The following is a 69,422-nucleotide window of genomic DNA, read 5'->3' as shown; positions in this document are numbered from 1 at the left end:
GGGATGAAACTGAAGGGCCCCTTCCCGCCGGGGTGGGCAAGAAAGAGGTTAACAGCAGGAGTTTCTAGCGGCAGATGTGGGGCGGGAAAGAGGGGAGGTCCATCTGGAGTTGGTCGGGTCCCGCCCTGCCCCGGGGAGGCCTGAGTCACCGCACAGCCCCGGGCTCCCCGGGCTCGGGACTCTCGCCCTCCCTCCCCGATCCAGGCCAGGGCCCCGCGCTGGCTGGAGTTCAGCCCGGCTCCTCCGCTCTTCCCGGCCCCGCCCGGCTCGCCGAGGCGGCCCCGTGAGCGCCTGCGCGCCAGGGGGGACGTCTCTGCCGGGCCCTCTTCCTGACACGCGGGGCAGGCCCGCGCCACCCGCGCACCACCTAGAACTGGCATCCCGGCGCCCACCGTGTGGCGCCTGCCGGCGGGGGCCGAGGTCCCGGGCAGGAAAGGGAAGGGGGTGTTGCGAGTGGGTCGGGGCTGAGAACAGGGCGTGTTCCTGGAGAACTAGGGTAAGGTGGACCGAGGAAGCTGTTTTATCCACCTACTGGGCAAAACCTTAGAGCATCCCTAAAGGGAGGTGGAGAAACTAGAGAGGGGTCGTCGGGGCTCAAGGGTGCAGTTGACCGCAGACGAAATCTTTTCTTTCACTTGAATTCCAGTATCGTTGACATACAGTGTCCCATTCGTTTCAGGTGCACAGTGTAGTGATTCACCACTTCCATACATCATCGCGGGGTGCTCATCAGACGAGGGCGCTCCTTAGTCCCCAAACCCCGTGTCAACCCAACCCCCACCCTCCACTCCTCTGGTGACCATCCGTTGGTTCTCTGTAGCGAAGTCTGTTTCTTGGTTTATCGCTCTCTCTTTTCTGTTTGCTCGTTTGTTTTGTTTCTTAAAGGCCACATAGGAGTGAAATCGTATGCTATGTGTCTGTCTCCGACTGGCTTATTTCGCTCAGCATGATATTCTCTAGCTCTATCCCCGCCCTTGCTGCAGATGAAATCTTGCCGAAGCCCCGAGTGTGAATGGGAACGCCTGTATGTAAACTGGTAAATACTGGTCATAAGCAGCTATTTATTTTAGCTTTGTTGGCGCTTCTGCTTAAGTCACTTATTAAAAAGTCGAAAGCCTTTAAAGTTCTTCCAAGAAAGACCTAGATTGTCTTCTTTTTTTTCATGTCCTGTTTGAGCTGGAGCTGGACAGCTGCTCGGCACACTGGGTCAGGCCCATCCCACCAGCTGCCCACATGCCCCAATGTGCCACTTCCCCTTTTGAAAGGTGGGGGAAGGGTCTAGAATGTTGAAGGGAGAGGAATAAAGTGTTTCGGAGGCTCCACCCAGTCATTTCTGAAATTAATACTGTGGTTTTCATGGCAACCAGCACTCTTTGTCCCCAGAACCCAGAACTTTCCCTCCACACAATCAAATGGGTTTTCCTGGGTGACTCTGGCTTCCCTGCCTCTCCCCACCAAGCTGTACCTACAGTGCAGGGTAACTTCCCCAGCTTAGCCTGGTCCTCCGTATGTTTGAGCGCAATTCTGGGGTCCTCACCCTCTCCTCTCTGCCTCCCCTAATGCCGGGGAGCTGAAATATAGGCACTCCTGAAAGGTTAGAGAAACTGCCACCTGCTCCTGTCTGTTTGCTCTAATCAGGCTGGCATGGCTCCCGGAGGAGGCTGTTGTTTTACTCCAGTGGAATGACTGGGGTGTCCCAGTGCTTCAGCACCCAAGGGATGGGTGGAATGGTGGTTATGGTGGCTGCCGGACCCTAGCACTGAACGTCTCATAAGAGAGAGAACGCCATGGGCAGGTGGGACCTGCTGAAATGGCCAAAGTGCCCTTGGTGACCCTGGATCTCTAGATGTTCCTTGGCTCTTTTCATTCTTGTGGCCCCCTCCCCTTTGGGAACCTCCCCCTGCCCCCTGTTTTCCTGATATCCTCAGGATTACAAAGAAAGCCTACTGACCTTACCTTGTTTACACAATGGGCTGGCCATGTGCAGAACAGGGGCTGGATGGTCAGGGTTTGGGGCTATTTCTGATCGGATCTCCCATGGAATGTGCTTCCCTCTACTTCCAGCTGCCCCCTCCCCTCCGCAGCAGGAACAGCTGTCATGTGAGGGCCTCTCCCGCTGGCTCAGCCCTTTTGCAATCATCTGGCTGGCTCCACTGGGATGGGGGTGGATAGTGAGGATGGGCAGAGCCAAAGGGTAAATGAGGGGACCTGGCAGGGCCCGGAGGGCTATGGGGTTGAAGGCCGAGGGAAGAGGGGTTGCCAAGGCCAGGTAGGAGGGGTAGAGTAGGCCAGGGAGGCAGTATGATGAGCTTAGGGCGCCCATCAAAGGCAGTGGGACCTGCAGTGCAACCGGAAACTTTCTAGGTGTAAGGGAGATGAGTTGGTTATAGCGGGACCCTGAGCAGTCATTCTTCAGGGAGCTCTGCATTTCCCCTGAGTCACAGGGAAGCCACGGGGTGCTTTCCTGCCAGTCCGCCTCTATGTGGGGCCTGAATCACCCAGTCACCTAGGGTGTTGGCTGCCCTATGGTGGTGGTGCCTGTGCCTCATGCCACCCACTCCAGTTAGGACGGGGGTTAGCAAACATACCCCTTTCTCCCAGCCTCCTCAATGCTTACACTCTATCTCTTTGACTCAGACGTCCAGAATGTACCTTATTCGGGATTGGGATTGCCGGGGAGACCACATCAAGTCATCCCTTTATTTCACCCAGGAGGAAATGAGCCCAGAGAGGGAAGTGACTTATCAAGGGGGCATGCTAGCCTTTCCACAGTTCTCGAAGCCACTCACTGAGTCACTTTTGCTCTTAAGAGCAGGAGGGCGCTTCCCCCCAAAGCTGCAGGGAGAGAAGGATGCACTCTCGGTTTGGGAGGCAGAGAGAAGGTGGTATCCGAAGCCACCAGCAGCCCTGGCTGAGCGAGAAGCACAGAAGTGGAGCAAGTCCCAGGGCAGGTCAACCCCGGTGCTCCAAGTCCTGGGGCGGGCAGAGGGCACAGGGTGTAGCAGAGGCGGGACTTCGAGTGACAGGAACCTCAACTATGTGGTGACTCAGGCTCTGGGCAGCCTAGGCCTTTCCTTCACGGCTCAGCCTGATCTCCTTCAACTGGACTTGGGAAGTGTAAGTAGAAGAGGGAGGGAAACCCAGGCTGGTCTCTTCCCCCGGCCCCCCCCCACAACCCCCCAAACTGGGGGAAAGGCAGAGGAAGTTGGAAGTTGGAAAGGGTGGCGGAAAGGCAGATTCCAAAAAAGGGGAGAGGAGCCTGGTGTTCCCCTCCCTCCCCGCTCCCCGCTCCCCGCTCCCTGCTGGGGAGGGGAGCTGGCTGGGGCGTCGGCTGCTCATTCCAGCTCCCTCCCTGGGCTCCTGTTTACTTACAGTCAGACTGCCGGGTCCCCAGCTCAGTTCTGAGCTCCCCTTTCCTCCCCCCTCCAACCTCCCTCCTTTGCAGCCTATGCAATCATGCTTTGCCACTGTTTTCGTTAATCTCGGCTCCACATTTCCTATATCTTCTTGCTCTCCCCGCATCTGCACACCCACACCTCCCCCGGCCTCTAGGCTGTCTCTGACTGTGCTTGGAATCAGGCAGTGACAGGTATGTCCACCTGTCCCACTCGCCCTGCTCACTTCGTCCCCTTTCTCTTGCCTGGACGGCCTTTCTGTGCCTTCTTTCCTCCCAGAGTCTGCACTCAGAGCCCTGCCTGTCGTCTCTTCTTCTCTAATCAGCTTTAACTTGGGTTCTGCTTTGGCCTGAAGATTTCAATTAGGACCGAGTGTAATGGGCGGGTTTCCGGTATCCCGGCTGTCTGATCTGAGTGATTCAGGAACTCCTTATTTGAAGTCCGGGGTTTAAATACAGGCTGGGATTTGAACGGAGCCGGGATACTCGACTTCAGATTTTGAGTGCGGGTGAGGAGTTTGGGGTTTGATGATTGCTGAGCACCTAATGTGTGGATCCCAGAATCACCCACTAGGTCTGCTGTTCTCTGGGGAAGACAGATTGGGAAGCAGTGAAAAGGGAACAGGGAAGGGCCTGATGTTTGGCAGAGATGCTAAGCTCCGGGTGTGTGTGTATGGGGTGGAGGTGGGGTCTGGGAGATCCCAGATGGCTCAAAGGAGGGGTAACAGTCATTTCTCTGCTTCTAAGGCTGACACGCCAGAGGGCCCTCATGGGAGGGGCAGGGAGTCTGCTTTCAAAGAGACTGCAAACAGATTGCACACTTCACTTCCTTTCTGGGATCACAGTTTAAAAGCCATGATTACTTTTTGAGCAGTCGGCGTCTTGTCTTCCCTGTAATACACTGATTTTAGAGAAGGGGACTGTGGTGAGGAGGGAGGGGAAGGGGAATCCCCTGGCCAGGGGCCTGCCCACAGAGCTCCCTTTGTGGTTGCTATGGAAATGGGCATAATAGGAACAAAACAGAGGCACGTCGCCTGGCAACCTAGGAGCCCAAGGTTCATCACACACACTGTGTGTACACACCAGGGAACCCCCTGCGGGGAGGGAGCAAAACTTCTGGGGAAGCTGGGGTATCCCAGTGATGACGAGTCCTAGAACTCACCTAGCTCTGCCAGTGAATCTGCAGGACTGTGGTGTGGGATGCCGCTGAAAGATAATGGGAGTGCCAGCGGGAGGGCTCAAGTCCTCCCTGATCCCTGGGTAGCCCTTAATTTGACAGACGAATCTGAAGCCTCCCCGAAGATACAGGTTTTCTTTTCTTTTCTTTTCTTTTTTTTTTTTTTTTTGAGACAGAGAGAGACAGAGCATGAACGGGGGAGGGGCAGAGAGAGAGGGAGACACAGAATTGGAAGCAGGCTCCAGGCTCCGAGCCATCAGCCCAGAGCCCGACGCGGGTCTCAAACTCACGGACTGCGAGATCGTGACCTGAGTCGAAGTCGGACGCTTAACCGACTGAGCCCCCCAGGCGCCCCAAGATACAGGTTTTCTTTGCAAAGTTGACACCGCAGGAATCCTTATCACTAAAGAAATAGTGTGTGTATCTGTGTGCGGGTGGGGGGGTGAGGTATCCGTGTAAAAGACCTGGCCGAAAAGATCATGTCCGATTTTCCCAAAGCATAGGACCTGCAGGGGACTCAGAATACAGTTCCTTCAGGACAGGGCACCTTGAGGGCAGGGATTGCATCCTGTCAAGTTCTCCATTCCCTGCACCGCTCCCCCCCCCCCCCCCGTGGGCCCCTGGCCTTGTGTTGGAAGCACAATAACTGTTTGTGTAGCTTTGTGTAGCTGCACGTGAGGTCTGTAAGTGGAGTGACTGCTCCCTGGAGGTTGACCTTGAAGGGAAGTGTGGGGTTCAGGATGCTGTTGTGAAAAGAACAAGGGCTGTGGGGCCAGTTGTACCTGTAGTTGGTTCATTCATTCATTCCTTCATTCACTCATTCATTCCACACAGTGTTCTTCATTGATTGTTACATGCCAGCCTCGGCTCTAGGCGCAGGACAGACAGCAAAGAACAAAAAATTCCCTGCCCTCATGGAGCTTAGATGCCAGTGGGAGTTTTGACCCCTGCTTCTGAGGGTTTTGTGCCTTTAGGTAAATCACTAACCCTCTCAGACCATTCCTCCCAGAGCATGTGAGGATTAAATGAGCTAACACATGATAGTGCCTGCTGTGGCATTAGACACAATCACCATTAGAGTAGCTTTGGGGGGGCGGGGGGGAGAGCCACAGCCGTAGGCAGAAGGAGAAGGGTTGGCAGAAATTTCCAAAAGAGTGTGTGTGTCTCCAATCACATCACTGAAAATTGTTGAATATGTTTCCCTTCCCCTGCGCTGTGGAAGCTGGCCTAGGAAATCCCAGCTCCAGCAGGCACGATCGTGGCTTTGTACCGGGCAAGGGTCTGGGTTACCCCATTCTCTACACTCCTGCTTGGAGTGGGGCAACAGCCAGTCCCCAGGACCATCCCCCACCAGGGATCTTGACACTCTTACCTCTGAATGAAGTACCTGGACAGTAACCCCTGCTCTATAGCTGCTCCAAACCCAGCCCCTCCTGCCTTCTTCTCTGTTGACCAAGAGGGTGGCCAGAACAAACAATGCAGCAGATAAGTTGGCCTGGAGCCCAGGACACTAGCCTCTGCTCTTTCACTCCTGGGGGGCTGACGGAGGAGCCCAAGCTGCAGTGAGGGCACAACACCTGCACCCTTCCCCCACTGTTCCTTTCCTGCTCCAGCCCCTCCCTCCAAACTCCCAGAGCCCTTCTGCAGATCCCCTGTGTCTTTGTGGCAAATCATCCGAGCTATCCTTCTGAAAACCTAGGTAAATCCACTCCCATTTAAATATGTCCTGGGAAGGGGCGCTTGGATGGCTCAGTCGGTTGGCCGGTTGGGCGTCCGACTTCGACTCGGTCATGATCTCACCGTCTGTGAGGTTGAGCCCAGCGATGGGCTCTGTGCTGACAGCTCAGAGCCTGGGGCCTGTTTCTGATTCTGTGTCTCCCTCTCTCTCTGCCCCTCCCCCACTCACGCTCTGTCTCTCTCTCTCAAAAATAAACATTAACATTTTTAAAAAAAAATATGTCCTGGGAAAACTTGCACTTTCAAGGAACCAGATGATTCATTTCATAAAGTTAGATATCCTTTGGTACACTGTTAGCAGTGGTTACTTTTGGGGAGAGGGCCTGAGGAGGGGAGGAAGGAGATGTTTACTTTTTATTGTCCTACCTTTCTGTATTGTTTACATTCTTCACCAGATGGAGGCATTGATTTTATTTAAAAAATGTCAACAAGGATTGTCTGACTTGGAGCGTTACGGGCCACTTTATCTGTATTCTTGGTCCATTTTTTAAAAGCCGAGTAGATGTTTCTGAAAATGAAATATGAATTAAAAGCCATTGGTAAGGGAAATATATAGCTCTTGGTTTTTGTGTTTTAAAAGCATCCCAAAGTTGAAGTTTGTATACATATATACATATGTATGTGTGTGTGTGTGTGTGTGTGTGTGTGTATATATATAAACTTAAAAAAAATTTTTTTTAATGTTTTATTTTTTAAGACACAGAGCATGAATAGGGATGGGGCAGAGAGAGAGGGAGACACAGAATCCAAAGCAGGCTCCAGGCTCTGAGCTGTCAGCACAGAGCCCGATGCAGGATTCGGGGCTCAAACTCACAAATCGTGACATCATGATCTGAACTGAAGTCCGATGCTTACCCACTGAGCCACCCAGGCACCGGTTTTTTAATAAGGCAGGTTGGGGGGGCAGTCGGTTGAGCCTCGGTCCCTGGTCTTTGGCTCAGGTCATGATCTCAGGGTTTGTGAGTTCGACAGCCCCATTCATAGGGCTCGAGGCTGTCAGCGCAGAGCCGGATTCTGATCCTCTGCCCCCTCTCTCTGCCCTTCCCCCGCTCACACTCTCTCAAGAATAAACAAACATTTAAATAAGGCAGGTTCTAGGGAAGGTGTACAGAACAAAATGGAGAGGGTGCTTCTTTAGAAATCCTGGGTCTATGGCTGTGTTTGTTATGTGTGTGGTGGGACTGCCTCTGCCATGGGTTTGAGTCCGTATCTACGTGTGTGTATGTGTGTGTGTGTGTGTGTGTGTGTGTGTGTGAGAGAGAGAGAGAGAGAGAGAACGTTCTTGCACACACGAGCAAGTTAGAGACAGTAGACATAGAGACAGAGACATAGAGAGAATGCTAGTGCCCCAGTCTCTGCTTTGTCTGTCTGTCTTTGCATGTCGATGCCTGTCTGAATGTCTACACATGTGTCTCCACCTTTCCGTGTCCATTGTATGAGTCTGCACAGCTATGGCTCCTTTGCTATGTCTTCCCTCCCCCACGGCCTGTACCCTGTGCTGGTAACTGGACCTGGGACACAGCCCCCAGGGCTGGCAGCAGAGTTGGCTGCTGGGTATTTTTAGCCTGTAAACATGTTTGCCATTTCAGAGGACAGGACCGCAGGTCTCAGCCCTAGCCCACTCATGATCTTGCAGCGAGGAGGGAGCTCCTGCCTGGAGCCAGGTCTTCTCCTGGACCCCCCAGCCTGGGGTCTCCCTTCCTCAGCATTCGGGAAGGAAGGAAAGCTTCCTCGATGCGGGTAGTGGGTGGCCGCCTAGGAGGAAGGATAAGAGGAGTCGTCGGGGGAGAAGAGAATGGGAGGTGGAAGGGGACTGCGTAGCGCCAGAAGGCCCCCCTGCACCCCATCATTAAGCGGTTAATAAAATCTCATGGAGTTAGAAGTGGCTGTGGGAAATCGCAGTAAATCTGGAAACAGCGTCCTTCCAAGTGGGGAGGTGGGGGAGGGACTCGGATAAGAAATGGTAGGTAGAAAGGCGGGCGCTCCGGCCTGCAAGGAGTCTGCAGAAGGGGGGGGGGTGGGGAGGCTGCCGGCCTGACTCCCATGTCGCTGCAGCGGCCGGAGCAGCACCGTGGTGCGTGGGGCCCTGGTGACTCCACGTGGGCACCCTAACTCCAGGGGTGGGGCCAGCGTCTTCAGACCGGCTTTGTGGGGGGAGGGGCTGGGGGCCCTCCGAAAGGGGCGAGGCGAGAAATGGGCGCGGCTGCCTGGAGCTCAGGAGGAGACAGGGGCCTGGAATTTGAAGTGTAGGTTCCTGGGTTGAGAGAAAACTCAAAAGGTTCGCGCCAGGCTGGAGGTCGCGGCCGAATCACCCAAGCCCCCCAGCCGCTCCCGCAAAATGAGCTGATTCGCGGTTCTAGCTGGGAGGATGAGCCTTGGGGAGCTTCGAGGAGTTTCTGGCCGCGGAGACCACACACTGCATACGTTGGGGGTAGATCCAGGCACGCGCCAGGGACGGGGGCACTAGATGGGGGCAGGGTAAGGCAGCCCCTCGGACGTGCGGCGCCCCCACGTCCCTGCGACCCCCAGTGGCCCCCCCCCACCCCCACGCCGGCAGTCCGCTCCCGGGTCCTTGTAGGGTCGGCCCCCGCTCGCCAGTCCCAGCCCCAGTCCGGCCCCGCCCGGCCCCGCCCTCTCCCCACTGCTCGGGGCAGACCCGCCCGCCGGAGCCGGAGTTACAAGAGCCGCCTCCGCGCGCGGGGGCCCGGCCACTCGGAGCAGCTCCGCCGCGGGGACTGCACCGCCCGCCCTGCCGGACCCGCCCCGACCGGGGCTCGCCGCCTGCAGCAGCCGCAGCACCGCGACCTGGGGCCCCGCGCGGGCTATGGCTGTGCCCTGGGGCTGAGCGCGCAGGTAGGGGCACGGGGCGCACCGCGGCGCCGCGGGAACAGGACTCCGCGAACGCGCGAGGGGAGGTGGGTTGCAGGGTTTGGGCCGCGCTCTTGGGCCAGGCGCGCTGCGAGGATTCAAACGGCGTGGAGCAAGCTAGGCAGCCCCGGGTCGCGCGGGCAGGCGACGCGTCGCGTCGCGCCGCGCCCTGGGAGCCGAACTCTGCCTCCGGAGGTGGGGCGCAAGTTGGGCAAAGTTGGAAAATCGCTCCGAAGCGCGCTTTGCTCCAGTCCTTATTTCTCTCGAGGGCTGATTGTTAGTTCTACTGCCCGGCAGGGAGCCCTATTCCTGGTCCGGGGGCCCCTGTCCCATCCCCTCCTTCTCTTTGGGGCGGTGGCTCAGCGCACTGCTGTAGCTCCTATTCCGTGTTTACTGGAGAAGTTTCCGAGGTCGCCGCCGCGGCCCCTTGGCCCCTCCCGGAGCCCCCGCGCTCCCGCGCCCCCTCCGCTGTCCCTCCCCGCTCCCCACACCTCCGCCTCTAACTTCGCGTCCGGAGTCCTCCCGGCCCCACCCAGTTCTGTACCACCGGCCTCTCCCTTTCTCAGCCCCCCTCCAGCTGCCCCGCCCTAGTCTGGCCGCTCCGCGTTCCCGGCTCCAGAAGACTCCCTGCTTCCTCCGGGGCGGCGCTGCCTGGACGTTTGCAGCGCGCCCCCCGGCGGGAAGGGTGGGAGTGGGGGTGGGGGGCGTAATTAGGGAGATTCCAGCACTGGGGTGGGCGGGGAGGGGGGGGCGGTGTGGCGGCCCGGCCCTCGGGACCGCCCCTTCCCCTTCGGGGGCGGTGCGCTCTCCCCCACCCCACTCCCAAACTCGTCGGGGCGGGATGGCCCCCGCCCCAGCGCCTGGCTCGGCGCCAGCAGCCTGAGGAATGTGGTGGTTGGAGCCGCTGACTAATTCAAACCAGAACTCGGGGAGGAGTGGTGAGGGGCAAAGGGGAGGAGGGGAAGGGGCTGTGTGTGGGAGATGGGGGCAGGAGCGGGGCCCCGCGTAGGAGGAGGGCTTCGCTGCGCTCTCTGGACCCTCCATTCCAGCGGTGCGCTCTTGGAGAGAGGGTTGGGGGACGAGGTCCTGCCACGGAGTTGGAAAGGCTTGAGTGCTTAGGGTGTGTTCGGAGAGCGGTGTTATGTAAGGCTTTCCCATGCAGGGAGAGGGTGTGCAGTGTGTGAGGGCCTGGCCCTCCCCTGGCTGGGCTGGGCGCCCCCTGCAGTGCCAGGGCCGGGGATGTGGGGGCGCAGCCCTGGGCGGAGCTGGCCGCGAGGGACACGTGGGGTCGGAGCAGGCCTGGCTGTGCCCCCCTTGCGTGGGAGGGGAGCCGAGTGGGCAGAGGGGGCAACTCAGGGCTCTAGTTGGGCGCCTGCACCCACAACGTGGCCACGGAGAATTGTGTGCGTGGTGTGTGTGCTCTCGCCTTTCACTGGGTGTGGCTGCAGAGGGGTGGTGGTGAGGTGCCCCGAGGGAGTTTGCGCGGTGGCCGCTGAGAGCCCTGCTCTGTGTAGTGGATTTGTGGAAAGGCAGGGTGGGATCATCCCATGGCAGTGGGGTCCTTAGAGAATGACCTGGCGTTTAGGAGGAAGAAGGACTACGATATTTACCTCTGTGTCCCCAGCACAGCGCTGGGCTCCCAATAATTGGTTTTGAAACCGTTCCTTCTTTAGAATCCAGCCTCCGATGACAGGGTTCACCTGCCCTTCCTTGCACTGCCCCGCACTGGTAGGGGCTGGGTTGATGTTGTGAGGCATAGTGACAGTGTGGGGCTGTAGTGACAGGTGAAGGCGCGGGAGTGGGGGGGCGGGAAAGAGGAAGAGATTGAAGATGCCTTGGAAGGCATTTTCAGGCCTCCACACCTATGCTGCCTCAAAACTGGGGGAGCAGGGTCCGCTTTCATTTTCCTCTCTTCCGCTGCCCCCCAGGAGGGAAATCCCTGGAGCTGGGTGTGGCCCTCACTTCCTTTCCGAAGCTGAATGGGGAAGCTTCCTTCTACTTGGCCCAAAGGGATTGATGGGTTGGGCCAGCCGTTGGTAGGCAGAGTGTGCAGAGTGAGTGTGCAGAGTGGGGAGCAGAAGGGCACCCCAGGCTTAGGGGGCACCTCCTCGCTCTGAGCTGTGAGCTGTGGTTGGAAGGAGGTGGGGGTGGGGCGGGGTAGGAGAGGACTTGGGATCTTGAAAACTGGGCTAGCAGAGGACACAGGGTCTGCAGGGTTCGAAATGGGGATCAGGGGGTGTTTTAAGCTCCTCTGTAAAGTCTTGTCCTTAGGAGATTATATGCAGAGACACTGGTCATTGAACAAGGACACATAGGGAGCCACGTAAGTCGTGCGGGGCTTAGTGCTGCTGACATGGAGGCCCTTAGCAATGGCTCAGGGTCTTGGTCTGGGCAGTTCCTTGAAGAGCTAACCCCACAGAGCTGAGGACTCGTACCAGCCGGACTTGGTTCAGGGTCCTGAGGCTACAGGTCCAGGGCCCAGGGTGGGACAAGAGAGAGTAAACCATGGGAGACTCGTGGAGACGGGAGGGGGTGGGGGAAGGCCAGCAGCAGACAAGGGCAGGGAATGGTATGGGGGTCTCCGGGATCACCTGAACAGGAGGCCCTCCTGGGTGGAGGTGCCCAGGCATTGCCAGGCTGGATTCCTTGGCTCAGCTCGGAATTGGCTGGCAGGCCCTGGTGGAGCATGCTGCCCAGATCCTGAGCAGCTGGTTTGAGAGGTTGGGGCAAAGCTGTGGGGGCGGAGGGGTGTGTGGGGCTCTGGGGTGTGGTCACTAACCTTCCTCAGAACTTGGGAACCGCCTGGGGACAGACAGAGGCATACCAGGAGAGCTAATCCTACTCTTCATGGGAACCCTCCCACTGCTGACTCTCCCTGCGCCCCCGCCCCCGCGCCCCCAGGTTTCTCTCCCTGGAGGTGGTAAGCCTGTGCATGCCCTGTGCACGTGAGGAGAGGAAGGCAGGCGGCTGCTGGGGAGGGTTTAGAATGTGCTGGTTTCAGTCGGGTGGGGGCCAATGTCTAGGGCCTTTTGCTGTTTCTTTGTCCCCCATGGGCTTCATCCAGGCCCCCTGGGGAGCTGGCATGTCCCTGGTCTCTGCCCATCCCTGCTGGGCTCCCAGGCCTTCCGGAGCAAGGTCGCTTTCTTCCATGCCTGGCGTGGGGGCTGTGTGGATGGGCCACAGTGGGGCTTAGCAGGAATGAGTATGCACACAGGAGTTTTGAGAGAGCCCCTCTTCCTCACCCTGGCCTCACTTCCCGCCCGTGAGACTGCTGGGCTGTTGTAGCTGGAGGTCTTGCGTCCCAAGCATGGAGGTTTCACTGTGGCCTTGAGTCCCGGTGACCACTAATGTCATAGTGGGGAGGTGTGTGTTATTACCTGTGAGCAGATGGCCCTCTGGCTATGCATGGTGGCCTGTGGGACTTTTTGCTTGCCTGTGGGACTTTTAGGGCAGGGGACAGCAGTGGGACTCTGCCCGGGTAGTGGAGGTTTCATAGGGGCTGGAGGGGCTGCAGATAAGCGCTGGAGTCAGTTTCTCCATCCTGGACAGGTTCTGGGCCCTGGAGTTTGCATCCAGAGGCCCTCGGGAGAGTGAGGATAGCTCTGGGAGTAAGGCTGAGTGATGCCGGACGAGGCACTGCACATGGCTGGTCAGGGAGGGGCATCCTGCCCTGTCCCTGGGGGCCAGAGCGGAGGTTCTAGGGGAAGGGGAAGTGCCTGGAGCTGATCCCGGCTTCGTGTCCTGGCTGGGATGGGGGGCGGCTCTTTGGCTGCAGAGCCAACCGCCCGGCCTGGCCCTGCGCCCCTGCACTAGCGTGGCCTGACCGCTGGGCGGAGAGCTCGCCTGTGGTCGGGGAGTTTCTGCGCCCTCCCGGCTGTAACCTTCCCCCAGGGGGAGACGGACTGTTCTTCACCACCCCTGCCCCGTGGAGGGTGCCACCCTTGGAGTTGGTGTCTTCGTCCCAGCGGTCCTGGGTAAAGGCTCTCTCTTTCCTGGCTGTGTGGCCAGGTGCGGGCACTTGGGCTGGATAATGTGCTCCTGGCCCCAAGCCCGTCACAAGGAGAAGGAGAGTCCCTCTGGGTCAGGGGAGGAAGAGGGAATCTCCCTCCCCGCTGAAAGTGAGAACTTGGAGCTCGCTGGGGAGTTGGGGGGTGGGTGGGAGGAAGCAGCGCGCCGATGGCCGATGGCCGGGGGAGAAGTGGAGAAAGGTGTCATGGGGGAAGGCAGTGGGCAGCTGGCTGGTGGGGTAGGAGTGGGGATGCCCTGGACGTGGAGGTGCAGAAAACTCCCCATGGTGGTGAGGGGCTGACAGGGAGGAGAGGGCTCGAGTGATGAGGTTGGAGGAACTTCCTCCTTGGTGGGAGTCGTGGGCTGGGCTAGTGGCCCAGAGAGCAAGGGAGCAAGGAGATGGGCAGGGGCACACACGTAGAGGGAGACAGACTCCCGGGCACCAGGGTAACAGGTGTAGGTGCCCTCCATGATGGGCAGGGCCTGGGGCTTCCCAGACCAGGTGTCTGCGGGGAGAGGGTGAAGGCAGGGGTTGTGGCCCCGCTCAGGGCTGCGAAGGGTGGAGAACAGGGCTGATGAGCGTCTGTGTGCACACGCGCTGTGTGCGTGCCCTCGTTTTTCTCGGAATGTCTCTCCATACGTGGCAACTGCATACACGGAGGCTCATTTGGAGGCTTGGGCCCTGGAAGAGATGCCACCCCTGTTTGTCCTTGTGCCTCTGGGATGAGGGTCTGCCTGTTGTGTCTGTTCCCAGTGAGTGGAAATATTTGCCTTGCCTTACTGGTGCCTTTCTCTAGAGTGGGTCTTAGGCTGCCCAAGCCCCAGAGGGGACGATTCTCTTGGCCTTCGCTTGCTGGGGCCCGGGAGAGTCTACAGGTGGGCTGGATCTGTGTAGCTCAGGATTGCTGACTTGTAGGGACATGGCCTCAACGAGCCCCGGAACCAAAAGGCCCCTCAGATCCTGGGCTGTAGGATGCCTGGGTCTCTGCCCATCTGGGTTTGCTGTCCCCAAGCTGTTGGCCAGGAGGTGGCCGGTGTGTGGGCAAAGGAGGCTGGTGGCCTCTTGCCCTTCCTCCTATGCTTCTGGCCCTTGAAAGCCACCTGAAAGGTGTCACTGCTCTCTGGGCGAATCTCCCGCTGCTCCCTGGGTCTTTGGGTCCCCTCCAGTAATCTCAGTCCTTCCCTCTCTTGGGGGTAATGCCCCTCGCACCTCATATCCCTCTAGATGTGCATAGAGGCCTCTCCATCTTTCTGCGGGCGTCTCTCTGGCCCTCCTCCTCCAGCCCAGGCCTCTGTTTTCTGTGTATCTCTGTCGTGCATCTTTCTCTGTGGTTTCTCATCCTGTGTGTGTATTTTTTTGTGCCCTCCATCCCTCCGCCTCGCTAAAGACCGTTTGCTTTGGAGTCACAGAGTTCTAGAAACCCAGGCTTGCATCTCAACTCTAGCTTATCCTTGGGGCAGTCTTCTTACTTCTGGGGACCTGTTGCTGCGTCTCTAAAACCAGGACAATTAATTATTAATCACACAGGGCCGTGACTGGGATCGAATGAGACCCCAGGTGTGGAACCACAGCACGGAACCTGGCACACCCCAGGAGCTCTGCAGAATTCTCTTTCCCCTGCTCTGTTGGGGGTTTTCGCTCTACGCGGAGCTTTTTCTTCCTCTTGGCTGCTTAGTGTTTAGGAGCATAGATCGCCCCCCCCCCGGGTGTGTCTCTTTTTTCGTCTCATATCCTACCCCCTCATCCTATTTTCAGTGTTTGGGACTTTCCCTCTGGTAGAGGTCTCTACCTTGGGTGTGAGTCATTTCGTTCTGTTCTTCGTAGCTTGGGGAATGGCTCTCCCTGCCTTGTGTGTATGGTGCATCTGATCGCTAATGCGCATGCCGCTGGGCTGGCCTGAAGGTCCACTGCTCTTGGCGTCCTCCCCACAGTGAGTGGGAGCGCCACCGCCGGTGTCCATCTTTTGGGGGACAGATACTCAAACTTGTGCTCCTTCCAGTGTGCATCTTGTCTTCAGGTTTGGTGCACGGAGGCATCGGGGCCCATGGACCTATCTTGTGGAGTGTGTGTCTTATGGTTCCTGTCATCTTGACATTGACGCCGGTGGCAAGGCTGTTTTTGGCTGTAGCAGCAATTAGGCTGGACTCCCCCCCACCCCCCATCCCCCACGGCTGACTTCGTGCTGGCTCTTGGGAGGAAGAGGCTCTGTTCCCTAAGGGCAGTGGGGGAAGGACGCTCCTCTGGATGTCACCCCTGCAGAGACCCTCTGCCCTGGGCATGGAGTCCGCTACTTGGATCCACCAGGGTCTTGTCCCCAATCCACAGAGGTGCTGCACATCCTCCTTGCAGTTTTGAATCGACAGGACAGCCTCGTTCTTCTCTCGCTGCTTCTGGCCCGCGTCATGGTGTGTGTGTCCCTGCAGCCTTAGATATATGATCTCTCAGCCTTACAGATGGAGCAGACTTATCTCTCTCTGACTTCCAAGCAGTCCACTGCCTTAGCGGGTCTCCACTCCAGTCCCTCCCATCACGAAGGATACTGTAAGCCAGTGTCAGGTGGGCCTCGGGGTAGGGAGCTGGCAGATGGGGGGTCCTGGGGCCCCAACACTCTCCCGTTCTCACTTCTCTGGACCTCGCCTTCCCCATCTGTAAATACCAGACGGTGCTGTCCCACAGGACTTCCGGCGGTGCCGGAAGTGTTCCACATCTGCCCTGTCTAACGTGGTGACCCTTGTGTGGTTGTTGAGCTCTTGAAACGTGACTATTGCAAGCAATGAGCTAAATTTTTAATTTAGTTTAATTATTTTATTTTATTAAAATATTTTTATGTTACTTTTAAAATTTACATCCAAATTAATTAGCATATGGTGTTAAAATACGTTTTTAATGTTAATTTATTTTGAGAGAGAGAGGGACAGAGCATGAGCAGGGGAGGGACAGAGAGAGAGGGAGACATAGAATCTGAAAGCAGGCTCCAGGCTCCGAGCTGTCAGCACAGAGCCCAATGCGGGGCTCGAACCCACAAACCTCGGGATCATGACCCGAGCCGAAGTCTCACTCTTAACCGACGGAGCCACCCCGGCACCCAAATTAATTTTTTCAACGTTTATTTTTTTATTTTTGAGGGAGAGAGAGAGGGAAAGAGAGTGTGGGGGAGGAGCAGAGAGAGAGAGAGAGAGAGAGAATCCCAAGCTGTGAGCACAGAATCTGATGCAGGGCTCGATCTCACAAACTGTGAGAGTTGGACACTTAACTGACTGGGCCACCCAGGCGCCCCTTAATTTAAATTAATTTAAATATAATTTAAATTAAGACAGCTACCCTGTTGACAGCATGGCTTTCAGATGTCTTCCAGCTCCAAAGACTTAGGAATCTCTGCTGAATGTGCAGAATTTCCCAAAGTTCCAAAGACCCTCCTTTGGGTAACCGCAGGGCAGGGCCCTCAGCGCCCCAGGGGAAGCCTGGCGTTGCCTGACTTGTGTGGGAAAAGAAGGGACCATCTATCTGGGCTTGGTACAAGCTCCAGGGGTGTGGGAGAGACTGGGAGCAGGGACTCAAATGTAAAAAACAGACCCTTGCTTGGGGCGCCTGGGTGGCGCAGTCGGTTAAGTGTCCGGCTTCAGCCAGGTCACGATCTCGCGGTCCGTGAGTTCGAGCCCCGCGTCGGGCTCTGGGCTGATGGCTCGGAGCCTGTTTCTGATTCTGTGTCTCCCTCTCTCTCTGCCCCTCCCCCGTTCATGCTCTGTCTCTCTCTGTCCCAAAAATAAATAAACGTTGGAAAAAAAAAATAAAAAAAAAAAACAAAACAAAAAAAACAAAAACAGACCCTTGCCACCGTGGTCTCGAATCCCACACTAGCATCCCTATGTTCAGCCACCTGAATGGGCCAGGGCAGGTGGGAGGGGAGGGTGCTGGTCCTGGCTGTGCCAGAAGGAGAGCCCTGAGCCTGGATGGTCAGTGGGTGCCCTGCCAGGGCCAGCCTACAGCCCTGGGTCCAAGCGGCTCCTGTTCTCACGGGCTGTGGAGGCTTCACCTTCGAGATGGCTCTCTCCCCTCATTAGCCGCCAGGCCTGAGGTGCATTAGCCGGTCCCTCCTGAGCCTCTGAGCTGTGCTTCTGGGGACACCTGGCCTGTCTCCACTGGAGCCCCGGCCCCTCTGTCACCCAGGGGTCTGGCCAACGAAGCACTTTGTCTATCTGGTTTTAGGCGTGACCCTTTGCATGTCTGGAGCTGTTGCGGCCCCAGTGACTCACTGGGGAAGGAGGGAGGGTGGGGCTGAGCTGTGGGCGAGGGTGAGCTGGCTCGTGTTCCCCCCCTTCGCTGGCTGCTGGCTCAGGACCAGGATGCTGGGCAGAGAAAAGGGGCCCTGCTCGAGGAGGAAGAACGGGGTGCTAAGGTGGTTGGTGGCTTCAGAGGTCGGAGAAGCCCTCAGGCTGGAAGCCTTTTCCATCCCTGCCCTGCCTAGCTCCCTGTCTGCAGGGCTGGCTTCCTGGGGCTGGCCGCTGGGCGAAGGCACCTTTAAGTTGCAGCTTCGCTGTTCCGCGTGACTTCCTGTGGTGGCTCCTCTGTTTGGCATTTCTGCTCCTCCGGAGGGATGGTGATTCCCCAGCTCACACCTGTGCCCACAGGCCACTCACTGTCAGTGGCTCTGCTCGCCTCCTAGGCGGCACCCGTGTCATAAATACTGCCTGTATGAGTTCAGGGGGTGGAGGACTGGGGTCTCTGTGGCTGTCTACCCCCCCCCCCCCCGCCGTGCTGTGATCTGCCTGACACCACAACTGCTAAGTGCCCAGGAGTTTCCAAGAGACACAATCCCGTCCTCAGAGGCAAACTCTAACACTTTCAAGAAAGCTGGTAAAGGGGTGCCTGGGTGGCTCAGTCGGCCGGGCATCCGACTTCGGCTCAGGTCATGATCTCACGGTTCGTGAGTTTGAGCCCCGCGTCGGGCTCTGTGCTGACAGCTCGGAGCCTGGAGCCTGCTTCAGATTCTGTCTCTTCCTCTCTCTCTGCCCCTTCCCCACTCACACTCTGTCTCTGTCTCTGTCTCTCTCAAAAAGAAATATTAAAAAAAAAAGCTGGCAAATCATAGGTTCGCTTTGCCCCTTTCTTTCCTTTTATATTTCATCCCCCAATCCCCGAGAAGGCTCTTAAACCTTCTGGAACATTCTGAGGCTAAATGGGTCACACCCAGAGCACCTTGCCTCATAATTTATATCCGGGACAGGAACTGAGTCTTTTAAATCTCCCCATCTGGCACACGGAGCGCATTCAGTGAACGTGGCGAGGAGCTGCGAGGGAAGTTAGGTAACGATCTAATGCGGTGTGGAGCGCGGGGCTCTGCTGTCCGTCCCTTGCTGGTCTTCTCTGCCGTGTCTGGTACAGTGTTTGCACTTACAAGACGCTATCAGTATGCGTGTATTTATCGACTGGTTGACTAATTCCTGAATGTAAACAGCTTCAGGGTGGGGCTTTGGGTGAGGCTCTGAGTGGTTTTTAGCATCCCCAACTTGGTTTCACAGACCATGCTTCGGGGTGACGCTGCCACCACCATTCTGTGCGGGTGGCTTGTGGGCCATGGCTGTATCCAGAGGCCCGCCTCGTGTCTTCCCAGGGCACCTCTGCAGCTGACAGCTCATCCTGTGGCCAGAGGGCATCTTTGCTCCTGAGTGCCCGCACCTGTGGGGCCCTGGCTCAGGGCCCGGTGTGGGCAACCAGATGAGCCCTGACTCACCGTGTCCCCGAGGTGGCTTAGCTGTATTCAGGCCTCTCGGGCGTGGGCTGGCTCCAGGGGGGTTGGAGCTTCTTTTTTCTCAGCTGCTGTGCCTGGAACTCCCAGCTGGTGAGGGTTCCCCTGGTCCTAAGGACTGGGTTAGACCGGGTGAGCCAGTGTCACTGTCACAGGGGAAGGAGGGCACCACTGTTCCTGTTTTCAGGGCCGCCACTGGCCCCCAATGCTGGAGGCCCCGAGAAGGTGTGACCGCTGCAGACCCGATGCGGTGTAGGGGAGAGAGTTGCGGACTCAGAGCCCAAGCAGAGTGGTGCTCTCGCTGTGGACTCCGGGCACACTGCCCTCCCCTCTCCCCCCCGCAATCTCAGTCTCTCCATCTATAAAATGGGGACGGTAACATTTCCCTCCTGGAGCTGTTCTAAAGAACCCACCGAGGACGGTGTGTATCGTGGAGCTCGTGTGCACCAGAACTTTTCACACACGCGCTCTCTCTCCTCCAGCCCTCCGGGAGATCCTATATCGTCTCCATTTTCACAGATGAGGAAATGGATGTTCAGGGAAGTTGAGTGACTTGGCCAGGGTCACACACACAGCTGGGAAAGATGCAGAGCCAGGGTTAATAGCTAAGTCTGGCCTCCCCTAATCCCCCTCTCTGTGATCCCAGGCTGGAGAGTCACATAGGAATGGAATGATGACGGTGGGGAAGGTTGAGGTTTTGGTCTGGCCCAGAGAGCAGAACACTCCGCCATCTCTTACGGTCGGGGTGCCGAGCAAGCCAGTTGTTGAGGGCGAGTGTCCTTGTCCGCTTTTCCCTAGGCCCTGTGACCGAGATTCCCGACGACGAGAGACTGAGAAGACAGGAAGGAGGGGCGGGCTCCTGGCAAGGCATCCGCTCCTGAACTGAGTCCTGCAAAAGGTCCGCGGGAGGGAGGGTGTGATGGAGGGGATGGGCAGGGGAGGGGAGGGACCCTGTGTGGCATGGGAGGCAGGGTCCTGGGTGGAAGGGATGAGGGGCTGGTTATCTCCGAAGTCGGTTGCCACCAGTGTGCACTTTCCGTATCCTCTGCGGTGCCTTGGGAACATTCCACAGTGGACACGGGCCCCTCGGAGACGCTGCTTCACTCCCTGGGAGCTCACAGCACCAGAGATCTTTGGCTTTCTCATCTCCTCATACCCCCTGAGCCCCCACTTGTCCTGAGCCCCATTTCCTTACCTCACCCCAGATGGAGAAGGAGGAGGAGACGACCCGGGAGCTGTTGCTGCCCAACTGGCAGGGCAGCGGCTCCCATGGGCTGACCATTGCCCAGAGGGACGACGGCGTCTTTGTGCAGGAGGTGATGCAGAACTCCCCTGCGGCCCGCACTGGGGTGGTCAAGGAGGGTGAGTCACCTCAGGGTGCGGGCTGGGTGCTGGAGTGGGGTGGAGGACGGTGGCAGACGGAAGGGCACAGTCCCAGTGGCATCAGGATGGTCGGTACCCGAGCCTTGCCCTCCTCTGCCCCCACTGGGGCAGGCGGTGATGTAGGGTGGTGGAGACGTAGTCCCTAGTCCTCACTCCACTGCTCACGAGCTCTCTCACTTTGGACAAATTAGTTGGCCTCCCTAAGCCTCAGTTTCTTCATCTGTGCAACGTGTATTATGGTGGTCGGACATGCGTTAAGTCAGTTCGAAGGCCCAGTGCGTGGTGGTTGAGTGCTGTTTCCCTGAGACCCTGGGTGGGGGTCTCACCAGCTTCTCGCTCCTCCCTGCTCAGGGGACCAGATTGTGGGTGCCACCATCTACTTTGACAACCTGCAATCAGGCGAGGTGACCCAGCTGCTGAACACCATGGGGCACCACACCGTGGGCCTGAAGCTTCACCGCAAGGGCGACCGCTCCCCTGAGCCTGGCCAGACCTGGACCCACGAAGTCTTCAGCTCCCGAAGCTCCGAGGTGGTTCTGGTGAGTGCCTCGGCGGCTTTTCTGCGCCCCGAGTTCCCCCTGGCCATGCCGACCTGCTGGCCACTTCCTGAGCCTTGTGCCTGCCTGCCGGACCTCTCTTGTGGTTACTTTCCCTACTTTCTCTCTTGTGCGTTCTCTGATGAGCCAGTCTGTGTGTTCCTGTTTGTGTCTGGTGTGCGGCTGATGTTGCCCTGAAGGTCTTCCGTCAGACTCTTCAGAGCCCCACAGCGTGGGAACCCACTCACGCTGTCTGGTCCTAGATGCCAGGAGGAAGGTCAGCTGTTTTGTAAGAATCTTCGAAATAGCCTCACAGGTGCCTCACAGGCAGCAGTTTTCAACTTCCAGAGGCCTGGACTCGTCTGTGAGTCAGAAGCTGGGTGGCAAAGTGCCTGAGGGACGTTTCTTTGCTCCTTCTGCAGGCTTCTTTATTTAACACATAATGGGTCCTCAAAGTGACCGTGTTAACCCCAGCGCACTGAGTCTCAACAAATGCTTTCTTGAGAGGTCCCTGAGAGAACTCCCCCTGCCCGATGAAGTAAGCCAGTGAGTCGAGAGGATTAAGTAAGCCAGTGAGTCGAGAGTCGGGAGGCTAAAGGGTGAAGTCCACACAGGGATGGTCACCCAGGAGGCATCCCTGGGACTTGACACCCATCTGAATCTAGAATGGATTGTAAATATTTCATCCACACAGCGCAGCCGTCTACCCGGCTCCTCTCCCCATGGCTTTTGCTTCCCAGAGTTTCCCCAAATAATTTGTTTTCCTCCTGTGAGGTGGCCGTCAGCCCCTTTCTTCAGCCCCCTTTGCTCTGCCCCAGGAGGCTCCGTGGGTCTCCGTTCTGGTCCCAGCTTCTTTGGGAAACAGGCAGCCATGTTGTCGGCTGGGCTGTGGCCGGGCGTCTGTGACTCGGGCAGACCCTGCTTCAACCTCTGCCGGGCGTGTCTTTCTGCAGAGCGGGGATGATGAGGAGTACCAGCGCATCTACACCACGAAGATCAAGCCTCGGCTGAAGTCGGAGGATGGCGTAGAAGGGGATCCTGGGGAGACCCAGAGCCGCACCATCACAGTGACTAGAAGGGTCACGGCCTACACTGTTGATGTGACAGGCCGTGAAGGTGCCAAGGACATCGACATCAGCAGCCCTGAGTTCAAGATCAAGATTCCACGGCATGAACTGACTGAAATCTCCACTGTGGATGTGGACACCCACCCTGGCAAGACAGTGATCAGACTGCCCTCGGGCTCGGGGGCAGTGTCTCCGACCACAGGCTCTGTCGTGGACATCCGAGCGGGGTCCGTTTCCGCTTCGGTACCAGAGCTCCAAGGTGCTGGCCACTCGAAGCTCCAGGTCACCATGCCTGGGATAAAGGTGGGAAGCCCAGGCGTCAGCGTCAGTGTGAAGGGCTTGGACTTGGGTGGCAAAGGAGGGGCCCAAGTTCCAGGAGTGGACATTTCGTCTTCTCTTGGGGGTGGGGCAGTAGAGGTGCAGGACCCATCTCTTGAGAGTGGCAGTAATGGGAAAATTAAAATTCCCACTATGAAAGTGCCAAAATTTGGTGTCCCAGCGGGGCCTGAGGGCCAGGTGCCAGTGGCAGGGTTGAGTGTTTCTGCACCTGAATTCTCTGTGGGGCACAAGGGAGGCAAGCCAGGCCTGACCATTGGTGGGAACATCCAGACCCCTCAGCTAGAAGTCAGTGCTCCTTCTGCCAGTATTGAGGGGCTTGAGGGGAAGCTGAAAGGCCCCCAAATCACTGGGCCATCACTTGAGACTGGTCTAGGCCTGAAAGGTGCCAAGTCACAGGGGAGCATCGGGGTGGATGTCTCTGCGCCCAAGATTGAGGGCACCATCACTGGCTCCAATGTGGAAGTTCAAGACCCTGACGTTGATATTCACGGGCCTGGGGGCAAACTGAATATGCCCAAGATGAAAGTTCCCAAATTCTCTGTATTAGGTTCTAAGGGAGAGGGAACTGGCATTGATGTGACAGGTGCAGTGACTCTTCCTGGGGTCTCTGGGAACATCAGTCTGCCTGAAGTTGCTGCCGGGGGGCTGGAAGGGAAGGTGAAGGGTACGAAAGCCAAGACTCCTGAAATGATTATTCAAAAACCTAAAATCTCCATGCAGGATGTGGATCTGAGCCTTGGGTCTCCTAAACTGAAAGGAGATATTAAGGTTTCTGCACCTGGGGTGCACGGTGATGTTAAAGGCCCTCAAGTGGCAGTGAAAGGCGCCAAAGTGGACATAGAGACACCTAGCCTTGAGGGGACTTTGACAGGACCCAAGCTTAGTAGTCCTTCTGGGAAAACAGGCATCTATGGGATCTCTATGGCAGATGTAGACTTAAATGTGACTGCCCCTAAAGTGAAAGGGGGTGTGGATGTTGTACTCCCAAAAGTAGAAGGTAAAGTCAAAGTCCCTCAAGTTGACATCAAAGGACCCAAAGTGGACGTCAGGGCCCCAGATGTGGAAGTGCATGGCCCAGAATGGAACCTGAAAGTGCCCAAGTTCAACGCTCCAGGAGTTGGAGGGGAAGGCCCAGATGTAGATGTGAAACTACCCAAAGGAGATGTCAGTATTTCAGGGCCCAAGGTCAACGTGGAGGCCCCAAATGTCAACGTAGGGGGCCTGGGAGGCAAACTTAAAGGCCCTGATATTAAGCTGCCTGAAGTCAGTGTCAAGACACCAAAGATCTCCATGCCTGATGTAGACTTACATGTTAAAGGCCCAAAGGTAAAAGGAGAATATGATGTAACATCCCCCAAACTTGAAGGAGAACTGAAAGGCCCCAAAATGGACATTGATGCCCCGGATGTGGATGTTCATGGCCCAGACTGGCATCTGAAGATGCCCAAGATGAAAATGCCCAAATTCAGTGTTCCAGGGCTCAAAGCGGAGGGCCCAGAAGTGGATGTGAATCTTCCCAAGGCTGATGTGGACATTTCTGGGCACAAGGTAGATGTTAGTGGTCCAGATGTGAGCATTGAGGGACCAGACGGGAAATTGAAGGGACCTAAGTTTAAGATGCCTGAGATGAATATCAAAGCCCCGAAGATCTCCATGCCAGATGTGGACTTACATCTGAAAGGCCCTAAGGTAAAAGGAGAATACGATGTCACAGTGCCAAAAGTTGAAGGTGAGATTAAAGTTCCTGATGTTGAACTTAAAAGTGCCAAAGTGGATATTGATGCTCCAGATGTTGATGCTCACGGCCCAGATTGGCACCTGAAGATGCCCAAAATGAAAATGCCCAAGTTCAGCATGCCTGGCTTCAAAGCAGAGGGCCCAGAAGTGGATGTGAACCTGCCCAAGACAGACGACATCTCAGGACCCACAGCGGACATTGAAGTTCCAGATGTGAATATTGAAGGACCCGAAGGAAAGCTGAAGGGTCCCAAGTTTAAGATGCCTGAAATGAATATTAAGGCCCCAAAGATATCTATGCCTGATGTAGATTTGCATATGAAAGGTCCCAGGGTAAAAGGAGAATATGATGTTACAGTGCCAAAGCTGGAAGGGGAACTCAAAGGGCCAAAAGTAGACGTCAGTGCCCCCGATGTTGACGTTCATAGTCCTGAATGGAACCTAAAGATGCCCAAGATGAAAATGCCCAAATTTACCATGCCCAGCCTCAAAGGGGAGGGCCCAGAAGTGGATGTGAACCTGCCAAAGGCTGATGTGGACATTTCGGCACCCAAGATAGATATTAGTGCTCCAGACTTGAGCCTTGAAGGACCAGAAGGAAAGTTGAAAGGTCCAAAGTTTAAGATGCCTGAGATGCACTTCAAAGCCCCTAAGATGACTCTGCCAGATGTTGACTTGGATCTTAAAGGACCCAAAATGAAAGGAAATCTAGATATGTCTGCACCAAAAATAGAAGGTGAAATGAAAGTTCCAGATGTGGACATCAAAGGACCTAAGGTAGACATTAAAGCACCAGATGTGGAAGTCCAAGGTGCAGACTGGAGCTTGAAAATGCCCAAGATGAAAATGCCCAAGTTCAGCATGCCCAGCCTCAAAGGGGAGGGCCCAGAAGTGGATGTGAACCTGCCCAAGGCTGACATTGTCATCTCTGGACCCAAGGTGGACATTGAAGCCCCGGACGTGAGCCTTGAAGGTCCAGAAGGGAAGCTGAAAGGCCCTAAGTTTAAGATGCCCGAGATGCACTTCAAGGCTCCCAAGCTCTCCATGCCTGATGTGGACTTACACTTGAAAGGTCCCAAAGTGAAAGGGGATGTGGATGTATCTGTGCCCAAGATAGAAGGTGAAATGAAAGTGCCAGATGTGGACATCAAAGGCCCCAAAGTGGACATTGATGTCCCAGATGTGGATGTTCATGGCCCAGACTGGAACTTGAAAATGCCCAAGATGAAAATGCCCAAATTTAGCGTGCCTGGCTTCAAAGGCGAGGGCCCAGAAGTGGATGTGAACCTGCCCAAGGCTGACATTGACGTATCTGGCCCCAAGGTGGACATTGAAGCCCCAGATGTGAGCCTTGAGGGCCCAGAAGGGAAACTGAAGGGCCCCAAGTTTAAGATGCCTGAGATGCACTTCAAGGCTCCCAAGGTGTCCATGCCTGATGTGAACTTGAATCTTAAGGGGCCAAAACTGAAGGGAGATGTGGACGTGTCTGTGCCTGATGTAGAAGGTGAAATAAAAGTGCCAGATGTTGACATTAAAGGGCCCAAAGTTGACATCAGTGCTCCAGATGTGGATGTTCATGGGCCAGACTGGCACCTGAAGATGCCCAAGATAAAAATGCCCAAGATCAGCATGCCAGGTTTCAAAGGAGAGGGCCCAGAAGTGGATGTGAACCTGCCCAAGGCTGACATTGATGTCTCAGGACCCAAGGTGGATGTTGAAGTTCCAGATGTGAATATTGATGGTCCAGATGCAAAAGTAAAAGGTCTTAAATTTAAGATGCCAGAAATGAATATAAAGCCTCAGAAGATATCCATGCCAGATGTTGGTTTGCATTTGAAAGGTCCTAAAATGAAAGGAGATTATGATGTTACAACTCCAAAGGTAGAAGGAGAGATAAAAGCTCCTGATGTTGACATCAAAGGGCCCAAAGTGGACATTAATGCACCAGATGTGGGGGTTCATGGCCCAGACTGGCACCTGAAGATGCCCAAGGTGAAAATGCCCAAGTTCAGCATGCCAGGCTTCAAAGGAGAGGGCCCAGAAGTGGATGTAAACCTGCCCAAGGCTGACATTGATGTCTCTGGACCCAAGGTGGACATTGATGTTCCAGATGTGAATATTGAAGGTCCAGAGGGGAAACTAAAGGGTCCCAAGTTTAAGATGCCAAGCATGAATATACAGACACACAAAATCTCTATGCCTGATGTTGGACTTAATCTGAAAGCCCCTAAACTGAAAACTGATGTCGATGTTTCCCTTCCCAAAGTGGAAGGAGACTTGAAAGGTCCTGAAATTGACGTGAAGGCCCCGAAGATGGATGTGGATGTTGGTGATATTGATATTGAAGGTCCAGAAGGGAAGCTGAAGGGCCCTAAGTTTAAGATGCCTGAGATGCACTTCAAGACCCCCAAGCTCTCCATGCCTGATGTGGACTTACACTTGAAAGGTCCCAAAGTGAAAGGGGATGTGGATGTGTCTGTGCCCAAGATAGAAGGTGAAATGAAAGTGCCAGATGTGGACATCAAAGGCCCCAAAGTGGACGTCGATGTCCCAGATGTGGATGTTCATGGCCCAGACTGGCACCTGAAGATGCCCAAGGTGAAAATGCCCAAGTTCAGCATGCCTGGCTTCAAAGGTGAGGGCCCAGAAGTGGATGTGAACCTGCCCAAGGCTGACATTAATGTGTCTGGCCCCAAAGTGGACATTGATGCTCCTGATTTGGATATTGAAGGACCAGAAGGAAAATTAAAGGGCTCTAAATTTAAGATGCCTAAGTTGAATATCAAAGCTCCTAAGATATCCATGCCAGATGTGGACTTGAATTTGAAGGGACCCAAAGTGAAAGGAGAAATAGATGCTTCCGTGCCTGAACTAGAAGGTGATCTCAGAGGTCCACAAGTTGATATCAAAGGTCCTGGTGTGGATGTGGAGATGCCTGATGTTGACCTGGAATGTCCTGATGCAAAGTTGAAAGGCCTTAAGTTTAAGATGCCCGAGATGCACTTCAAGGCTCCCAAGCTCTCCATGCCTGATGTGGACTTACACTTGAAAGGTCCCAAAGTGAAAGGGGATGTGGATGTATCTGTGCCCAAGATAGAAGGTGAAATGAAAGTGCCAGATGTGGACATCAAAGGCCCCAAAGTGGACATTGATGTCCCAGATGTGGATGTTCATGGCCCAGACTGGAACTTGAAAATGCCCAAGATGAAAATGCCCAAATTTAGCGTGCCTGGCTTCAAAGGCGAGGGCCCAGAAGTGGATGTGAACCTGCCCAAGGCTGACATTGACGTATCTGGCCCCAAGGTGGACATTGAAGCCCCAGATGTGAGCCTTGAGGGCCCAGAAGGGAAACTGAAGGGCCCCAAGTTTAAGATGCCTGAGATGCACTTCAAGGCTCCCAAGATCTCCATGCCTGATGTGAACTTGAATCTTAAGGGGCCCAAACTGAAGGGAGATGTGGATGTATCTGCGCCAAAATTGGAAGGAGATTTGAAAGGCCCCGGTGTGGATGTGGAGATGCCTGATGTTGACCTGGAATGCCCTGATGCAAAGTTGAAAGGCCCTAAGTTTAAGATGCCAGACATGCACTTCAAGACCCCCAAGCTCTCCATGCCTGATGTTGATTTACACTTAAAAGGCCCCAAAGTGAAAGGGGATATGGATGTGTCTGTGCCCAAGATAGAAGGTGAAATGAAAGTGCCAGATGTGGACATCAAAGGCCCCAAAGTTGACATTGATGCCCCAGATGTGGATGTTCATGGCCCAGAGTGGCACCTGAAGATGCCCAAGATGAAAATGCCCAAGTTCAGTATGCCTGGCTTCAAAGGCGAGGGCCCAGATGTGGATGTGAACCTGCCTAAGGCTGACATTGACATCTCTGGACCTAAGGTGGACATTGAAGCCCCGGATGTGAGCCTTGAAGGTCCAGAAGGGAAGCTGAAAGGCCCTAAGTTCAAGATGCCTGAAATGCACTTTCATGCCCCTAAGATCTCCATGCCTGATGTTGATTTCAACTTAAAGGGGCCTAAAGTCAAAGGAGACTTTGATGTTTCTGCCCCAAAGCTGGAGGGAGAGTTAAAGGGTCCAGAATTGGATGTGAAAGGCCCCAAATTGGATGTTGACATGCCAGACGTAGCTGTGGAAGGTCCAGATGGAAAATGGAAAAGTCCTAAATTTAAGATGCCAGACATGCACTTTAAAGCTCCCAAAATCTCCATGCCAGATGTTGATTTACACTTAAAAAGTCCCAAGATAAAGGGAGACGTGGATGTTGATGTTCCGAAATTGGAAGGTGACCTCAAAGGGCCAGATCTCAAAGGTGACATCAGTGGGCCAGATATTGACATTGAAGGACCAGAGGGCAAATTGAAAGGTCCCAAGTTCAAGATGCCTGACATGCATTTCAAAGCCCCAAATATTTCTATGCCTGATGTGGACTTAAATTTGAAAGGACCCAAAATCAAGGGGGATGTTGATGTGTCTGTGCCTGAGGTAGAAGGTAAAATTAAAGTACCAGATGTGAACATCAAGGGCCCCAAAGTAGACATAAATGCTCCTGATGTTCATGGCCCAGACTGGCACCTGAAGATGCCCAAAATGAAAATGCCCAAGTTCAGCATGCCTGGTTTTAAAACAGAGGGCCCAGAAGTAGATGTGAATCTTCCCAAGGCTGACATTGATGTCTCAGGACCCAAGGTTGACGTTGAAGTCCCAGATATGAGCATTGAGAGTCCGGAGGGAAAGATCAAAGGGCCTAAATTTAAAATGCCAGAAATGAATATCAAAGCTCCCAAGATCTCGATGCCAGACATAGATTTACACTTGAAAGGTCCTAAGGTCAAAGGAGATGTGGATGTTTCCCTACCTAAGGTGGAAGGTGACCTAAAGGGCCCCAAAGTGGACATTGATGCCCCAGATGTGGATATTCAAAGCCCAGACTGGCACCTGAAGATGCCCAAGATGAAAATGCCCAAGTTCAGCATGCCAGGCTTCAAAGGAGAGGGCCCAGAAGTGGATGTGAACCTGCCCAAGGCCGACATTGATGTATCAGCACCCAAGGTGGACATCGAAGGCCCTGATGTTAACATTGAGGGACCAGAGGGAAAGTTGAAAGGTCCCAAGTTCAAGATGCCTGAGATGAACATCAAAGCCCCTAAGATCTCCATGCCTGACTTTGATTTGCACCTGAAAGGTCCTAAGGTCAAAGGAGATGTGGATGTTTCCCTGCCTAAGGTGGAAGGTGACCTAAAAGGCCCTGAAGTTGACATCAAAGGGCCCAAGGTGGACGTTGATGTCCCAGATGTGGATGTGCATGGCCCAGACTGGCACCTGAAGATGCCCAAGATAAAAATGCCCAAGATCAGCATGCCAGGCTTTAAAGGCGAGGGTCCAGAAGTGGATGTGAACCTGCCCAAGGCTGACATTGATGTCTCAGGACCCAAAGTGGATGTTGAATGCCCTGATGTGAATATTGAGGGACCTGAAGGAAAGTGGAAAAGCCCAAAGTTTAAGATGCCTGAAATGCATTTTAAGACTCCTAAGATATCTATGCCAGATATTGACCTTAATCTGTCAGGTCCAAAAATAAAAGGAGATGTGGATGTCACAGGTCCTAAGTTAGAGGGAGACCTGAAAGGCCCTGAAGTTGACCTCAAAGGCCCTAAAGTGGACATTGATGTCCCAGATGTGGATGTTCATGGCCCAGACTGGCACCTGAAGATGCCCAAGATGAAAATGCCCAAGTTCAGCATGCCAGGCTTCAAAGGCGAGGGCCCAGAAGTGGATGTGAACCTGCCCAAGGCTGACATTGATGTCTCTGGACCCAAGGTGGACATTGATGTTCCAGATGTCAGTATCGAAGGTCCAGATGCAAAATTGAAGGGCTCCAAGTTCAAGATGCCAGAGATGAACATCAAAGCTCCCAAGATCTCCATGCCTGACTTTGATTTGCACCTGAAAGGTCCCAAGGTAAAGGGAGATGTGGATGTGTCTCTGCCTAAGGTGGAAGGTGACCTGAAGGCCCCTGAGGTTGACATCAAAGGCCCCAAGGTGGACGTTGATGTCCCAGATGTGGATGTGCATGGACCAGACTGGCACCTGAAGATGCCCAAGGTGAAAATGCCCAAGTTCAGCATGCCAGGCTTCAAAGGAGAAGGCCCCGATGTGGATGTGAACCTGCCCAAGGCCGACATTGATGTATCAGCACCCAAGGTGGACATCGAAGGCCCTGATGTTAACATTGAGGGACCAGAGGGAAAGTTGAAAGGTCCCAAGTTCAAGATGCCTGAGATGAACATCAAAGCCCCCAAGATCTCCATGCCTGACTTTGATTTGCACCTGAAAGGTCCTAAGGTCAAAGGAGATGTGGATGTTTCCCTGCCTAAGGTGGAAGGTGACCTAAAAGGCCCTGAAGTTGACATCAAAGGGCCCAAGGTGGACGTTGATGTCCCAGATGTGGATGTTCATGGGCCAGACTGGCACCTGAAGATGCCCAAGGTGAAAATGCCCAAGTTCAGCATGCCAGGCTTTAAAGGCGAGGGTCCAGAAGTGGATGTGAACCTGCCCAAGGCTGATGTTGATGTGGCTGGACCCAAGGTGGACATTGTAGGCCCTGATGTTAACATTGAGGGACCAGAGGGAAAGTTGAAAGGTCCCAAGTTCAAGATGCCTGAGATGAACATCAAAGCCCCCAAGATCTCCATGCCTGACATTGATCTTAACCTGAAGGGCCCTAAAGTGAAGGGTGATGTGGATGTGTCTTTACCAAAAGTGGAAGGTGAGATTAAAGTTCCTGAAGTAGATATTAAAGGCCCTAAAGTGGACGTTGATGTCCCAGATGTGGATGTGCATGGCCCAGACTGGCACCTGAAGATGCCCAAGATAAAAATGCCCAAGATCAGCATGCCAGGTTTTAAAGGTGAGGGCCCAGAAGTGGATGTGAACCTGCCCAAGGCTGACATTGATGTCTCTGGACCCAAGGTGGATATTGATGTTCCAGATGTCAATATTGAAGGTCCAGATGCGAAACTGAAGGGCCCCAAATTCAAGATGCCAGACATGAACATCAAAGCTCCCAAGATCTCCATGCCTGATTTGGACATTAATCTCAAAGGCCCTAAAATGAAAGGAGAGGCGGATGTTTCCCTTCCAAGCGTAGAAGGTGATTTGAAAGGACCTACTCTTGACATCAAGGGCCCAAAGATAGATGTAGATGCTCCAGATATTGACATCCATGGCCCTGAAGGCAAATTAAAAGGTCCCAAACTGAAGATGCCAGACATGCATGTGAACATGCCTAAGATCTCCATGCCTGAAATTGACCTGAATTTGAAAGGCCCAAAGCTTAAGGGAGATGTTGATGTTTCTGGGCCCAAATTAGAAGGTGACATTAAAGCTCCCAAATTGGATGTAAAGGGTCCAGAAGTGGACATTTCTGGTCCTAAGCTCAGTCTTGAAGGCAAGTCAAAGAAATCACGTTTTAAGCTTCCTAAGTTTAATTTTTCGGGCTCCAAAGTTCAGACACCTGAGGTGGATGCCAAAGTTAAAAAGCCGGATATTGATGTGACAGGTCCAAAAGTTGATATTAATGCTCCTGATGTTGAGGTCCAAGGAAAAGTGAAAGGATCCAAGTTCAAAATGCCTTTCCTGAGTATTTCATCTCCTAAAGTTTCTATGCCTGATGTGGAATTAAATCTGAAAGGCCCTAAAGTCAAAGGAGACTTGGATGCTCCTAATTTAGAAGGTGACTTGAAAGGACCCAAAGTGGATATTAAGGCCCCAGAAGTTCATCTTGATGCACCTGATGTGGATGTGCATGGTCCAGATTGGAACTTGAAAATGCCCAAAATGAAAATGCCCAAGTTTGGTGTGCCTGGCTTCAAAGCAGAAGGGCCAGAAATGGCTGTGGATCTGCCCAAAGGAGATATCAACATAGAGGGTCCCAGAATGGATATTGAGGGCCCAGAAATCAATGTGGAAGGTGTAGAAGGAGGCTTAAAAGGTCCCAAACTCAAGATGCCTGACATGAATATCAAAACTCCCAAGATCTCCATGCCTGACATTGATTTAAACCTGAAGGGCCCCAAGGTGAAAGGTGATATTGATGTTTCTCTGCCCAAAGTTGAAGGGGATCTGAAAGGGCCAGAGATCGATATCAGAGGCCCTAAAGTGGACGTTGATGTCCCTGACGTGGATGTGCATGGCCCAGACTGGCACCTGAAAATGCCGAAGGTGAAAATGCCCAAGTTTAGCATGCCAGGTTTCAAAGGTGAGGGCCCAGACGTGGATGTTACTCTCCCTAAGGCTGACATTGATATTTCTGGCCCCAAAGTGGACATTGATGCCCCAGATGTGAATATTGAAGGTCCAGATGCAAAACTGAAGGGCCCCAAGTTCAAGATGCCTGAGATGAACATCAAAGCTCCCAAAATCTCCATGCCTGACTTTGATCTGAACTTAAAGGGCCCCAAAATGAAAGGTGATGTGGATATGTCTTTGCCAAAAGTAGAAGGTGACTTAAAGGGCCCTGAGGTGGACATCAAGGGCCCCAAATTGGACATTGACACTCCTGATATTAACATTGAAGGCCCAGAGGGAAAATTGAAGGGGCCCAAATTCAAGATGCCAGAGATGCACCTAAAGACTCCAAAGATTTCCATGCCTGACATTGATTTAAACCTGAAGGGCCCCAAGGTGAAGGGTGATGTGGATGTTTCCCTTCCCAAGTTTGAAGGGGATCTGAAAGGCCCTGAAGTGGACCTCAAAGGTCCCAAGGTGGACATTGATGCCCCTGATGTGGATGTTCATGGACCAGACTGGCACCTAAAAATGCCCAAGATAAAAATGCCCAAGATCAGCATGCCAGGCTTCAAAGGAGAGGGCCCAGATGTGGACGTGAACCTGCCCAAGGCCGACATTGATGTATCAGCACCCAAGGTGGACATCGAAGGCCCTGATGTTAACATTGAGGGACCAGAGGGAAAGTTGAAAGGTCCCAAGTTCAAGATGCCTGAGATGAACATCAAAGCCCCTAAGATCTCCATGCCTGACTTTGATTTGCACCTGAAAGGTCCTAAGGTCAAAGGAGATGTGGATGTTTCCCTGCCTAAAGTGGAAGGTGACCTAAAAGGCCCTGAAGTTGACATCAAAGGGCCCAAGGTGGACGTTGATGTCCCAGATGTGGATGTGCATGGCCCAGACTGGCACCTGAAGATGCCCAAGATAAAAATGCCCAAGATCAGCATGCCAGGCTTTAAAGGCGAGGGCCCAGAAGTGGATGTGAACCTGCCCAAGGCCGACATTGATGTATCAGCACCCAAGGTGGACATTGAAGGCCCTGATGTTAACATTGAGGGACCAGAGGGAAAGTTGAAAGGTCCTAAGTTCAAGATGCCTGAGATGAACATCAAAGCCCCCAAGATCTCCATGCCTGACTTTGATTTGCACCTGAAAGGTCCCAAGGTAAAGGGAGATGTGGATGTTTCCCTGCCTAAGGTGGAAGGTGACCTAAAAGGCCCTGAAGTTGACATCAAAGGGCCCAAGGTGGACGTTGATGTCCCAGATGTGGATGTTCATGGCCCAGACTGGCACCTGAAGATGCCCAAGGTGAAAATGCCCAAGTTCAGCATGCCAGGCTTCAAAGGAGAGGGCCCAGAAGTGGATGTGAACCTGCCCAAGGCTGACATTGATGCCCCAGATGTGAGCCTTGAGGGCCCAGAAGGGAAACTGAAGGGCCCCAAGTTTAAAATGCCTGACCTGCACCTCAAGGCCCCCAAGATCTCCATGCCTGAAGTGGACCTGAACCTGAAGGGTCCCAAGGTAAAGGGTGATGTGGATGTGTCTCTGCCCAAAGTGGAAGGTGACCTCAAGGGCCCAGAAGTTGACATCAAGGGCCCGAAAGTGGACATTGACGTCCCAGATGTGGATGTTCATGGGCCAGACTGGCACCTGAAGATGCCCAAGGTGAAAATGCCCAAGTTCAGCATGCCAGGCTTCAAAGGAGAGGGCCCAGAAGTGGATGTGAACCTGCCCAAGGCTGACATTGATGTCTCTGGACCCAAGGTGGATGTGGAAGTTCCAGATGTGCATATTGAAGGTCCAGATGCAAAACTGAAGGGCCCTAAGTTCAAGATGCCAGAGATGAACATCAAAGCTCCCAAGATCTCCATGCCTGATATTGACTTACACCTGAAAGGTCCCAAGGTAAAGGGTGATGTGGATGTTTCTTTGCCTAAAGTGGAAGGTGACCTCAAGGGCCCGGAAGTTGACATCAAAGGGCCCAACGTGGACATTGACATCCCAGATGTGGATGTTCATGGGCCAGACTGGCACCTGAAGATGCCCAAGGTGAAAATGCCCAAGTTCAGCATGCCAGGCTTCAAAGGAGAGGGCCCAGAAGTGGATGTAAACCTGCCCAAGGCTGACATTGATGTCTCTGGACCCAAGGTGGACATTGATGTTCCAGATGTGAATATTGAAGGTCCAGATGCGAAACTGAAGGGCCCTAAGTTCAAGATGCCAGAGATGAACATCAAAGCTCCCAAAATCTCCATGCCTGACCTTGACTTTAATCTGAAGGGCCCCAAAATGAAGGGTGATGTAGATGTGTCTCTGCCCAAAGTGGAAGGTGACCTCAAGGGCCCTGAAATAGACATAAAGGGCCCCAAATTGGACATTGACACTCCTGATGTCAACATTGAAGGCCCAGAAGGAAAATTGAAGGGGCCCAAATTTAAGATGCCAGATATGCATATTAAAGCCCCCAAGCTCTCCATGCCTGACTTTGACTTAAATTTGAAAGGCCCAAAGGTAAAGGGGGATGTGGATCTTTCATTACCTAAGGTGGAAGGTGATCTAAAAGGGCCAGAGGTGGACATTGAAGGTCCTGAAGGGAAACTCAAAGGTCCCAAATTTAAGATGCCTGATGTCCATTTCAAAACCCCACAAATCTCCATGAGTGACATCGATTTGAACTTGAAAGGACCGAAGATAAAGGGAGATTTGGACATTTCCATTCCTAAACTGGAAGGAGATCTGAAAGGCCCCAAAGTGGATGTTAAAGGCCCTAATCTAGACATAGACACTCCTGATGTTGACATTCATGGCCCAGAAGGGAAACTGAAGGGCCCCAAGTTTAAAATGCCTGACCTGCACCTCAAGGCCCCCAAGATCTCCATGCCTGAAGTGGACCTGAACCTGAAGGGTCCCAAGGTAAAGGGTGATGTGGATGTGTCTCTGCCCAAAGTAGAAGGTGACCTCAAGGGCCCGGAAGTTGACATCAAGGGCCCGAAAGTGGACATTGACGTCCCAGATGTGGATGTGCATGGGCCAGACTGGCACCTGAAGATGCCCAAGGTGAAAATGCCCAAGTTCAGCATGCCAGGCTTCAAAGGAGAGGGCCCAGAAGTGGATGTGAACCTGCCCAAGGCTGACATTGATGTCTCTGGACCCAAGGTGGATGTGGAAGTTCCAGATGTGCATATTGAAGGTCCAGATGCAAAACTGAAGGGCCCTAAGTTCAAGATGCCAGAGATGAACATCAAAGCTCCCAAGATCTCCATGCCTGATATTGACTTACACCTGAAAGGTCCCAAGGTAAAGGGTGATGTGGATGTTTCTTTGCCTAAAGTGGAAGGTGACCTCAAGGGCCCGGAAGTTGACATCAAAGGGCCCAACGTGGACATTGACATCCCAGATGTGGATGTGCATGGGCCAGACTGGCACCTGAAGATGCCCAAGGTGAAAATGCCCAAGTTCAGCATGCCAGGCTTCAAAGGAGAGGGCCCAGAAGTGGATGTAAACCTGCCCAAGGCTGACATTGATGTCTCTGGACCCAAGGTGGACATTGATGTTCCAGATGTGAATATTGAAGGTCCAGATGCGAAACTGAAGGGCCCTAAGTTCAAGATGCCAGAGATAAATATCAAAGCTCCCAAAATCTCCATGCCTGATGTTGACTTGGATTTGAAAGGACCCAAAGTCAAAGGAGATTTTGATGTGTCTGTCCCTAAGATTGAAGGTACTTTGAAAGGCCCAGAAGTAGACCTTAAAGGTCCAGGTGTGGATATTGAAGGCCCTGATGTCAAGCTTAGCGGCCCAAATTTAAAGATGCCATCGCTGGATATATCTGCCCCTAAAGTAACTGTTCCTGATGTTGATTTGCATCTCAAGACACCTAAAATTGGGGTTTCTGGTCCCACGTTAGGTGGTGAACTGGACCTCAAAGGGCCCAAAGTTGATTTAGAAGCTCCAAGCTTGGACGTACACATGGAGAGCCCAGATATCAATGTTGAGGGGCCAGATATTAAAATTCCCAAATTTAAGAAACCCAAGTTTGGATTTGGGGCAAAAAGTCCCAAAGCTGACCTCAAGCCAGCTTCCTTGGATGTGGCTGTTCCCGAGGCAGAACTGAACGTCGAGACTCCTGACATCAGTGTTGGTGGCAAGGGCAAGAAAAGTAAGTTTAAAATGCCTAAGATTCACATGAGTGGTCCTAAAATGAAGGCCAAAAAACAGGGATTTGATTTGAATGTTCCTGGGGGTGAAGTTGACGCCAGTCTCAAGACTCCTGACGTAGATGTCAATGTTGTGGGGCCAGATGCCACACTTAAAGTTGATGTGAAATCCCCCAAAACCAAGAAACCTATGTTTGGAAAGATGTACTTTCCCGATGTAGAATTTGACATTAAATCACCTAAATTTAAAGCAGAGGCCCCCCTCCCTAGCCCCAAAATAGAGGGTGAAATCCAGGCACCTGATCTGGATATTTCTTCAGGGATTAATGTGGAAGGTCCTGACCTCAAGCTGAAGGCTCCGAAGTTGAAGGTGCCAGGTATGGATGTTTCCGGCCCCAAAATAGAGGGTGACTTCAAAGGCCCCAGGGTGCAGGCAAACTTGGATGCACCTGACATCAACATTGAAGGCCCAGATGCTAAAGTCAAAGCACCATCGTTCGGCATTTCTGCCCCTCAGGTCTCCACCCCCGATGTGAACGTTAACTTGAAAGGACCAAAGTTAAAGGGTGATGTCTCCAGTGTGGGACTGGAAGGACCAGACATAGATCTGCAAGGTCCAGAATCGAAAATCAAGTTCCCCAAGTTTTCAATGCCCAAGATCGGCGTCCCTGGTGTGAAAATGGAAGGCGGAGGAGCTGAGGTCCATGCCCAGCTGCCTTCTCTTGAAGGAGGCTTGAGTGCACCTGATGTTAATCTTGAAGGAACGGATGTGTCTCTGAAGGGGCCAAAAGTAGACTTGCCTTCAGTGAACCTCTCTATGCCCAAAGTCTCTGGACCTGACCTTGACCTGAATTTGAAAGGACCAAGTTTGAAGGGAGACCTGGATGCCTCTGTTCCCAGCGTGAAGGTGCATGCCCCAGGGCTTGACCTCAGAGGTGTCGGTGGAAAGGTGAGGATGGAAGGAGATGGTGTGAAAATGCCGGGGATTGATGCCACAGCGCTAAACCTTGGCCTTGGCGCGCCAGACGTGACCCTGAAGGGACCAAGCCTGCAGGGAGACTTGGCTGTCTCTGGTGACATCAAATGCCCTAAGGTATCAGTAGGTGCCCCTGATCTCAGCTTGGAGGCACCTGAAAGTGGCATTAAACTTCCCAAAATGAAGCTGCCCCAGTTTGGCATCTCCACACCAGGGTCCGACTTGGACATCAGTGTCAAGGGGCCACAAGTGACCGGAGAACTAAAGGGGCCAGGTGTGGATGTGAACCTCGGAGGCCTGAACCTGAAAGGGCCTCAGATCTCTGGCCCTCAAATCTCAGCACCAGACATGGCCTTGAACTTGGAAGGACCAAAAATAAAAGGGAGCCTCGGGGCCACTGGTGAGGTGAAAGGCCCCGCTGTTGGAGGAGGCCTTCCGGGCATCAGCGTGCAGGGCCTCGAAGGAAACCTCCAGATGCCTGGGGTTAAGGCCTCTGGATGTGATGTGGAGCTGTCAGGTGTGAATGTGAAACTCCCAACGGGGCACATTTCTGGTCCTGAAATCAAAGGCGATCTGAAAGGTTCGGGAATAGGTTTCCAGGGTGCTGTTCCTGACATTAACGTGAAGGGGCCTTCATTTAATATGGCATCTCCTGAGGCAGATTTCGGTGTCAGCTTGAAGGGCCCGAAAATCAAAGGAGGCGTGGATGTATCAGGGGCTGTCAGCGCCCCGGCTGTCAGTCTGGGTGAAGGGCATATGAGTGTCAAAGGTTCTGGGGGTGAGTGGAAAGGACCCCAGGCCTCCTCCGCTCTCAACGTGGATGTGCCTAAGCTTGCCGGGGGACTTCATTTCTCAGGACCAAAGGTAGAAGGACTCCAGGGTCCTGGGCTGAGTGCGTCTGGGTCTCCAGGCCACTTGGAAAGCAGATCTGGAAAAGTAACATTCCCCAAAATGAAGATCCCCAAATTCACCTTCTCTGGCCGGGAGCTGGTTGGCAGAGAGGTGGGGGTGGATATTAACTTCCCGAAAGTGGAGGCCACTGTCCAGGCTGGTGCCGGAGAGGGCGAGTGGGAAGAGTCCGATGTAAAACTTAAAAAGTCCAAAATCAAAATGCCCAAGTTCAATTTTTCCAAACCTAAAGGGAAAGGTGGTGTCACTGGCTCACCGGAAGCATCCATTTCAGGGTCCAAAGGCGACCTGAAGAGCTCCAAGGCCAGCCTCGGTTCTCTGGAAGGAGAAGCAGAGGTTGAAACATCGTCGCCCAAAGGCAAATTCTCTTTGTTTAAAAGCAAGAAGCCGCGGCACCGCTCAAATTCCTTCAGTGACGAAAGGGAGCTGTCTGCGCCTTCCACCCCGACGGGGACTTTGGAGTTTGAAGGTGGGGAAGTGTCACTGGAAGGCGGGAAAGTCAAAGGGAAACCCGGAAAGCTGAAATTTGGTACCTTCGGTGGATTGGGGTCAAAGAGCAAAGGCCATTATGAGGTGACTGGGAGCGATGACGAGGCAGGCAAGTTACAGGGCAGTGGCGTGTCCCTGGCCTCTAAGAAGTCCCGACTGTCCTCTTCTTCTAGCAATGACAGCGGGACTAAGGTTGGCATCCAGCTTCCCGAGGTGGAACTAGTCGTTTCCAAGAAGGAGTAGCGGGTCTCTGTGTGGGTGTACATATATGTATAAAAATACATCAGCCTTGGGTGTGTTTGTATATAAACTCCAAAGAGAAACACGCCGACAGACAGCCTCAGCATAATGCAAAGTTCTGGCCTCTGCCAGTAACAAGCGCTGAAAAGCCAACCGCCCTTAAGCTCACGGCCGGCGCTTTACAGATAGGTAAAGAGTTCCAAGTTCGTCCAGCCCATGTGCAGAGTCAACAGTATTTGCCTTAAGATTTCAGTTTTTTTTTTTTGTTTTTGCATTGAACGCTGAGAGCTCCTGTTTACTAAGCAAGCTTCTGTGTTTATTATCCTCATTTTTACTGAACATTGTTAGCATTGGGGCAATGGAAACCCACTTTTTCATTGTAATGACTTTTGGGGCTTTTGTTAGTAAGGGTGGGGTGGGGTGGAAGGCAGTAGGGAGGGTCAGACCTCCATTTCTCCTAAGATTGGATCTATTCAAACAGCAAACACCCAGTGAGGGCCGAGAGGAGCTGGTAGGCAGGGCAGGGCAGGGCGTGTGGGTGTTTCTCGATCTCTGTAGCATCACTTTTTCCCCCTCCACCCCCCCCCCATGGGTGGCGGTCCCAGCCAGTTTGGTGCTCATGGTGAGAGGGAATTACAATCTGTTTGCAGATTGGCCAACCCACCAGCTCCACGCGAGGGGCTTCCATTCTGTGTATCGTAGGAGAGGTGTTTATCTTCATGACCGCCACATTCCTGAAACTAGTTCTGATATCTTTTAATAAAAGTTACCGTGATTAAGAAAATGTCCCGCACTTTAATGGCAAATTAATGGAGAATGTAAGGAAATTGATGCTGTCGAAGGCAAATAAAGCTGTTCATTAACCCTGATGTCTTGTGCCTTTGCATTCTGTGTTGGGAGTTCGAAGTCTGCACACCCAGCCCTGATAGTTCAGACTCAGTCCATCCAGCGGACTAGCTCGTTTCATCAGTGGCTAATGAGGGAAGTCTTCGTTGCCTGATTCTCCGGGTGAGGCCGGCTGTGAGTAATCAAGAGAGGCTTGGCACAGGTTGGCTGCCCGGGCTCCAGGACCCACCCACCCGCTTTCCATCCTCAGATACGAATACACGATTTAGAAATGGTTCTGAATGGGTCAGAAGATACAAATGGGAATGGAAAGTAAGACCTACTGGGGTGGTAGAAAGGGCTCTCTCTGGCTCTGAGTTACAGGCCTGCCATCCCTTTCTTTATTTTTTATTTTTTTGTTTTTTTAAATTTATTGATTTTTGAGAGACCAGAGAGGGACAGCGCACGAGCAGGGGAGGGGTAGAGAGAGAGGGAGACACAGAATCCGAAACAGGCTGCCGGCTCCGAGCTGTCGGCCCAGAGCCCGACGCGGGGCTCGAACCCAGGAACCTCGAGATCATGACCTGAGTTGAAGTCGGATGCTCAACCGACTGAGCCGCCCAGGCACCCCCCAAAATAAATAAGACATTTAAAAGAAACGTGAGAAACCTCTCAGCTGCCCTCTTTGACGGCAGACCCAGGCTGGAGGCGGTGGCCTCGGAACAGGAGCCCTCCCTCCTGTGGTGACAGTTACCATAGAAGGGGCAGCGTGCAGGAGGTGCTGGGGGCTGGAGGTACATGTGGGGGACCCATCCCAGCTGGCTTTGCTTTGCCGGCCCTCCAGCCCCTCTCATTTCCCACTCTCCCTCTCTTCTGCTGGACACCTTCATCGCCACTCACCCCTGCCCTCTCTCAGTCCCTGATGAGGATGCTTCACGGGGTCCCCAAAGTCCTGCACGGTCCTTTGGGAGGTCTTACACTCAGAAGGGGGGGGGGAGGAGGTTGGTGGCATCAGGAGATCGGGGAAGGGCTGGGCTGGTCTCCCCGAGGTCCTTGCTCAGAGATGCACCGAGCGCCCCGCGGGCCACAGCCTCACCTCGTACCTTGCTTTAGGCAGTGTGACAGTGGGTGGAAAGACTGGCCAAGGGGACATTTCAAAAATAGAATGACTTGGAAATGCACCACGTGCTCACAAATGGCAGTAAATGTTTTGCTTTCACACAAACTCATTTCTCAATCTGTCAGGGTCCCTACAGGAAACAAAATTCCACTTGAAGATTAGTTCACTCATAGAGGATTAGAGAAAGGGACTGTTCAAGGAATAGTGGGCAGGAACAGAGGAGCCAACAGGGGGTGACGGGAACACGGACAGCAGGAAGCTGGTATCGCCCAGGGGCCTGAAGGGGCTTGGGGAAGACATGGTGTTCCTTGGAACCCAGTGTGAGCTGGAGGCAGAGGAGGGTCCACCGGCAGGAGCTGTAGTCACAAAGGACATAGCATTTGCCGGAAAGTGCTGGTCATGGGCAACAGGAAAATGACCTTTCCTCCTTACGGTGCCTCTCCCTGGAGGGTAAGTGAGTCTAGGTGTTGCAGGTGAAGGGATCAGCCTCCTGGAGGCACAGAACCTCTGGGAGGCAGAGGGCAGGCAGAAGGGCTCTGAAGGGGGAGATACAGGTAAAGGATAATCAGGACAATGTCCCAATCCTCTCATTTTTCTGTTAGGCAAGTTTGAATTTCTGTATTTTGAGATTTCTGAAACTAGCCCTCATCACATGGGATGTATTTGATCACAAAGTACTAGGACAATTTTTGTTTTAAACAAACACACTTAGGGGCGCCTGGGTCGCTCAGTCGGTTAAGCATCTGACTTCGGCTCAGGTCATGATCTCACAGTTTGTAGGTTCCAGCCCCGCGTTGGGCTCTGTGCTGACAGCTCAGAGCCTGGAGCCCGCTTCGGATTCTGTGTCTCCCTAGCTCTGTGCCCCTCCCCTGCTCACACTCTGTCTCTCTCAAAAATAAATATTGAAAAAAATAAAACACACACACACACACATAGGGGCACCTGGGTGGCTCACTCAGTTAAGCATCTGACTTCAGCTCAGGTTGTGATCTCAGGGTTCGTGAGTTCGAGCCCCGCATTGGGCTCTGTGCTGACAGCTCAGAGCCTGGAGCCTGCTTCAGATTCTGTGTCTCCCTCTCTCTCTCTCTGCCCCTCCTCTGCTCATACTCTGCCTCTCTCTCTCTCAAAAATAAACATTAAAAAAATAAAAAAATATATTTGTTCCCTCTCTTTTCAAAAGGCTCCCAATGTCACCTATACATTAAAAAAAATTTTCCCCCCTTGGGGAAACACAAGTCTTCTTGTCTTGAAGTTTTGCAAATAGCCAAAAGTTGGGGGAAGATACTCCAGGGTTGTCAGGACAGAGCCTGGAAAGCAGTACTGGCCTGGGAGTAAATGGGATTAGCCGCGACCTTGGGCACATTAAGGTTCCTCTCTCAGCCTTGGTTTCCTCATTTGTAACATGGCTCAGGCTTGCATTCTTTAAGGCCGCTGCCAGTTCTAGCTGTTTATGATCCTTTCAGAAGTAAGGTTAATTAGGTGCGTGGAACTGTTTGGGGTCAAAAGCAAGGTGTGATTATAATATAATGTAACTAATTTTCCTGTGAGGTTGGTAGGTTGGATCAAATGTTTCCAGCAATAGCAGCGTTAGTGAATTACTGCTATGTCTTTAGTGAATTTCTGCTATGTCTCCAGTGTTCCACTGGGACTTAGCACGTTGCTGGCTCTCATCGCCCTGCCCTTGCACATTAGCCGACGTGAATTAGTATCTGGGAGATGCAGCTGTGCATGTAACTGATGTTCCTTTCTTTGTCCGTTGGGGCATTTTCGTTTATTTAACTTAAAAAAAAAGTTTGTTTTTAAGCAACCTCTACCCCCAACGCGGGGCTCAAACCCACGACCCTGAGATAGCAGTCGCATGCTCCTCCAACTGAGCCAGTCAGGCGCCCCCGATGTTCCTTTTTTTTCTTTTTTAAAGTGTATTTATTTTGACTTTAAACCTACAGAGACCTTGCAAGAGCGATACATAGGATAATCCATATGCCTTTCACTTGGATTTTTACCAATGTTACCTCGTTTTTTTTTTTTTTAACATTTATTTTATTTTTGAGACAGAGAGAGACAGAGCATGAACGGGGGAGGGGCAGAGAGAGAGGGAGACACAGAATCAGAAGCAGGCGCCAGGCTCTGAGCCATCAGCTCAGAGCCCGACGCGGGGCTCGAGCTCACGGACCTCGAGATCGTGACCTGAGCTGAAGTCGGACGCTTAACCGACTGAGCCACCCAGGCGCCCTGTACCTCGTTTGTTTTAATCTATGTACAGGTTATCAGTAGCATCAGGTTTGCTGGATCGTTTGAGAGTAAATTGCAGACGCCACGACCCTTTACTCCCAAATACTTTAGCATGCATGGACATCCTGTTTAATAATGCAATACAATCAGCAAATTCAGAAAACTTAACATTGATAAGGGGCTCCTGGGCGGCTCAGTCGGTTAAGTGTCCGACTTCAGCTCAGGTCATGATCTTGCGGTTTGTGGGTTCAAGCCCTGTGTCAGGCTCCGTGCTGACAGTTTGGAGCCTGGAGCCTACTTTGGATTCTGTGTCTCCCTCTCTCTTTGTCCCTACCCTGCTCACGCTCTGTCTCTCTCTCTCCTTCAGAAACAAATAAACATTAAAAAAAATTAAAAGAAAACACTGGTAAAATATTCTTATCTGACATACAGTCCATTTGTAAGTTTTATTAACTGCCCAACCATTGCCTTTTGCCAAGGTCTTTATTCCCATTTTGGTTTCAACCCATGTCCACAATCCCACCTGACGTTCAGTTCTCCTGGTCTCTTCCATCTGGTTTCTTCAGTCTGGAACAGGTGCTCAGCTTTTCGTTGCCCTTCATGACACTGATATTTTTTAAAAAAGATTTTCATATATTTTTTTAAGTTTTAATTTATTTATTCTTGAGAGAGAGCCAGAGAGAGAGAGAGAGAGAGAGAGAGAGAGAGAAGGGGAGGGGCAGAGACAGAGGGACAGAGTGAGAATCCCAAGCAGGCTCCACACCGTCAGGGCAGAGCCTATGAGGTTCATGAACCCTAAGATCATGACCTGAGCCGAAACCAAGAGTCAGATGCTTAACTGACTGAGCCACCCAGGGGGTGGGGGGCGACATTAATATTTTTTTAATATGCGGGGCTGGTTGTCCTCTAGAAACGTCCCTCGGCCTGGGTTTGTGTGATGATGTCTGTTTCCCTCTTGGTTAGAGTCGGGTTATGCACTGGGGGCAGGAATACCACGGAAGCGGTGTGGGATCGCTTCTCAGGACCCGCAGGACTTGGAGCTCTTGATTAAGGAGCAGATGGCCAAGCTTCTCCATGGTAACAGTGCCATGCTTTCCCTTTGGAATTAACAAGTTAACCCAAGTTTTTTTTTGAGAGAAGTCCAAGTTCGGGCAAGTTTATTTCGCAAGCGCACAAGGGCTCGGTGGCATGTGGGCCCCAGCCTTGGCGTGCTCTCCGGCCGGGGCTTTTGCGAACGGGGTTCTGGTTTTGCAGCACAGAGTAGCTCTCTGTCTCTCCTCACGAGGACAAAGAATTCGGTGCATGAATGCTTGCCATAGGCGGAGAATGCCATGTGCTGTTTACCAGCCTCTGAATAGCCCTGCGGTGGCCGGCAGCCGGGACCCACAAGCGCTTCTCAAAGCTGAATGTAGAGACTCCGTCATGGGCCACAGCGAATGTGTGGGGAACATTCTGCTGAGGAGTGCGGTTTCAGTTCCCTTTAAAAAACCTCTGTTATTTTCCACCACACACTCCGAGAGGCCTGGCCTTAATGGAACGGCTTCCCAGCAAGGGGGCCAAGGGCTGGGAAGGGTTAAGAATGAAAAACCCCTCTCTTTGGACAGGACATTCCAGTCCACAAAGTGCCTTATCATCACCTGAGATCTCACACCGGGCTCTCAGCTCTGTGGGCAAGGAGGCATAAAAAAAGGTGAGGTTAGGGGAGGTGAAGCGATCCGTCTCAACTCACAGAGTGGGAATAGGTGACTCTGATAGGTCAATGCAAACCTTCTGACTTAAAAAAAAATTGTGTTTTTTTCCCCCCTTTTCCCATGATGCTATTGCTGTTTCCCTGTGGAAACTGGGGATCTTTTTCTGGGGAGGTTTTAGGAAATGGAAGATGTCTCTTGAGATTTGTAGGGCCTTGACCTTTCAACGACATCCCTAAAGTAGATATTAAATACATATGTGCAAAGCCTCTCTCCTCAGTGAGCTTATTGTCTCGTAGGGGAATAATAATAATAGCTATCTTCCTAGCCGTATGATCTTGGGCAAGTGATTAAACCTCTCTGTGCCTCAGTTTCCTACTGTATAAAACAGGGATGATATGGTACCTCTCTCTCCTAGCGTTGCAATGTGTTTGGCATAAAGTAAAAACTATGTGTTAGTGATTACTCTTGCATACTTTGTGTTAGGCATTCTATATGATTGTACATGCTTTTTGTCTCTTTTGACTTCTACAACAACCCCAAGAAGTGGGTACTCTTTTTCTTACTTACAGGCAGACAGAGGCTCCAAGAGGTTAAGCAATGTGTTCAGGGTCACACAGCTAGAGTGTAGCAGAATTCAAACTGGGTCTGGTCTGACTGAGAAGGCCGTGCTTTCTGCTTGTTCTGATTACGGGAAAGACTGTGTTGAAAACAGTCTATAACTGTTTCAAGGTCTGGAGAGGATTGTGGGGTACACAGTGCAGCAAAGGGAACAGGAGGAAAAGGTGGAAGTGAAGTGTGTGGGGAGGTTGGGGGGGGCGCAAGAGAAGGGTGGGGAACTTGGAACGAAATTCAAGACCACGGAGCTTAGCTACTTTCTGGTCCAGCCCAGAAAGGAAAGGAAAAGGCTCTTAATCAATTTGCCCATTTTGGAAGCAGGAGGGAGACTCCGGGCCTCAAGCAAAGTGGTTCAGCCCCCTCCGCTGCTGCCAGCCCCGCTGCTCCTGCTCAGTGTTACCCAGGGCCTTTTCCTCTCCGGGAGTCTTCCCTCTTCCAGGCTGATGATAAACAAGGGAGTAACTATAATCAAAGCATTTGCATTATAAGTAGCCCCACTCCCTGTCCCTGATCGCTGTCCTGGCAGCATGGAAACCTCTGGGCTGGCTCCAGCCAGCGGCCTTGGCCTCGCTGCCCCACAGCCCTGGGAATGCAGGCCAAGGCCTGCGCATAGCCCTCTGGCCAGCTGGGGCCCTGTGGGGCTGACCTCCCTCTCTGGGGCGTGGAGGGGAGGGGGGGCCAGGCAATGTGAAGGGGATTCAGAGAAGAGTAATTCTCAGACTGTGGAGAGAGCCTCCCTTTTTTATTCTTTGGCCCTGATGGCTCCAGGGCTGTGGCCAATTAGAACCGGAGACTTGCTAACAATCTGCGCTGGGAGGACCTCCCTGCTTCCAGGGTGAGACGCAGCAGCCCCATCCACCCGCCACCCGCACCCCACCCCAGGGGAAGGAACTGAGGCCCCCACCAACTGGGACCACTGGCCCTTTATTCTGGAGATGATGGGGGCTCCAGGGAGGAAGGAAGCAGAAATCTATAGGGAAAACAGAAGAGCAGGGCCTGGGGGCCTGGAGCGGGAAGGCAGCTGGGAGGAGCAAAGTGCTAGGAGGAGAGAGGGGAGGAGGGAGATTGGAATGAGCAGCTGGGAGCGTGAAAGTGCGTGTAGAGGGGAGGTGAGAAGAGAGAACGCGCAGGGAGCAAGCAAAGGGGCAGCTTAGCCTCGCCTCCTATCTCCATAAGCCTCTCCTGGCTCCCCAAAAGAAACAGTGAACATGCAATGTCACTTTGTCCCCCAACTCCAGCCTAACTTCTGTTTTTTGCTTCAGCCCCAAACCATATGACACCCTTCAGCCCTCCTCCCCCCCGCCCCCCCCCCCGCCCGCCCCATACTGTAATCACGGGGCCTGCCAGTGTCCAGAGAGTAAAAGCCTCCCACAGCAACTGCATCCCAGAGGAGTAGAGGGGAGGGAGGGAGGAAAGCAGAGGGGAGAGGGGCCAGATCCAGGGAGTATCTGCCACCCCACCCTGTTCTGTCGATGTGCCAGTCACCAGGCCATCCTCGGTCCGGTCGGTGGACATTTTGCCAGGCTGAGTTTTACCCACTTCAGGGCTGCTGTGAAGGTGTCGATGGTGGCCGGCTGGGACTGGGGGAGGGGCACCGTTGGTAGGGAATTGGGGACAGAAGACTCTGGGGAGGGGCTGTTCAGAAGGAAGGTACTCGAGGCCAAGGCCACACCTCCAATGGCTTCCAGGAGAGCTGGCCTCCTTACCCAGTTGAGGAGGGACGGAGGGACGCTAGCTCTTTCCTTAGGCCAGACTTCCCTCAAGAAATGCTGTGTTGGAGAGTGACTGCGCCATAGATGTTAATACTTAGGATATTTACATTGAAGAAGAGGGCTGGGCCCATCAACTGATGAATGGATGAAAAAGATGTGGTTTATATATACAATGGAGTACTACTTGGCAATGAGAAAGAATGAAATCCTGCCATTTGCAGCAACGTGGATGGAACTGGAGGGTATTATGCTGAGTGAAATAAGTCAGTCAGAGAAGGACAGATACCGTATGTTTCCACTCATACGTGCAACTTAAAGCAACTTAACAGAAGACCATGGAGGAAGGGAAGGGGAAAAAATAGTTACAGAGAGGGAGGGAGGCAAACCATAAGAGACTTTTAAACACAGAGAACAAACTGAACGTTGCTGGGGTGGGGGCCAGGGGGGCGGGGAAAATGAGTGATGGGCATTGAGGAGGGCACTTGTTGGGATCAGCACTGGGGGTTGTATGTAAGTGATGAATCATGGGAATCTATACCCCAAGCCAAGAGCACACTCTATACACTGTATGTTAGCCAACTTGACCATAAATTATATTAAAAAATGAAATAAAATTAAGTTAAATTAAATTAAATTAAATTAAATTAAATTAAAAAAAAAAGAGGGCTGGGGCGCTTGGGTGGCTCCGTCGGTTGAGCGTCCGGTTCAGGTCGTGATCTCACCACGGTTCATGAGTTTGAGCCCCCGCATGGGGCTCAGGCTCGCTGCTGTCAGGGAGGAGCCTGCTTCAGATCCTCTGTCCCCCTCTCTCTCTCTGCCCCTCCCCCGCTTGCACTCTCTTTAAAAAAACAAATAAACATTAAAAAAATTTTTTTAAAGGGGGCTTTTGGGCTCCAGGGATGGGTCTCTTAAGGTGTTTATTTCAGACCGATGGGCGGGCCAGCTCCAGGCATTTGGGGACAGGAGAGCCTTTTAGCAAAGCCTCACAAGCTGCAGAGGTAGGTCTTGTTTTCCCCACTGGGGCCCTGAGCGCTCAGCTTTCAGGGTCGTAGTGGGGCATTTGACCCCTACCTGTCTTGAGGTCTCCACTCTGGCCCGGCTTTTAACAACCTCCGGCCTTTTCAGCCTGTGGCCTGGGCTCTGTATCCTCACCTGAATGTGTGGTTTCCCCCAGGGGGCACGGTGGCCATCCTGGCCTCTATCCTCTGTGTCCAGTGGCCAGGCGGTGGGGAGGGTTGGAATGAGAACAGACAGGATGGAATAATGACCGGGCATTTTCTACTTGTAACAGTGCAAGCTCAGTTCACAACTTGAATTTCAAGTGGGCCCTTCAGGCAGATTAGGGAGGTCAAGTGAGAGAGTGGAGGCAGCCGTTGCGGATTGTCTAAATTCCTAGAAAATAAATTCTAGGAATTTAGCTGTGGGGAAGGAGGAGTGCCAAGGTGAGCACACCCCACTCGGGGCAGGGGGTCAGAGCTGGTAATCCAGGAGGCCCCGGGCGGGGAGGAGGTGGGTTTTTGGTCTTCTTTCTGTATTTGGACACCCTGGGTTTCCAAAAATCACTTGTATTTGAATCAGATCTAAGAGACAAATTAATACTTTTTTTTAGCCAAGGGCTTTTTTTTTTTTTTTTTTTTAATCCCCACTGAACTTCAGTCCCTCTTATGGAGGAAAACCGCTCCCTCCTAAACACCGCTTTTGGTGACTGCCCTTTGTTTGAAGTAATCATTGTCCCTAGAAATGGGAAATTACACATTACTGTTTACCGAAAGGAAATAAACACCTTGGATGACTAGCGTTCTTGCCCCCAGGGAGCGATCCCCGACCTTGCCCGCAAGCTGGGTGGGAAGCCTGCACACTACATCCTGCAAACACATTCACTTTCGGTGTTTGACCATTTCTGCAGGGGAAATGGTTGGATCCTGTGTGTCCCACGAAGCTTGCTTGCCGTGTCCTTGTTACGTCATCACGGAGGACCTTTGCTAGTCTTTTTCTGGTTGCAGAAGCAAGTACAGGAAAAAACATGGGGAACGGGGCGTGTCTCCTGCTTACTCTGTTCAGACATGGACTGGACTCTTGTTCCGTGTTCACGGGTATCTGATGAGCTCTCACTAAATAAGCGTGAATAGGAATGCTTTATTGAGACGGCCTGAGCCACAGGCAGGTTCACGCAGGTAGGAAAAGGTCTTGGAGGTGGCTCTGAGCACTGTGTCTGTCTCAGCCTTTCCGTGTTCTGGCTCCGTGGTCTCCCAAGCCCTCCCCTGCTTTTCACTCTGGCCATTGTCAACCCCGGCAGCCTCGAGCTGGCCTCTGAGCCCCACGCAGCTGTTTCCAGTGCTCTTTAACATTCCCTGCTGTCTCCAGCCCCCTGACTTTTAAGCAGGTTTCTCTTCCCCATCCGTTGGATTTCAGGTTAGGCGGCATTTCTTCCTGGGATTCTTCTTCCCTACCCCCCACCCCCACCTCCCCCCCCCCCCCCCCGACGTGCCTGTGCATTCGTGCTGGTCTGTAGCTTCCTGTTCTCCGCATTATTCATACTAAATGATCAGTGACTAGTTGCTTGTCTGTCTGCCTCCCCCATCAGACTGTCAGCTCTGTGAGGGAGGGATGCAGCCTGCTTGTTCAGCATCACAGCTCCGGCACAGTGCCAGGCACACAACACACGGCAGAAACTCAGTAAGCCCTTCTATCGCTATTTTGTCACTTCATACACTTCCCCTTAGCAACATGAACTCCAGTTGTTCGGCTGCCCACTCTTGTGTATTTCCCCGGTCTCCACCCTATCTCCAACCGGTCAGCCTCTACTTGGGTAACAAAAACAAACAAAACAAAACCTAGAAAATCAACAAAAGAAACACACACCAGAACTGGTTCTCTGGTAAGTTACTGCTAAGGGGTTTTGCAAATCAGCTGTTCTCCTTGAGCTGTTGATGAGTCTGATTTGACTTCAGCAAGGATGGGAAGCGTGCAGCCCGTCAGTCAGCAAACTTCAAAATCCACACCTTGCCCGTGTGCGGGACTGCCTCTTTGGGGTGGGAAAGGACGTAAAAGAAAAGCCTGGAGACCCAGGAGGTGAGATGGTGGTTGCAGAGGGCAGAGGGGGATGCTGAATGCGGATGAGGCCTGCAGGGGGTTGGTTGGAGAGGACGAGTGGGGCTGGGGGGAGGTTCCAGATGGCCCCCACCAGAATTGCAGCGGAGATCTGATGACCAAGAATTGAAGCGAGGAGGAGGGGCTCCCTAAATCTGATCACTTTGCTCCAAAACCGGTGGCTGGCATCTGAAACGTGACTCATTGCCCGAGTCTGGGAATTGACTTTTGATTTTTCTGTTCCCAATGATTTTTATAATATTTATTTTATTTTTGAGAGGCGGGGGACAGAACAGGGCGGGGCAGAGAGAGAGAGAGGGAGGCACAGAATCCGAAGCAGGCTCCAGGCTCTGAGCTGTCAGCACGGAGCCCGACGCGGGGCTCGAACCCACAAACCGCGAGATCATGACCTGAGCCGAAGTCAGATGCTTAACTGCCTGAGCCACCCAGGCGCTCCTGTTTTTATTAATTAAAAAGAAAAAAATGTCTTTCTGATGAGATTCTGAGTGTTCCGACCAGGCTTTGTTTTACTCAGAGAGTAATACAAAGAAAGCGCCTTCTTTTGCACACCCCCCCTCCTTCTGGTCCCTCCCTCCCTTCCTTCCTAGTGAAATTTTTGACCGGAAAGCCTAGCCAGGATGTGGAGAGTTGTGTTTTCCACCTGAAGCAAGGTGGGGCTGCCCTTCTCTTTGTTGCGACAAACTGCGTCACCCCCACCCTGCCGTTCTCCTCTTTGAGCTGGACAAACACAGCGGCAGTGGCCCCGTTGCCAGTGCAGACCTTTGCAGAATGAGACAAAGCCCTTGTGTATTTTGCCGGGAAGCACTTGGCTGTGACGTCCAGGCATGTGAGCGCACAAAAGCGTTTGCAGTGCCCCTGCACACGGCGCTCACACGCACGCCTTCCGGAGCCTCCTTCGAGGACAGCAGGGCCGGAGTGTGGTAAACGTGTTTATCTTTCTCAGGTTTGGGCAAAGCCCTTCTAGGAAGTAGATTTTGAGGCATTGAGATCAGAAACCTCCTGGGGAAGTGGTATGCAATTGTGTGTTTTCGTGTGGTGCAGCGTGTTTGAGCGATGGCCGTTTGTCAAGAAAGAGATCCCATTTCCAGCCCAACACAGACTTGTCCTTCGGCAGCTGACTTGGTGTTTGTGCTGGCTCCTTACCTACAGACAGCAGGGCCCTGGAGGGAGGAAGGACTCCCCAGCTGAGGGCGAGAGGATATGTGAATTGGTGGGTTAGGAACCCTCCAGCTGATTCTCCTAATTTAAAGTGGAAAAGAGGGGGGCCTGGGTGGCTCAGGTCATGATCTCAGTTAGTGGGTTCGAGCCCCACGTCGGGCTCCGTGCTGACAGCTCAGAGCCTGGAGCCTGCTTCGGATTCTGTGTCTCCCTCTCTCTGTGCCCCTCCCCTACTTGTTCTCTCTCTCTCTCTCAAAAATAAATAAACATTAAACAAAAATTTTAAGTGGAAAATAGACGAGATGGAGGTGGTTTGTTAGCCAGCCTGATTTCCAGTATCCACTACCGAGCAGTTAAAACTCACTTGGATTTTATAAACCATGAAGGCTCTGCAAAGCTGCTCACCACGCCCTGTGTCGGGCTCTATGAGGGACTGCACGTAGGTTGGGGAGGAACAGGTTGAAACCTGACTTTGATCATTAGCAAAGCCAGCCTTCCACAGCAAACATGAATCTCCTGGCCAATCAGATTATCTCAGCCTTCCAGCGCCCGTGTGAACTGGCTTGACAGAGAAGCTGGCTGGGCCAGGGTTCAGGTGGGGCAGCCTAGTGCCTATAAGGTGTGATTTGAAGGCCTCAGGAAAGACCCACCCTGGCCTGAAATGTCTTCCCACTGGCTCATCAAGGATGTCTGCAATTTCACTGTTAGTGAGTCATTCCTTTGTGTTTACCATGGACATTCTCCTTGCTGTCCCTCTGAAATGCAGGTTGCTCTGGGGTATAGACCTTACATTCTTAACCTTCTCACCTTAAATTCTACTATTAATCTCTTGGATAAACCACCACCTCTGTTCCATTTTTTCTCTTGCTAGTTTTATTGAGATATAATTGACATATAACCTTGTGTTAGTTTTAGGTGTGCCACGCAATGACTTGATATTTATATACATTGCAAAGTGATCCCCACAATCAGCTTAGTTCCACTTTCTAAATCTTAGGCCTCTCTCGAGTCACCTCACCTACGCTGTTCCCTGTGTCGTTCGGTGTAGACAGGAAGCAGAGCTGGAAGCCAGGTGGCCTGGTGTGGGGACAGAGGGGAGGAGGAAGGCGACTGAGGGCGCTGAGGACCAGCAGGCTCTCACGTAGCTTCCTGGCCCCCTAAGGGCTGCCGGCCGCAGTGCTCTGGTTCCAGATGGCGCACGAGGGGAAATGTCCTCTCTGCTTTTGGCCATGGCCGAGCCCTGTCAGTCCTTCAGGGCTCCTTCCCTCGCTACTCTGGCTTCCTTTCCCTCACTCTCCGCACCCGGGCTATCCCTCCTTCCAACCACTCTCTCGCAGGCAGCCATCCTCACTGTAAGGGGCCCCCTGAAGAAGAGGGCCTCTCACTGGTACCCCGAGGCGCTACAAGCTCCTGAGCCAGACCGGAGCGGGGTGGGGGGCACCCTTTCCTCTTTCCGCACTTGGGTCTCAATCCCTCCACGAGGCTCCAGGCAGGGGCCCCACAGCTGCCAACTACAGACACTCCAAGTTGGGCAGCTGGCTGAAGCGGGCGTGGAGGGTGCTCAGTGAGGGGCCAGCCAGGGGCTGCGGGTCTGCTCTAAGGCCTTAAACCATTCTCGCCTCTTCCTCTTTCCCGGGCCTGGAAGAGATGACTGGAGCCTATCGATGCCATGGCCCTGCCACGAGGCACGTCGTATCAGCCCGTGCCTCTCTCCCAGAGTCACCTCCCTCCCTGCAAAGTGGATATGCCATAAATTCCACTGGAATGTAAGCTCCATCAAGGCAGGTATTTAAAAAAAAAAAAAAAATTTTTTTTTTTTTTTTTTTTTTTTTTTTTTTTTTTTTATTTATTTAGTTTTGAGAGACACAGAGAGACAGGGCACGAGCAGGGGAGGGGCAGAGAGAGAAGGAGACACAGAATCCGAAGCAGGCTCCGGGCTCTGAGCCATCAGCACAGAGCCCGACGCGGGGCTCGAAGAACATTTCCAAAGATTTCATTTTTTTCCCCCTATTTTGCCCATCTCCCCACAAAAATTTAACTTTTTTCTATCTTTTTTGTTTGTTTGTTTTGAGAGAGAGCGAGCACATGCACGCTAGAGTTTACGAGCAGGGGAGAGGGGCAGGGGGAGAGAGAAAATCCTAAGCAAGCGCCATACTCATTGTGGAGCCCGATGCAGGGCTCGATCCCATGAACTGTGAGATCGTGACCTGAGCCAGAACCAGGAGGCGGACGCTCAACTGAGCCACCCAGGTGCCCCTCACATTTTAATAGTTACTCAAAATTGCCCTCCCAAAAGGCTGTAGCCACATACATTCCCACTCCATACCCTTACTGGTTTTTAATTTAATTTATTTATTTGAGAGAGAGAGAGAGAAGAGGTAGAGAGCAAGCAGGGGAGGGCAGAGAGAGAGGGAGACAGAATCCCAAGCAGGCTCCATGCTGTCAGCACAGAGCCTGATACAGAGCTTGAACTCGCAAACTGTGAGATTATGACCTGAGCTGAAACCAAGAGTCAGACGCTTAACCGACTGAGCCACCCAGGTGCCGCAATACCCTTACTGGTTTTCAGAGATCTCTTATTTTTTCCCAATCTGTTGGCCAAAAGCCGTTATCTCATTGTTAGAATAAAAACGTTCGGTTCAATCCTCTTGGCCGGAAATTGTGAGTGATTCGCATTAGTAACATAACCACATGTATAGTAATAATGCTATTTAATTGCTATGTATTCTGTTACTTAGTAACTATTTTACATGGAGTGAGTAATAATCAGGAATAGGTACAGATCAGTTTTCTCCCCATATTCCACTATGACCTTTATTTCTATTTTTAAAAAAATTTTTGGGGCACCTTGATGGCTCAGTAGGTTAAGCGGCTGACTTCGGCTCAAGTCATGACCTTGCGGTCCGTGAGTTCAGGTCCCGCGTCGGGCTCTGTGCTGACAGGTTGGAGCCTGGAGCCTGCTTCTGATTCTGTGTCTCTCTCTCTCTCTCTGCCCCTCCCCTGCTGCTCACTTCTCTCTCTCTCTCTCTCAAAAATAAATAAACATAAAAAAATTTATTAAGAAAATTAGAAAATATACTTATTTATTTGGAAAGAGAGCGCAAGCGTGAGTGGGGGAGGGGTAGGGAGAGAGGGAGAGAGAATCCCAAGCAAGCTTTGTGCGGTCAGCGCAGAGCCTGAGATGGGGCTCAATCCTATGGACTGCGAGGTCACGATGAACCAAAATCAAAAGTCAGACGCTTAACCAACTGAGCCGTTCAGGCACCCACCCTGCCCCATGACTTTTAGATGTAAAACACAAGAATCTGGGGTCTTGGAGGGTGCAGACCTCCACTTCTCCCTGCTTAATCTGTCTTCAAAGCGGCTCCAGTGAGTTCTTTGGTGCCACAGCCTTGCCTTCCTTCATGTCCCTTCCTGCCGCACAGCGGCTGTGTCCCGGAATGGCATGTCAAATAGTCCAGTCTCAAGCAGCAGTACGTTCTCTGCCTCTGGGTTTCTCCTTTAATCAGTTCGGAACACGTCAGCTGGTTTTGTCCTTTGCTTGACTTTGAGGTTATCATCAGGGCCATCTTCGGGTACATCAGAAGCTATGTCGTGGGCTGTATCCCACCTTAATCTTGTCCAAGCTCACACATCACCTCGGACAATGTTTTCCACAGAGAAGTGCATTTTTCTTAATGTTTATTTATTTTTGAGAGAGAGAGAGGGCGAGCGAGCAGGGGAGGGGCAGAGAGAGAGGGAGAGAGAGAATCCAAAGCAGGCTCCAGGCTCTGAGCTGTCAGCACAGAGCCTGATGCGGGGCTTGAACCCATGAATCGTGAGAAGTGCATCTTAAAAGGAGGAAAAGCTGTGAGAGCATTTGGGATTTTACACTATTTAAATTTCGTGTCTATTTCCCTCCCTTACTCCCACCTTGACTCCGTGTGTTCTTTGCTCTATTCTTCTCAACCTCTGTATCCAGGATAATATAAAAATGGCAGCTATAAATGATTCCTCCCCCCTGTAAGTTTTCTCTAGGCCTGGTTCTTTGTTACTGACAACATCTAGCTTGGAATCATTTAGTGACTCTGGGGCGCCTGGGTGGCTCAGTCGGTCAAGCGTCTGACTTTGGCTCAGGTCATGATCTCATGGTTTGTGGGTTTGAGCCCTGCGACGGCTTCTGTGCTGACAGCTTGGAGCCTGGAGCCTGCTTCGGATTCTGTGTTTCCCTCTCACTCTCCTCCTCCCCAACTCACTCTCTTTCTCTCTCTCTCTCAAAAATAAACATTAAAAAAAAAAAAAAGAATCATTTACTGACTTTTCTATTACTCTTCAACCAAGTTGGAACCAGCCTCCAATAAGGCTGGATTGAATAATGACTTCCTCCTTTGGTTTATTAGGATTTTAAGGGTTGTGACTTGTTTTGATGGTTTCAGATTAATTTTGCAAGTTTGTGTCAGAAAGCCATTTACTTGAAAATTTGATCCATTTTCTAAAGTGCATTGGAACGGAATTCCTTTTCTGCCCTTTCATCCAGTCCAGCTACTACAGGATCTTTATTTTGCTGGTTTTAGTAATATTACTTTGTTCTTTCTTTTAAAAAAAAAATATTTATTCATTTTTGAGAGACAAAAACAGAATCCAAAGCAGACTCCGGGCTCTGAGCTGTCAGCACAGAGCCCAACGTGGGGCTCGAACTCACAGACCATGAGATCATGACCTGAGCCAAAGGCGGCCACTTAAACCACCGAGCCACCCAAGTGCCCCTTACTCTGTTATTTCTTTAAATTTTTTTTTTTCAACGTTTATTTATTTTTGGGACAGAGAGAGACAGAGCATGAACGGGGGAGGGGCAGAGAGAGAGGGAGACACAGAATCGGAAACAGGCTCCAGGCTCTGAGCCATCAGCCCAGAGCCCGACGCGGGGCTCGAACTCCCGGACCGCGAGATCATGACCTGGCTGAAGTCGGACGCTTAACCGACTGCGCCACCCAGGCACCCCGTTACTCTGTTATTTCTAAAGCGCACAAGTTTTGGCCACAAGGTACGCCAACAGGACGCTGCTAGGTGATCTATATATTTAGCTAAGAACCATACTTTCTTCAGGGATCACTCCTTATTTTGGATATTCTAATAACTTTGGCTTGGACATTTTCCCCCTACCTCTGCCACTTCCGAACTGTGTGATCTTGGGCAAGTTACTCACACTCTCTGAGCCTGTTTTCTCTTGAGTAAAACGAAGTAAGAGTAGCTACTGTCTCCACAGTGGCCACAAGGGGTTAACACACAATTTAAATTGTGGTTGGCACGTGGTAAGGGCTGATGTGTTTGCCATTACTATGCAGTCCTTTCTGAAAGAAAAAACATTCCTTTCTTCTGTGGTTATTTGGACTGCTTCTGAGTCTCATTTTATAATTGAAAACTGAACAAATTAAAATAGAAGAAAGAATCGCTCCATGCTCAGTTACTCAACCAAACCCTATATGGAAAAGGCAAGATTGTTTCTCTAAAATAATTCACACCTGATTAATCTATTAGAATTTTTGAAAATTTGTGGACGAAGAAGAATCAGTGCAATCGGATTAATCTATGTGTAGGTTTTAGGAGCCTTGGAAGTTTTCATGCCACTGGTGTTATCATTCAGCAGAAAGAATATTTCTTCCTTCCTTCCTTCCTTCCTTCCTTCCTTCCTTCCTTCCTTCCTTCCTCCCTCCCTCCCTCCCTCCCTCCCTCCCTCCCTTCCTTCTTCCCTCCCTCCCTCCCTTCCTTCCTTCCCTCCCTTCCTTGCTTCCTTTCTTCCTTCCTCCCTCCCTTCCTTCATTCCTTCCTTCTTTTCTTCCTTCCTGCCTCCCTCCCTCCCTCCCTCCCTCCCTTCCTTCCTTCCTCCCTCATTCCTTTCTTCATTCCTTCCTTCTTTTCTTCCTCCCTTCCCTCCTCCCTCCCTCCCTTTCTCCCTCCCTCCCTTTCTTCCTTCCTTTCTTCCTTCCTCCCTCCCTTCCTTTTCTTCCTTCCTTCCTGCCTCCCTTCCTTCCTTCCTCCCTTCCTTCCTTCCTCCCTCATTCCTTCCTTCATTCCTTCCTTCTTTTCTTCCTCCCTTCATTCCTTCCTCCCTCCCTCCCTTTCTCCCTCCCTCCCTCCCTCCCTTTCTTCCTTCCTCCCTCCCTTCCTTCCTTCTTTTCTTCCTCCCTTCCTTCCTTCCTATTGAATGATTACAACCTTCCTTCATCTCTTCCTCCCTCCCTCCCTCCCTCCCTCCCTCCCTTCCTTCCTTCTTTCCTTCCTTCCTTCCTTCCTCCCTCCCTCCCTCCCTCCCTCCCTCCCTCCCTCCCTTCTTCCCTCCCTCTCTCCCTTCCTTCCTTCCCTCCCTTCCTTGCTTCCTTTCTTCCTTCCTCCCTCCCTTCCTTCATTCCTTCCTTCTTTTCTTCCTTCCTGCCTCCCTCCCTCCCTCCCTCCCTCCCTTCCTTCCTTCCTTCCTCCCTCATTCCTTCCTTCATTCCTTCCTTCTTTTCTTCCTCCCTTCCCTCCTCCCTCCCTTTCTCCCTCCCTCCCTTTCTTCCTTCCTCCCTCCCTTCCTTTTCTTCCTTCCTTCCTGCCTCCCTTCCTTCCTTCCTCCCTTCCTTCCTTCCTCCCTCATTCCTTCCTTCTTTTCTTCCTCCCTTCATTCCTTCCTCCCTCCCTCCCTTTCTCCCTCCCTCCCTCCCTTTCTTCCTTCCTCCCTCCCTCCCTTCCTTCTTTCCTTCCTTCCTTCCTTCCTTCCTTCCTTCCTTCCTTCCTTCCTTCCTATTGAATGATTACAACCTTCCTTCCTCTCTTCCTCCCTCCCTCCCTCCCTCCCTTCCTTCCTTCTTTCCTTCCTTCCTCCCTCCCTCCCTCCCTCCCTTCTTCCCTCCCTTCCTCCCTTCCTTCCTATTAAATGATTACAACCTTCCTTCCTTCCTCCCTTACTCCCTCCCTCCCTCCCTTCCTTCCTATTGAATGATTACAACCTTCCTTCCTCTCTTCCTCCCTCCCTTCCTCCCTTCCTTCTTTCCTTCCTTCCTTCCTTCCTCCCTCCCTCCCTCCCTCCCTCCCTTCTTCCCTCCCTTCCTCCCTTCTTCCCTCCCTTCCTCCCTTCCTTCCTATTGAATGATTACAACCTTCCTCCCTTCCTCCCTTCCTCCCTTCCTTCCTTCCTTCCTTCCTTCCTTCCCTCCCTTCCTTGCTTCCTTTCTTCCTTCCTCCCTCCCTTCCTTCATTCCTTCCTTCTTTTCTTCCTTCCTGCCTTCCTTCCTCCCTCATTCCTTCCTTCATTCCTTCCTTCTTTTCTTCCTCCCTTCATTCCTTCCTCCCTCCCTCCCTTTCTCCCTCCCTCCCTCCCTTTCTTCCTTCCTTTCTCCCTTCCTCCCTCCCTTCCTCCCTTCCTTCCTTCCTTCCTTCCTTCCTTCCTTCCTTCCTCTCTCTAAGCCACAAACATTTCCAGAGCACCTGCGACACTGTCCTAGGCTCTACAAACAGGGACACAAAGACAAATAATCCATGGTTCCAGCCCTTAGGAAAGTCTAGTGGGGGATGTTCTTACTACTCATGGTGAGGAAAAATTTAAGTGCCCCCAACATCCTTCTGAAAGCTTGGGGCAAGGGAGATAAACCATCTGTGAAAAGGAAGCACGAATAAGAAGATTCACCAGTTTGAAATTGAATCCCATTCATCAAGCTCCAGGTTGCTTTCTCCCAGGAGAAGAGTAATTTCTTGGGATGATGTTCAACTTGTGCAAACCCATGGAAAGAACATTCTGTTGAAGTTGCTGATAGCGATCATGTTCTCCATGAACTGGTTTCCATGTTGCTGCCAGATGGAATCCTGGCATCGGCCAGGGAATCCCGTGGCCAGGTGGGCCTGCCTTCCTGATGGGAGCCCCCATCCAGGATGGTTACCCAGGATTGCAGCTCTCCCACCGAAAGTTTCAGGAACTCCCCCGGTGGAGTCCACTGGTTGGAACTCCTGTGCCGCAGCATGAAGCTCGGTGCTGGACAGAGAGAAGATGCTCAGCGGACGGTAACTCACAACCCTCCTTTCCACACCTTCGCTCGGCAGCAACTTGTTCTCAGAGTTACATGGTACCTTAAATCCCCGTGGACGGGGACCCGGTCTGCTGAGCTGATGAACCCTAGATAGCATTGCCCCCCCTTGTAGGAGGTTCACTGGACTTTCACAGAAGGATGTCTTTCAGTTTTTGCCAACTCTCTTAAGATTCTGTCATCCCTCCCACAGGCAGAGCGTCCAAGTGAGGGAGGGGGAGGCCGGGCTGGGATGGGGTGGGGGGGCAGAGTGGGGGCCTCGGGGTTTTCCAGGCACCCGTTGAGACATGTTAATCGGTTGGACGATCTGAAGAGTGGCCTGTGATAATCCTTGTCCTTTGTTAGAACACACCACAGCCTTCAGCACTGGGATGCAAGGACCAGACTAAGCCCGAGGAAACTGGCAACCGAGCAGGGCAGTTTCGATCTCCATCCCAAATGCAGGTGAGAGAAGGACGGGGGCCTGAAAGAATGGCTGTGGGAAGGGTACCCTCGATCCAGCAGAGGGCTCATGGGAGTGCCTGCAGAGGACCATGCCTTCCTGGCGGCGGTGCAGAAGTCTCTCCCTCCCCGGGGGCTAGGAATTCAAGTCTTCCTCCCCCTTCGGCTTCTGGAAAAGCGTGTGGAGAATGCACTTGCTACAGAAGAATTCTCAAGGCTTGCTCCGCACCCCCCCCTCCCTTTTTTTTCCCCCAGTTAGTTTACATACAGTGAGGGCTTCCTTTGAAAGGAGGGCTGCTGGGGATTGTTTACATGCTTATAGGACAGTGTCTATTTTTCGGGGGTGGGGAGGGGCAGAGAGAGAGGGGGAGAGAATCCCAGGCAGGCTCCACGCTGTCCGCGCAGAGGTCGACTCGGGGCTCGAACTCACAAACCATGAGACGGTGACCTGAGCTGAAATCAAGAGTGGGACGCTTACACTGCTGAGCCACCCAGGCGCCCCCTATAGGACAGTGTCTATTAAATGAAGAGTTCAGGGTGGGGCCGAGGCCAGAGATTTACGATTAAAGGGTTCCTATCCAGGTCTAGTTGAAGATCAACCAGGGTTTAAGGAAAAACTATAAAGGAAATGTTTTCTCAGGCCTCCTGGAGGGGAGGCACCCACGTGAAGGGCGAGACGGAGGAACAAGTAACTGCAGAGTGGAAGTCCTGGATCATAGGGGACCGACCAAGGACTGTTGGCTCAGTCCAGGCCGTAGCCATGATTTGGGCCTGCACAACAATTAAACTTTTTTTTTTTTTTTTTAAGTTTACTTACTTATTTTGAGAGAGAGAGAGGGAGGAGAGGCAGAGAGAGAGAATCCCAAGCAGGCTCCATGCTGCCAGCACAGAACCTGATACAGGGCTTGAACTCACGAACTGTGAGATCATGGCCTGAGCTGAAACCAAGAGCTTAACTGACTGAGCCACCCAGGCGCCCCACAATTGCACTTTTTTTCTTTTTTTTTTGAGGTAATTGGGCACATTTAAAAATCTGGAGATTTCACAGAAAGTAGGGAATGTATGGCTTTCCTTGAAATGTGAACATCTTCATGGAACCTGTCAGTTGGAGCGAGTGACAGTCCTGTCACTGGGGAATTGGAGTTCATCAGCACCCCCTTGTCCCAGGGACCCCCCTCCTGCATCCCAGCACTACGTGGGGCTGAGCCCTCCGGGGGGTTCTGTGCATCCCCTCCCCTCACCCCTTCTCTCCCCAGCACCCCACCTCTACCCTGGCGTCTCCTGTCCACTAATAAATCTGTGCGCCCCCTTCCCTGTTTAAAGACAGTCCCCTCTGGCTAGCTGTGGTGCTGTCCCTGTGGAGCCAACCTGCTAGAAAGGGTGCCTCTTCCTTGCCTCCTACTCACCCTAGTGCCCCCCCTCCACCGCCCCCCTGCCCTCACCCCTCCCCCCAACTAAAGTTGTTCTTGCTTATCCTTATACTCTATGCAGCTCAGTCCCTGGGCACTTGGTGCCGTGTGTCCCCCCCTCCTGGAAGGCTTCTCCTCCCTCTGCTTAGTGACATCTCTTGATTTTTTTTTTTTTTTCAGTTGATTGATTTATTTTGAGAGTGAGCGAGCGAGTGCGAGCTGGGGAAGGGCAGGGAGAGAGAGGCAGAGAGAGAGTCCCAAGCAGTGCAGGGCTCGAACCCACGAATCGCGAGATCAAGACCTGAGCGGAAACCAAGAGCCTGAAACAGTCAACCGACTGAGCCCTCCAGGTGACCCACATCTCTTGTCTTGAGGTCTGTGTGGTTAGGGGGGACTCTCCCCTCCCTTCCCAGGCCCTCTGGGGGCTCTCTTCTCGCAAGCTTGCAAATGGCAGAACTTCCCAGGGACCTGGCCTGGGGTCTTTATTTTACTGACTCTAGACTCTCCCTGGGTCACCTCGTGGGGCCTGCTGGTTCAAGCCTGCTTTTCCAAGCGCCAGGCCTGACGTCTTAGATTTTCATTGCTTACTGCAGTCGCCTCCTAACTGGTCTGCCTGTCACAGATCTGTCCCCTCCGCGGCTGGAGTGAGCTTTAAGTAGAGGCCAGCCTAACATCTTTGACGCCAGCTGAGCAAAGTGCTCACAGGTGCCCAAAGTCACTGCGCCGGTGCCAGCTCCTGTGTGTTCACGATGCCCTTCCACACGCCTTCTGCTTCCTGTTTTTGCTGGGCATTTGAGTCACGAACCCAGGCCCACCTGAGCCTCTGGGCTCGGTGTCCCTTCTCTGTGTTCTCCCATGGTGCCCGGGCATCCCTGTTTCGGCTCCCACAGTATGAGGCTTCCACCAGACTTCACATCCAGTGGGGACCAGGAAGGTCCCCGGCACAGCGTGCCAGGCGCATAAAAGAGATGATTGCAAGAGCTTCGGGCTGGCTTCCCGGCCGCACGTGGCCGGATAATCCTCTCTTGCCCCTTTGGGAGCGAATTCTAGCTTCTCACGGTGTTTGCCTTGCCCACGCGGCACTTTTTGCTTGTACGGTGTCCTTCGTCGACATGTATGAAGTGTCTTGAGATTTAAAGGTGTTCGGGATCCTTCCTCAAAGGACTTGTTAAACTCTGATGCATAATATCTAGTCAGTTCGATGAGCATTTATCGAGAGCCGGCGCCGAAGGAGGCGGAATTAAAGCAGCCGAGAACAGGGATTCAGATCAAGTGTGTGCAGCTTAGAGGAACTTGCTGTGGCTTTTTGTCTGGCTGTGGCTTAGTCTAAACTAGAGGGAGAGATTACAGTTATATCTGTCGGGGATTCATCGACAGACCGTGTCACAGGCTTTCCCTGGGTCACGATCCTGGGTGGCTCAGCTGGTTGAGCATCTGACTCTTGATCTCAGCTCAGGTCTTGATCTCAGCATCGTGAGTTCAAGCCCCGCGTTGGGCTCCATGCTGAGTGTGAAGTCTACTTAAAAAAAAGAGGGGGGGGGGGTGGTGGTGGAAAGAAACCAACTTCTATGTCCCGCACTTTCATGGACTTTGAAGCTGAGTTTTGTGTCAACATGACTTCACTGGGATGCTGGAAATGAACCTTTTCTGCCCCTGCCAGGAGCCTCCGGCTCTCTCTAAATCAACTCCTCCGGAGGATTCTGCCCTTTCCCTTAATAGTTAAAAACACGTTTGAACGGCACACAACTTGTGTTTGCTTCCTCGCGGCAACACGGCTGTCAACTGTTGTCATAAAGGCGTTTCGGGAAGGAGATCAGCGGGTGTGACCAGAAAGCCACTGCTGCACTTTGAGATACGACTGTGAGGTTTCAGCCAGGGCGCTTTTCAGTTGAGGCATCTCCCCGGTCACACAGTGTCCTAAGGGCTCAAGTGGAAGCCTGGGAAATTGGCCACAGTGTCGCAGGTCACGCTGTCTGGCACCAGGAGCCGTGTAGCCCTGCTCTGGGACTGCACTGCTTGGGGTCGAATCCTCGTTCCTGCCCAAACTCTGAGCTTGGGAAGTTCCAGTGTCCTCATTTGTGAAATCCTGGTGGGATGATTGGGCGACTCCTCTTACATGGTGGCCGCGTGGTTTGAGCCCCTTGGTCCCTAGATGGTGCTTAGACACATAGTAAGTGTGAGCTGTTGCCATTATGCCCTTTCATCGGCCTCGCCTGGGACTGTTCACCGTGGGCACTTGCTCTAGGTCAACAAAGCTGTCATCAGCTGTCCCCCACCGTTTGCGTACCTCACTGTCCCTGTGCCTGGTGTTCGAGGCCCCTTTGCTCTCTGCTTCTCTGAGCATCTTATTCTAGTCCTGTCCTCTTCCGTATTGTCTTTGCTGCCTACAACAAGCTTCTGTTTTGCCCCTGCCCGCCCCCCCCCCCGCCCCCGCAGTTCTCTCCCTCTCCCAATTCCGAAGCCTCTGGATGGAATGGATGCAGACATTCCTGTGCCCATGGCTAACCGTGGGACAACTCTAGGATAATTTTTCATTTGCCTTTGTGTTTGTAAATCTTATAGAACCCTTGCCGGTGGACTAACCCGTGAGATCACCATCTATTTTCTAAAAGTTCTCTTTTCCTCCCCTCCCCTCCCCTCCCCTCTCCTCTCCTCTCCTTTTCTTCCCTTCCCTTCCCTTCCCTTCCCTTCCCTCCCCTCCCCTCCCCTCCCCTCCCCTCCCCTCCTCTTCTCTCCTTTTCTTTCCCTCCCCTCCCCCTCCCCTCCCCTCTCCTCTCCTCTCCTTTCCTTCCCTTCCCTTCCTTTCCCTTCCCTTCCCTTCCTTTCCCTTCCCTTCCCTCCCCTCCCCTCCCTTCCCCTCCCCTCCCCTCCCCTCCCCTCCCCTCCTCTCCCCTCCCCTCCCCTCCCCTCCTCTCCCCTCCCCTCCCCTCCCCTCCCCTTTCTCCTCCCTTCCCTTCCCTTCCCTTCCCTTCCCTTCTCTTCTTTTCTTGTTTATTTACTTATTTGGAAGGAGAGACAGAGTGTGTGAGTAGGGGAGGGGGCAGAGAGAGAGGGAGAGAGAGAATCCCAAGCAGGCTCCGCACTGTCAGTGCAGAGCCTGATCCTAGGCTTGAACCCACCAACCGTGAGATCCTGACCTGAACTGAACTCAAGAGTCGGACGCTCGACTGACAGAGCCACCCAGGTGCCCCACCATTTTGTTTTTTGCCTCTATGAATTAACTACTTAGGTCACTCGTATCAGTGGAACCATACAATATTTGTCCTTTTGTGCCTGGCTTCATTTCACTCAGCATACTGTCCTCATGGTTCAGCCAGGTTGTAGCAGGTGTCAGAATTTCATTTCTTTTTAAGGCTGACTAATGTTCCATTTGTACGTGCATATATGCATGCCGCCTTTTGTTTATCCATTCGTCCATCCATTATGGACATTCAGGTTGTTTCCACATCTTCACTATTGTGAATAACGTTGCCAGAAACAGTATGGCACCTGTTTCCAACCCGCTCTGCCTGTTTCTGCCCTGGGAACCCTCTGGTCTCCTCTTAGCCCAGCAACAGGTTGGAGCCTTTTAAAACATGAGTCAAATAACGTCATTCCTCACTCACAACCTTCCCTTGCTCTCCCTCTGACTCGAGGCAGATCTCAAGGGCTTGCGAAGGTCTGCTGGCCCTCACCACTCTTCTGACCTCAGCTCTCGTCTTTTATTGAGCTCCGGCCACAAGGGTTTCCTTGCTCCTTCACCTCAGGGCTCCTGCATTTGCCATGAACTATGCCTGGAACGTTCTTCCCTCGATCAGCTCTTTGCCCTCCAGTGTCACTTGACCGGAGAGCCTTCTTTGATACATAAAGTAACAAGCCCTCCTTCCCCTGACCTCAAACACCTCCATTTACCCATTTCCCTATCGCTCCCTGGAGTAGATTAACACCCTAATTTGCTCGCTTCCTTCTTCCTCACTAGAAGGTAAGCTTCATGTTGTCAGGGGCTCTGTTTGGTTTCCTCTGGTGTCCTCAGTGCCTAGCACATAGTGTGCTCAGTTCGTATCTGTTGAATGAATGGGCGGTGCTTTGAGGTCCCCACCTTAACGGACCCCTGATGTTTCTGTGCCTCTGACCATTGGGCAGAGGCGACAAGATCCTGCTGCTGTCAAGGCTTCAGTGTCATCCTTCTGGCCCAGGGCAGCTTCAAAATGAAGTGAAACTGGTTGATCAGCATTTGCCGCTCCCTTTGGCCTCAGTGGGTTCTTAACATGCATGTCCCTGATGGCTGCAAGGATTTCTCCTAAAATACACAGCCCTTCAAAGACGTGTCCCACGCGTGGTGTTCTTCACACGGGGCTCTTGTGGGTATCTTCTCAGGGGCCCGAGGATTCGACCCGATTTGAAATTTTGTTTTCACATTTTGATGACACTCTGTGAAAAGAGAAAGAATGGAAGCGTACTTACTTTTGTGTTTTTGTTTGTTGATGACCGTCTTCCCGCCAAGGAGTGCCACATAAGTGGTTCGCGGGAGGTGTTCGCTTTTGTCTGTGGATGGTACTCTCGGTACCCAGTGACCACCTGAGGCAATGGCCTCTAATTCTTAAACTGGGGTCATTGGTTCGTGGAGGTCTTCCTGCAAATCTGTGATCATTTTTTTTTTTCCTGTAAAAGGTGTCTGAGAAGTATTCGGACTGCACAGCCATTAACCACGAGCTAGAGTGAAGGCTGAGATACGATACCAGGATACAAATCTTCCAGGCTCCAGGTGGTTGTTTCACAAGGGTCTGAGTCAGCCGGAGACAACGGGGTACAAAAACAGAGGCAGGAACCTTGGCTGTAGAGTCTGGAACAGCCTCTGTCTCTGAATTAACCGTGTGGCCCTGGGTTTGTCAACTCACCTTTCTGGGTCTCAGTCCTTCATCTTTAAGTTCTCTTCCAGCTCAGACATTTGGTTTTGTGAGGTCCGTCGAGCAGCAATGTCCATTTGAACACCAAGAGAAATACTTTGTTGGTACCGAGCCCAGGGCACTGGCAATGAGGATTAACAATGACTACATTTGACGGGTGTCCATTCAAATCTTGCTTTCTCCAAATGGCTTTTTCTGAAGACTTTATCTAAAATCACACCCTGATCTCTGTCCCATTTATCCTGTTTGATTTCTCTTCATATTCTTTTCCTATGTTTTTGAGGAAATCTGACTCTTTTTTTTTTTTAAATTTTTTAAATGTTTATTTACTTCTGAGACAGAGAGAGACAGAGCATGAGTGGGGGAGGGGCAGGGAGAGAGGGAGACACAGAATCCGAAGCAGGCTCCGGGCTCCGAGCTGTCAGCACAGAGCCCGACATGGGGCTCGAACTCACAGACCGTGAGATCACGACCTGAGCCGAAGTCGGTTGCTCAACTGACTGAGCCACCCAGGTGCCCCGAAATCTGACTCTTACTATCATTATTATTTGGTCATTTCTTATTATCTCTTTTCCTTCTAAAGGTCGACTCTATAAGGTGGAGTCTTTTCTAAGACTGTGCCCCAGAACCTTGGGACACTGCCTGTCATTTTGGAGACACCAGTCAACCTTTGCTGAAAAGCCTAATGATTTGAGTACCTCGTTTGGTTTGGGTACTGTCCCAAGTGCTTTACCCTTCAATCAGTACGTGCATTAAGGAAGAATTATTATTAGCCTTACGCAGTGGCTGAGAAAACTGGGGTCTCATGACTTCCCTCTAAGGGTCAGAGCTGGGACTTGAACCCAGGTAAGTTGTCCACCTTGCTGTATTCATCCCTAGCTTTGGGACCTCTACGGGAGGGCTCTGGTACCAAATGCATCAAGGCACAGGTAGGGCTCTGTTTTTCCTCTCTTCTTTCTAATATTGCTCTGTTCATGGGGAAAGGGAAAATCAAACTCTCATTTATTGAAGAGGCTATACTTTCCCCATTGTGTATATCCCTGGCTCCTTTGTTATAAATTAATTGACCATAAATGCATGGGTTTATTTCTGGGCTCTCTAGTCTGTTCCATTGACCCGTATATCTGTTGTTATGCCAATACCATACTGTTTTGATTATTGTAGCTTCGTAATATAGTTTGAAGCCAGGAAGTGTGATGCCTCCAGCTTTGTTCGCCTCTCTCAGGATTGCTTTGGCTGTTTTGTGGTTCCATACAAGTGTTCGATTGTTTTTTCTATTTCTCTGAAAAATGTCATTGGGATTTTGATAGAGATGGCATCCACTCTGTAGGTTGTTTGGGGAAGTGTTGGCAAAAATCAAACTCTCAGAGCCCTCCCTGACTGCCTTTGTTTGCTCTGGCTGTACAGAAAACACTGGGTAGAACATTCCAGAACTGGGTGGCTCGTTAGCTTTCCTCTGGTTCCACCCATCCCTTCATTTTATTTTACTTTATTATTATTTTTTAAAAATGTTTATTAAGTTTTGAGAGAGAGTGCAAGTAGGGAAGGGGCTTAGAGCGGGAGACAGAGGATCTGAGATAGGCTCTGCTCTGATGGTAGCCAGCCAGATGTGGGGCTTGATCTCGCTAACCTCGAGATCATGACCTGAGCCAAAGGCAGACGCCTAACCGACTGAGCCACCCGGGTGCCCCAACTCCCATAATGTCTTGAACTACAAACTGGCAAATTCGTGAGCCTTCAGCAGTCTGACCGGTAAACCAGAAGGCCCGTGGAGGGAGTGCCGCGGCCCACCCCACCTGGTCTGTCGCCATCTAGTGGCCCGCTCGGGTGTCCCCTAACGTGGGTGCTGTTCAGTTTCTGTAGAAGCAGTTGCTCCCTGAGGTCCCTGCCTCTGAGCAGGCTGCCCTCCAGGCATTTCTTCTTCATCTGAAAACCACGTCTTTCAAAATGTCATCTTTTGGGGGGTCAGATGCACCAGGATGAGCTTCAGGACCATGACGTGGGCATCTTTGTATCTTCATGCTTCTGACCGTTAGCTGTCTTCATCTTTTTCCTCCTAGGCCTCCTAGGGGTTAAATGCTATCAGGAAGAAGCAGGGCAAGTTCCCCTGCTTACTCTGCACATGAGGAATGAGGAATATTTGACGTTCATGAGTAAGCTATTGCCTATTGATGTTCCGATTACAGAGAAAATGTCCTTGTTCCTCTTTGTTACCCGTGAAATGGCGGCGAACGGTGCAAGATCGACTATAATCATGTGCTTGAGTGATGTGGTCTCTATGATACTAGGTGCAGAAATTCAGGGGAAGAGAGTATTGGAGATGGTCAGAATGGCCAGGTAATAATAAAAACAAAAATAACACGAGAACTAACCTTTACCAAGCACTTTCTAGGTGTCAGGCGTGATGCAAATGCTTTACATGACTTAAAAATCCCCACGAAAACCCTAAGACGCAGGTGCACTCGTATCCCTATTTTACAGTGGAGGAGTGTGAGACATAGAAAGATCGAGTAATTTGCCCAAAGTGATAGAGAGCTGGGAGGGGCAAAGCCAAGGTTTGGATCCAGACTGGCCAGCTCCAGAGTCCTTTCTCTAGAATGCTACACCTGATGGTCTTGATGATGGCTTTGTGAAGGAGGTGGGCCTGGAGCCTTGAAGCACGAGAGGTCCTGCAGCATGGGGACAATCTGAGAGGTGGCCCAGGGATGGAGTAGGCATGGCAGGCCCCAACAGGGAAGGAGAGACTGACCTCACTTGGGAGAGGGCACGGGCTGAAGAGCAGTGGGGAGGATGGTGAGGCAGTAGAGTGGGGACAGATGATAAAAGGTCTTAACATCTAGGCAGAGAGGGTTTGGTCTTGAGATCTCCTTTGAAGTGTGTTACAAGGTGGCTTTCTAGAAGCAGAGGTTTGGGTGGCAGCGACAGGTCTGAGGGTAGGAGGTGTGGAGGCAGGAATGAAACGTTGAGGGTCTAGCCTAGGATGATGCAAGAGGCCTGGAAGCAAGGGAGTGCAGTGTGAGCGAATTCACAGACGGGAACAGAGGTGGGAAAAGAAGCTCCACATTCTGCTGGCTTTGAGGTTCTGAGTCTGGCAGGAGGCACAGTGTTGACTCCATGGGCTGAGAGC

At 52.4% G+C, this 69,422-nt stretch overlaps 1 protein-coding gene across 6 annotated transcripts; it reads left to right on the top strand.

Moving 5' to 3' along the window:
- The first annotated feature begins 9,060 nt into the window (after window positions 1-9,060).
- AHNAK (AHNAK nucleoprotein) lies at window positions 9,061-39,928 on the top strand. Of its 6 annotated transcripts, none has more exons than XM_030331067.1 (6): window positions 9,061-9,161; window positions 19,730-19,829; window positions 20,137-20,293; window positions 20,666-20,853; window positions 21,804-33,668; window positions 34,410-39,928. In XM_030331067.1, the coding sequence occupies exons 3-6, from the start codon at window positions 20,137-20,139 to the stop codon at window positions 39,060-39,062; spliced, it is 16,863 nt and encodes a 5,620-aa protein (XP_030186927.1). In that variant the 5' UTR covers window positions 9,061-9,161; window positions 19,730-19,829; the 3' UTR covers window positions 39,063-39,928. The 6 variants fall into 6 exon arrangements, with proteins under 6 accessions (XP_030186927.1, XP_030186923.1, XP_030186924.1 ...); XM_030331063.1 differs by having other exon boundaries at window positions 34,026-39,928; XM_030331064.1 differs by having other exon boundaries at window positions 21,804-33,674; window positions 34,032-39,928.
- The last annotated feature ends 29,494 nt before the right edge of the window (window positions 39,929-69,422 follow it).

This window comes from Lynx canadensis, chromosome D1 (assembly GCF_007474595.2).
Source record: "Lynx canadensis isolate LIC74 chromosome D1, mLynCan4.pri.v2, whole genome shotgun sequence".
Classification (NCBI taxonomy): domain Eukaryota; kingdom Metazoa; phylum Chordata; class Mammalia; order Carnivora; family Felidae; genus Lynx; species Lynx canadensis.
The sequence above is the reverse complement of the archived record's forward strand: the minus strand, read 5'-3'. Positions and strand labels throughout refer to the sequence as shown.

Excerpts from the sequence above, each read along its gene's own strand:
- AHNAK (XM_030331062.1), top strand. The coding sequence starts at position 20,137 with ATGGAGAAGGAGGAGGAGACGACCCGGGAGCTGTTGCTGCCCAACTGG. Across the intron at positions 20,294-20,665 it reads CACTGGGGTGGTCAAGGAGG|GGGACCAGATTGTGGGTGCC; the intron begins GTGAGTCACCTC and ends CTCCCTGCTCAG. Across the intron at positions 20,854-21,803 it reads GAAGCTCCGAGGTGGTTCTG|AGCGGGGATGATGAGGAGTA; the intron begins GTGAGTGCCTCG and ends GTCTTTCTGCAG.